The following is a 72,089-nucleotide window of genomic DNA, read 5'->3' on the forward strand; positions in this document are numbered from 1 at the left end:
GCAGCGTTTTAGTAGAGGTTCAACAATACAACATTTTACTAGAGGATCAACACGGCAGCATTTTACTAGAGGATCAAAACTACAACGTTTTACTAAAGGATCAACACTACAGCGTTTTACTAAAGGATCAACACTACAGCGTTTTACTAAAGGACCAAGACTACAACGTTTTACTAGAGGATCAAAACTGCAACGTTTTACTAAAGGATCAACACTACAACGTTTTACTAGAGAATCAACACTGCAGCGTTTTACTAAAGTATTACTAAAAGTAAAGTTTACTTACTTAGTAAAGTTTACTAAGCTGCCACATGCAAACGAGATGAGTGCATGGGCAAGTAATGGGACAGGCACATTACAAATAAAATTTTTTTACTGTTACCTGCAGAGTATGCCAGTTTGCAGGTGGAGGGCCACACAAACTTATAAACATAATATTTCCCTGGACATGCTTTGACATGGATGGGGTCAGATCTGATGTAGCAGCAGTCTGAGTTCCAGTTCCTGCAGATTTGAGAGTCACCTCTCCATCCTGCAGCTATGGGTGAGCACCGTTTATCCACAACGGGACATTGGTGCCACACATGCGTTCACTTACACAGGCCTTGGGCATGCAGATGTCCAGCCCCTCGTACTGGAGTCGGTACCACCCTCTCCACACCACGGAATGGTCACACCTCTTCTTGTTGATAGAGTTCTCATAATAATTAGGTCCTCTCCACGGATTGTCCAGGACAGTGTAGTCAAAGCAGGTGTCAGGAACACTGGGTACTGCTGGGAGAACTGTAGAAATTAGAGACACAGAGAAGATTAGTTTATCCCACTACTATACCAAACAATAAAGATACTCTAAAGATACCATAACAATACAAAAATATGAATATCTACAGCACACTACAAAGTTATCACTTATCCAACCCTCAAACCCAACTCCTCCCCCAGGATAAACATCTCTTTTTCTTTGCTCAATACTTGATTTATTTGAGGGATCTCAGATCTACTGAGGATACTGTCCCATTAGCCCTCCACAGCTCTCTCAGAGCAGTGGCCATTACATTTTATATTTACCTTATCACACAGTTCTACACTTTATCACCAGCAGACCACAAATAGTGAACATGGGTAATACCCCAATCCTAAACACTGTAGCACTACCATCCATCCATGAATCCAGCATCACAATTAGGATTGAGGGTAACACCACTGTGATAGGCCAATGGGTTTTTATAGGAGATCAGGCCCATCACAGTGGTGTCATCTGCAATCTTAATTTGGCTTAAATTTTAATTTGTAAAGACGAACTGAAAGAGGAACTGATATGAACTTCAGAACTTCTTGGAATTCATGAGAGACAGTAGTCATCATCACATCAACATAAATGGTGAGAGGGTGTAGGAATTCCTTAATAGTCCACATCCAGAAAATCCAGTCCACAGCCAGAAAATTCTGTCATTGACCACCTCCACAACAGTGATGAAAAGGAGTCTAAAGCAAGCACAACTCTCACAACAGCTGTTGGTTAATTTCTGAAGGTTCCATTTTGTCCAGCAAGTCTTACAGATTAGTCATCCTCTGGTCTTTCATTGGTGGCCACAGGACACCACCCAGAGGACACTGTCCAGAGTATGCCTCCAACGGGATTCAACTCACAAGACACCGCCCACAGGACAACCCCCAAAGCGCACTACCCACAGGATGCTGCCCACAGGACAACGCCGACAGGATACCGCCCACAGGATGCAACCCAGATGACACTGCCAATATGATGCAACACACAGAGCACTACCCACAAGACAACACTCACAGGACACTGCCCACAGGATGAAGCATACAGGACGCTGTCGGCTGGATGTTTTTTTGTTGGTGGACTATTCTCAGTCCAGCAGTGACACTGGACTTTAAAAACTGCAGTAGCACTGCCAGATACACAGACTTAAACATGTCTCTTGTCCTGGTTTATTGTGAAATCCCATGTCCAGTGTGAGAGAAGATGAACACTTGAAATGGCAGCGGTGGCTGATGTGTTGCCATGGTGCCAGAAATCTACAAAACCAGAAACACAACATCAGAAACCAGCTGCGGAAGAAAAGTCTGGTGCAGCACCACCTTAATCAGCTCTATGAGAGATCAGCAGTGTGAGATCTACATCTGATCCTTGCAGTTTGTGCTGGCAGCAGGTGTCTGTTGGTATTTCAGTGAGCTGTAACTGTATGTAACTCTTAAATATAAAACATAAATGTAAATGTTATTTATATTTCAGGCACATACTTCATTAACTCTTCTATTAAGTTCTTGTCTCAGCACTGTACTTCCAGGTGCTTAATAATGTGCAGGTAAAGCTGTGTCCAAAATTTTATAAAGTTTATGTTAATTAGTTTGATTTAGAAATTGTAAATAACATGTTAAGTACAAGGATCAGTAAGAAGTCGTACTGAGTTTTAAAAGTGGAGCTGAAGATCAGTTGTGGCCAGGTGATCACTGTGGACTTTCTGGAGTTAAAAGTTTAACACCACAATAACGTTTCACATCCAAGCACTATGTCCATCTGTAAAATCATTTACATAAAGCTGTAAACTTTGAATGAACAAACACACACATATCAGGGGAGATGGAAGTGTGTGTTTGACAGAGCGAGATAAGGAAAGATAAGAGAGAAAATGTCTCACTCCCTTTAAGCCACATTTACATGCAACCTGACAATCTGTTAATAATCTGACAAAGAGCTCAAGCAGAATAGAATACGTCCATGTAACGCCACAATCTGTATAGAGTAGTCTGACTAGGGTCATTCCCATTACATTTTCTATGTGACTAAATGAGGTGGTAACTCTTTAAACAATCTGTTAAATAAAAAAAGAATCTCCATTTAATCTCCACCTCATCTCCATTTATTCTACACCTCATCTCCATTTATTCTACACCCGATCTGCCAGGGATCACGGAGCGGACGCACTTGCTAAAACACAGTAACTTATTTACAAGACAAGACAACCATACAAAGACAGACTAAAATAACTAGCGAGAAAACTTAAAGAAAGTCTGAGACAGAGAAACTTGGAAACAATGACTTGGACAGAGAAAGGGAACTGGACATAGAAACCTAGGAAGAGAGAGCTAAACATACAAAGAGAGAAACAGACTAATCTTAGACAGAACTAAATAGACACATGAATAGCTAGAACTAAATAGACACATGAATAGCTAGAACTAAATAGACACATGAATAGCTAGAACTAAATAGACACATGAATAGCTAGAACTAAATAGACACATGAATAGCTAGAACTAAATAGACACATGAATAGCTAAACAGACTAACCTTGAACATAGACATAAACCGAGTAGACACACAGACAGACACAGAAAGCTAAACAGACTAAACTTGAACATAAACATAAACCGAGTAGACACACAGACAGACACAGAAAGCTAAACAGACTAAACTTGAACATAGACATAAACCGAGTAGACACACAGACAGAAACAGAAAGCTAAACAGACTAAACTTGAACATAGACATAAACCGAGTAGACACACAGACAGACACAGAACGCTAAACAGACTAAACTTGAACATAGACATAAATCGAGTAGACACACAGACAGACACAGAAAGCTTTTAAAAAAAAAAAAAAAAAAAAAAAAAAAAAGTACAAAACAAAGGTGAAATGTCCAACAAACAGGAGAGACACAAGGGAAGTTAAATACAAGACACAGACAAGATACACCTGGACAGATAACGAGGCGGCAGTGTAACAAATGAAACAAACAACAAACGAGGAGGCGGAACAAAGGTGGGACCAGAGCAACAACAAAACAGAGCCATGCGCTGAGAGAGCACATGGTCAAGAAAACAGACATGACAAGACGAGGGCGTGACACGATCTCCATTTAATCTCCACTTAATTTCCACCCGATCTCCTTTTAACCTCCATTTAATCTACGCTTGATCTCTGCTTAATCTCCACACGATCTCATTTTAATCTACATTTAATATACGCCTGATCTCCACTTAATCTCTACCCAATCTCATTTAAATGTATATTTAATCTATGCCTGGTCTCCACTTAATCTCCATCCAATCTCATTTTAATCTACATTTAATCTACGCCTGATCTCCACTTAATCTCCACCAGATCTCCATTTAATCTCCACCTGATCTCCACTTAATCTCCACCTGATCTCCATTTGTTTTACACCTCATCTCCATTGATATAACCTCAGCCTGATCTCCACTTAATCTCCACCAGGTCCTTAATATGTATTGCCTTTCTATTAGAGCAGTGAATGAATTTTTTAATTTTTATGAGTTCCTGGAGAAATCCTTGGTCTGGCCAGTGAGTGAACAAGGTGTGTTGGCGTCACTACCCGGACGGTGCACATCGTTTCATTTTTCCTGTAGTGTGCAGCCAGCTGTTTCAGTTGCAGTAACTTTATTTTGGCCAAGTGCCCCTTTACTCTTCTATCTTCATCTTCTCCTCTCCATCATTTATGACTAATATCGTGACTGGGACATATTATGAATAGACCCTGTGTTCTGTGCATTAATTAATTCACATTAATGTGGATCTGGAACCCACCAAAACACACACTGTGAAACAAGACCCCCCAGTCAGTTTTCTGTGTGCTGCCTAAGTCTGAAAATATGGAATTAACAAAAGAAACGAGAGCCGTTCTGATTCTGCTCCGCTTCTGACATCAGTTTCATAGACTTTAGAATCGCCCCGCCCCTGAAATATTGTACAGACAGGATTCACAGCCATATTGATCAAGGGTGCTCTTTATTATGCCCTAACGAGTTTGTAGGGAACAAGGGCCTGTGGAATATAGAGCAGATTACACCGATTTATTTAATTTTCAATAAAACCAAAATGGTACCAATACAGAAATATACCGTGATGGTCCCAGACGGGTCCACACCCTCAGGACGCAGTGATGACGTCCTCCCGTCGCTGGGGGCGCGCGCTGAGGCGGGAGTACGCTCTCAGAGCAAGGGGAGAAGATGGCGGCGCTCCGAGCCGTGTTTCTGCCCGGGAGAGGGTTCCTAAACCCGTCTAGAACTCTCCACACATCGCGGGTACGGACTCACCACATGCGGCATTCACCTCACAACACTGTAACGATGTGGACCGAGCCAGGGGCTTTATTTCTCTTTAAATTGAGCCAGTTGTGTGAGATTACTGTAACCCGAACAAGGTCACAGCTGCTCTGCTGTAACTCAACAGCGAGAAAGTCATCGGTCTGTAATCACACTTATCTTTAAGTTTATTCTCTTTAAAAACGATTAACACTGTGCTTCGTTCAATATTATAATCATCCTTTAATCCAGATTTTATCTGAGTTTTAGGCTGGATTCTTTTCTGTGAAATCATTGTTAATATCAGTGAGTGTTACCTGAACTTCACTGAATGTATGGGATTATTATTTTAATTTACTGCTCAGGCTTTAGTTTCATTTGTTATGTGTAATTCTCTGCTGTTAACTTCTATTTAGTGATAAATGCCCTCAGAACACGTTTCCAATGTTGTCTCTAAACCCCGGGTTTGCATCAGTGACCCGGTATGAATAAGGGATGGACATATATACTTGGGTTTTTGAGACACTGCCATCAAGGTGATGCCTTTTTCAGGAAGTCCATGGTTGTTTCAGCAGCACGGTGCCAGGCCTCATTCTGCGTGTGCTCCAACAACGTGTTTTTCTAGACACAGAGTGTGTGAGTGTCAGTGGCCTGTGCCTAGATCTGCCTCCTGTGGTCGTCGTGAAGAGGAGAATCAGACGGCGGGGCGGGGAATACACCCTGGAGGGGGCGCCAGTCCTTCACAGGGCAACACAGACACACACATTCACTCACACCTACGGAAACTTTGGAGTCACCAATCCACCTACCAACATGTGTTTTTGGACCGTGGGAGGAAACCGGAGCACCCGGAGGAAACCCACGCGGACACGGGGAGAACACACCAACTCCTCTAGTTAATTACAATGAGAAAGTAATTACACATTCATGAACGACTGACTGAGTTACACATGTTTCTAAAAGTAAAGGAGATGCTTCAGAGAAGGGTAGAGATGCACTGATATTCTTTGATGTTTTTAATTTTGATGATTTCTTTTGTATATATCTTTTGTATTAATACATAAACATGCACTGAGGTTAAATTAGGACAGGACATTATTTATCAATTTATTTCCATTTGTTTATTTCAATTCTGAAGATTTAAATAATATTGAGATCCTAGTCGAGGATTAATTGAAGGTTTGGGTTTAATGTGTTTTAATGATTTAAATGTCAGGTTTTTAACTGCTGCTTGTGAATTTATCATTATCATATGTTGTTGTTGTTGCTGCTGTTGTTATTGTTTTTTTCCACAACAAGACAATCAGAGTTAATGAGTGTTTATTATTGGTGCATAGTTTTCTCTCAAGTGCAGCTCAGAGGAGAAGAAGAATCAAAGCGCTCTGTCGTCCCCGAGTGAACCCGGTTGTGCTCTATAGAGAGGGTCCCCTACACAAGGGTGGTGCTGTATAAAATAGGGTTAGGTACTGAATCCCTGACACATCCAGGCCACTAGGTGCCAGTGTAGCTTGTGAAGCAGCTGTGGAGATGTTCTCTGATGTGATGCTGGGATGTTTTCCAGGCGGGAATGTCGTTCTGGGCTCTACCGCGGGGACGGAGGCTGGCGCTGAGCACTCTGGGAGTTGTGGTGACGGGTGGAGCAGGGGTAGCGCTGATGCTCCATCAGTCGGTTAAGGCCTCGGACCTGGAGCTGCACCCCCCTGCCTTCCCCTGGAATCACAGCGGCTTCCTGTCTGCCCTTGACCACAGCAGGTAACACACGCGCACACACACACACAGTCAGACGCTGCAGTGACACTGACATGGAGGTGGTGGTGTTACCCCCTGCCCCAGTTCTCGCGCCCCTCGTTTGCACATGCCCACCTCAGTGTTTAAGGCTGTAGTGTGTCCCGATTCTGTCATTTTCCTCAACAAGTGTGCTCACAAGCGCCTCCTATGCGCACTTTATGCCCCACTCCCGTATGTCTGCAGCAGACGACACTTTTGTGAAGGGAATTCCCCATGATCCACTGCAGGCCTCTGATGTTCCTCACAGAAGCCAATAACAAGACGCATCAGAAAATGGAGAACCATTAACCCTTTAACTTTAAGCAGAATCGTTATCTTTATTACGACCCGTGAGGTGAGAGTCGTGTTTAAAATCACTGAAGTTAGGGGAATAGCCCTGTTTAACTGCAGTGATATAAACGACACAGTGTTAGTTTAACGTTAAAAAACACAAGCTTCTTTATATTTTAACATAAGTGATATAAACTCGATCAAGAAGCAGGACACGGACTTGTTTAATAAACACTGAGTAACTCTCGCTCCGGTGTCATGGCTTTAATGATCTTCAGATTTAATGTGAAGTTTTACAGAAAGCTGTGGTGAACAGGTGAGAAAGGCACTGACGGCTGAGTCCACTGAGGGTTACAGAGAGAGACGAGATGATTTTGTTGTTTAAAAGAGCAGGAAGTTGAAAGCTTGTGGGTCACAGACAAATATTCATCAGATCATTGTAATAAATGATTTCAACTTCAGACATATTTCTGTTTAATGGTTTAATGAAGCACTGTAAAGTTGAACCCCGTTTGGCTGGAAGCTGCTGTGCTTTTCGTGTTTAAACCGCAGTGATGTAAACACCTGAAGGGGACGTGTCCCATTCTGCTCTTAATGCTCTGACCCCTCAGACCCCTCGAGCCCTTTTTGCTCACCCTTCAACAACATCCTCAAAGTGCACACTTCCAGGAAGGGCTCGGGGCTTAGGGCCAGGATTGGGACAGGGGGTTAGCGTGTGTTGTGCTGCTGTGTGTGGATCAGACACAGCAGTGCTGCTGAAGGGTTAAGCCTGTGCCCATTCTCTTCTCTCCTCAGTGTCCGGCGGGGTTATCAGGTGTATAAACAGGTGTGCTCGGCGTGTCACAGTATGGAGTACCTGGCCTTCCGGAACCTGGTGGGGGTCTCTCACACAGAGGAGGAGGTTAAAGCTTTAGCTGAGGAGGTAATTCACTTAATTCCTACAGATTTGACTGCATTCATTTTGAAAAGGGGATACTTACAGAAGTCTAGGGCAGCTCCAGCAGGGCAAATGTGTGTGTCCTCAGACACAGTCAGGTTTAAAGCCTCAGAGCGCTTCACTTTCACTCATTCTGCCTGTTAGAGGTGTGTGTGTGTGTGTGATGGTCAGTAGGTTCTAATCTGCGGTGTGTGTGTGGGGTCAGGTGGAGGTGGTGGACGGTCCAGACGAGTCCGGGGAGATGTTCACTCGTCCTGGGAAACTCTCGGACTACTTCCCGAAGCCGTATCCCAACGAGGAGGCGGCACGCGCGGCTAACAACGGAGCCCTGCCCCCGGACCTCAGCTACATCGTCAACGCCAGGTAAACACTGAGCCCGGACCTCGCACAGCGCCCACTGGACTCCGCCCTGGGAGTGTGGGGTCACTGTGCTCTGTAACTCAGCCTGAGTGTGGGGTCACTCCACTCTCCAGAACTGAGAGGAGAACACAGAACTAACTCCCCTTCAACACCTGCTGCATACCTCTGTATTACAAACACACACACACATATATATATATATATATATATATATATATATATATATATATATATACACACACAAACAGAGAGAGAGAGAGGAACAGAAAGATTTATGACTGATTAATGCCCTGAAGTAGATTAATTAGAGCAATGTGAAAGTAGATAAACAGCGATTGAAATGTTGCTAAGACTTTATTATAAACAGAGAGATGTACAGGTAAAGACTAAAAAGGTGCAGGGATTTATCTGAAGTGAACACCACTGATGTCATTTAACTCATTCCTGACTTCAGGCACATTTTTAAATAGTTTTGGATTTGTTTAAGAATATCTGAAGTAATATGACCATTTATAACTTTCAAATTCCCCTTTCTCTCTCTCTCACTCTCTCTCTCTCTCTCTCTCTCTCTCACGCACACACACACTCCCTCTCACAAACTATCTCACTATCTCTCTCTCACACTCACAAACTCTCTCTCTCTCTCTCCCTCTCTCAGACACGGAGGGGAGGATTATGTATTCTCTCTGTTGACGAGTTACTGTGAGCCCCCGGCAGGCGTGTCCGTGAGGGAGGGGCTTTATTATAATCCGTATTTCCCGGGACAGGCAATCGGAATGGCTCCGCCCATTTACAACGAGGTTCTGGAGTACGAGGACGGTGAGGGTCTAATGTGTTCACACTCTTTATACTGTTCTGCACTGCATCAGCCTGTAGAGGGCATCATGTTCCTAGAAGGAGTTTGTTTTGGAGTATGTGAGTGAGTGCTGGAGTGAATGAATGATTAACAGTGAGTGAGTATGGGACACTGTGTGTGAGTGAGTGAGTATGGGACACTGTGTGTGAGTGAGTGAGTATGGGACACTGTGTGAGTGAGTGAGTATGGGACACTGTGTGTGAGTGAGTGAGTATGGGACACTGTGTGTGAGTGAGTGAGTATGGGACACTGTGAGTGAGTGAGTATGGGACTGTGTGTGTGAGTGAGTGTGTATGGGACTGTGAGTGTGTATGGGACTGTGTGTGTGAGTGAGTGTGTATGGGACTGTGTGTGTGAGTGAGTGTGTATGGGACTGTGTGTGTGAGTGAGTGTGTATGGGACACTGTGTGTGAGTGAGTGTGTATGGGACACTGTGTGTGAGTGAGTGTGTATGGGACACTGTGTGTGAGTGAGTGTGTATGGGACACTGTGTGTGAGTGAGTGTGTATGGGACACTGTGTGAGTGAGTGTGTATGGGACACTGTGTGTGAGTGAGTGAGTATGGGACACTGTGTGTGACTGAGTGAGTATGGGACACTGTGAGTGAGTGAGTGAGTATGGGACACTGTGAGTGAGTGAGTGAGTATGGGACACTGTGTGAGTGAGTATGGGACACTGTGAGTGAGTGAGTATGGGACACTGTGTGAGTGAGTGAGTATGGGACTGTGAGTGAGTGAGGGACTCTGTGTGAGTGAGTGAGTATGGGACACTGTGTGAGTGAGTGAGTGAGTGAGTGAGGGACTCTGTGTGAGTGAGTGTGTATGGGACTGTGTGTGAGTGAGTATGGGACTGTGTGTGCGTGAGTGAGTATGGGACTGTGTGTGCGTGAGTGAGTATGAGACTGTGTGTGTGAGTGAGTGTGTATGGGACTGTGTGCGTGAGTGTGTATGGGACTGTGTGTGTGCGTGAGTGTGTATGATACTGTGTGTGTGCGTGAGTGTGTATGGGACTGTGTGTGTGAGTGAGTGTGTATGGGACTGTGTGTGTGAGTGAGTGTGTATGGGACTGTGTGTGTGAGTGAGTGTCTATGGGACTGTGAGTGAGTGTCTATGGGACTGTGAGTGTGTATGGGACTGTGAGTGAGTGTGTATGGGACTGTGAGTGAGTGAGTATGGGACTGTGAGTGTGAGAATGTTTGAGTATAGGACTGTGTGTGTGAGAATGTTTGAGTATGGGACTGTGTGTGTGAGAATGTTTGAGTATGGGACTGTGTGCCCGAGTGAGTATGGGACTGTGAGTGAGTACGGGGCCGCGTGTGTGAATGACTGAGTACGGGACCGCGTGTGTGAATGACTGAGTACGGGACTTTGTGTTGATGGGGGTGTGTGGGTAGGTGGGGGTTTATATAGAGGTAGATGGGGTGTAGGTGAGGGTATATATAGAGATAGATTGGGTGTAGGTGAGGGTATATATAGAGATAGATTGGGTGTAGGTGAGGGTATATATAGAGATAGATGGGGTGTAGGTGGGGGTATATATAGAGATAGCTGGGGTGTAGGTGGGGGTGTATTTAGAGATAGATGGGGTGTAGTTGGGGGTGTATATAGAGGTAGGTGGGGTGTGGGTGGGAGTGTATATAAAAGTTGATGGGGGTGTGGGTGTAGGTGGGGGTGTATATAAAGGTAGATGGGATGTAGGTGGGGGTGTATATAGAGATAGAAGGGGTGTAGGTGGGGGTGTATGTAGAGGTAGATGGGGGGGTGTGGGGGTATATATAGAGGTAGATGGGGTGTAGGTGTAGGTAGTGGAGTGTCCATGTGCTGATTGTCTTGTCTGACTCTTCAACGTCCACAGGAACCCCAGCCACCATGACCCAGGTGGCTAAAGATGTGTGTACGTTCCTGAGGTGGGCAGCGGAGCCGGAGCATGACCAGCGCAAACGCATGGGGCTAAAGGTACACGCCAAACATTACACTCACACTGTAAAAGAGCAGTGGAACTATGTTCTCTGGACAGACAGATCTCCACCCACATCCTTGGTGTTTCCTCCCTGATCCTTGGTGTCTCCTCCCTCAACGTCCAGCCAATCAGGCAAACAAACATTCTACTGATGACTCCTCCGACAACATCCTGAGTTTTCTAGAATGCAGCCAATACAGATTGATCCCCACACTCTTCTGTGTTTAAGGACTATAGAGCATGAGCAACAGCTTGAACCAGCAGCACCCCCTACAGTTTAGTTCCACTGTGACTTTTGTCTCCCCCTGCTGGAGAAACAGGCGGAGACAGTGCGTGACGGATGATTATTGTTAAGGGTGTTTAGAAAGAGATAATTGGTTGGTGGGTTTAGTGAGGGATGATGAATATTGGTTGGTGGGTTTAGTGAGGGATGATGAATATTGGTTGGTGGGTTTAGTGAGGGATGATGAATATTGGTTGGTGGGTTTAGTGAGGGATGATGAATATTGGTTGGTGGGTTAAGTGAGGAATACATTTGTGGATCCACCAACTCACACACTGAGAAACAGGACCCCAGTCAGTTTTCTGTGCGCTGCCTGAGTCTAAAAACACAGGATAGAACAAACTGCTCTGATTCTGCTCCGCTTCTGACTTCAAGTGCAGAGACTTTAGAATGGCCCCGCCCACTCGTTTGAGTCTGTCCAATCACAGCGCTGGACCAGTGTTTGTGAGAGCACAAGAGAACAGAGTGAAAACAGCTAAACTCCAGTGATTTTTATATTTAATGTCTTTAATATCTCTGCAATTTCACATTAACTCTATTCCCTCTGTATCTTCTCTGCTTATCACTATCTAACTTTTAAAAGCATTTTAAAACATTTTAAAAACATTTCTCATGTTTTAATCTGTAACCTTATTATTTATTTACTTTATTTCATTATTGTTTTATTCTGTTATTTTTCGGCTGTAACTTTTGTGCTGTGAAGTGTCCTTTAGAACCCTGAAAGACGCTTATAAATTAAATGTAATTTTATTATTGTTGTTGTTGTTATTATTATTATTATTAGCAGCTACAGAGTAATAAGTATATTAAATTCAGTTTCTTTATGGAGTAGTTGTGTGTTATGCTGTAAATATCTAGATACACTTCTCGATACTGAGCGGGGCCTCGTGAACAGTGCTGCTGTAGTTGTTTGTAACAGTGAATGTATGAGCAGTGTTTACAGTGTTATTGCATGTGTAACTACACTGTTATTACAGTCTCTGAAAATAAAGTGGGTCCTAATTCTCTGCTGTTTTCCAGCTGCTGATGGGATCTGCGATCCTCCTGCCACTGGTTTACTACCTGAAGAGACATCGGTGGTCCGTGTTGAAGAGCCGAAAGATCGCCTACAGACCCCCCAAATAAATATTAACAGATATAAATAAAACTCCTTCAGCCCTCCATCACTCTCAGAATATCCAGGTTAATTAAATCTGGCGGCCGGATTCGTCGCTTCGTTCCTGACCCGAGGAGCGGCCACTGACTCTGACGTGTTCTTTTACTTTACTGTATAAATAAATTATCTGAATAAAACATGTAAACGGTGTGTGAAGTGATGTGTTTGATCTCTTTCTCCGTCTGTGCTCAGACTGCAGGTGGTGCTCCAAAAAGCAGAATTTCAGAACTGTCCCAATAACTCAAGCCCAGATTGAGACTCCTCCAATAAGAACATCATCTACATCTACAGTTGATTATATTTGATTTGGGCTAAAGTTATCAGGCTAATCAGAAATTATGTAAGAATTGTTAGAATATCCTCCACGTCAAAAAGTGAAAAAGCAACCAGAAAGCAAAAGCAAATTACTAATTTATAAAATGATTGTTTATGTTGATTATTACGAAGGAAATGCTCTAGGTTTGACACGATGCTACGACTCCTGCCACCTCACAAACACCACATTCCCGTTGTTAACATCTTAAGAATTCCATGTCTCCCACAGAATAATAAATTAAAAACACAATTTCCCACTGAGTCAGACATTAACTACGACGGAGTTTTAGGGCCACAGTGGTAAAAAAAAAACAAAACAAAAAAAAAACAAGATTCCGAGATTAAAGTCAGAATTCTGAGATAAAAAGTCGGAATAATTCTGAGAAAAAAAGTCGGAATAATTCGCTGCGTATAATGGAGCAGACACAGTGTAACAGAGTAGAACTCCGGCGCCCACGAGGCTCCATCGTGTTACGGTTCGGACTCGTACAAAAAACTAAAGACTTTATGCCTCTCAGTCAGGGGCTGCGTCATGTCGTGTGAATGCGTTTAATAAATAATTCATGCATAAGGCTTTAGTTTTTTGTACGAGTCCGAGCCGTAACGCGATGGAGCTTCGTGGGCGCCGGAGTTCTACTCGTTCTGTATCCATCACTTTCGTGATCATTAATTGTATCTTGAAACATGCCCTGGGTTCGTGCACCGATTCAGGGTTTAAACACTAATCACACTGTGGTCCTGATGTGGTAAGGAAGAGTGTTTATTCCTGAAATCTATACCATAGCATAACTTAAGCAACACATTGCGTTCCACAGTTACACTGTGTCTGCTCCATTACACGCAGCGAATTATTCTGACTTTTTTTTCTCAGAATTATTCCGACTTTTTTTCTCAGAATTATTCTGACTTTTTTTTCTCAGAATTATTCCGACTTTTTTCTCAGAATTATTCCGACTTTTTTTCTCAGAATTATTCCAACTTTTTTTCTCAGAATTATTCCGACTTTTTTTCTCAGAATTATTCCGACTTTTTTCTCAGAATTATTCTGACTTTTTTTTCTCAGAATTATTCCGACTTTTTTTCTCAGAATTATTCCGACTTTTTTCTCAGAATTATTCTGACTTTTTTTCTCAGAATTATTCCGACTTTTTATCTCAGAATTCTGACTTTAATCTCGGAATCTTGTTTTTTTTTTTTTTTTACCGCTGTGGCCCTAAAACTCCGTCGTACATTAAGAGCTCCACAACCAAGTGACAACACTTTCCATCTCGCTCAATACCACATTTAAAAAATCACATTTACATACCTCCTTTAAACCTACAACCCTTTACTCTTCAGGACTCCAGGAGAACGCCACCTACAGGTGTACATTGTGCCAACAGCACGGTTCGGTGGAGGAGTGAGAATGATTTACTCCAAATTAATGCCCAGTGTTCTCTGTGTTGCCCTGTGCAGGACTGGCGCCCCCTCCAGGGTGTATTCCCGCCTTGCGCCCAATGATTCCAGGTAGGCTCTGGACCCTGAACTGGATAAGGGTTACAGACAATGAATGAATAATGCCCAGTGTTTTAGATTAAAAATGCATTCCAGAAAGATGTAATCATATTTGACAAAAGTAAAAAAAAAAAAAACTCGCATGTTATAAGAGATTCAGTCAAAACTGACATCTGTCAGAAGCAAATAAATACAGATAATTAGTTTATGATGAATTAATGTACAAAACTAACACACTCATTGCGACGTCGTTTTAAGTAACTTATAGATTATAGATTTTTCTGGATTGAAATGTATTTATTCATTATTTATATATTTATATTTTTAAACACATTTTAATATCGAAGGACTTTTGTCATTGCAGATCTACCACAAGAACCCTCGGGAAATCTCCGAGGTATACAGATCTACGGTAGCCGACGCGGTGCGTGCTGATTGGCTGAGAGAGCTCGTCCGCCGGAGGCTTCGGTCTGAGCCCAGAGAGAGAGGGAGAATGGAGGCGTTCAATAAACTCAAACAATTTGACGCTTATCCCAAAACGCTGGAGGATTTTAGGATTAAAACATGCGGCGGAGCCACTGGTGCGGGTCCTGTGGGCTTTACATTTGATAAACCTGTCTTAAAATATTTCAAAATATGCGCTGTCAGCGCTCAAGTTGCCTTCGTTTTGGAGTTTTCCGTTCCACCTTAAATGGTGCAGCAGTTACATTCTGGCGCCAGAAGCTCTACAATGTAACTGCTGCACCATTTAAGGTGGAACGGAAAATTTGAAGATGTCAGAGCATACATTGCTCTTATTTGAGCATTTTAAGCCTTTACAGTATGTAGAATTACAATTTCAGTAACTATAGGCTTTACATTATTAGATTTTAATAATTATTGTGTTCTAACCACTGTAAGTATTTAATGTTTGAATAAAATAGATAGTGGACCTGTACTGACGTAAGTGATAAAAGTACTATTTTAGTAACATTACAGTACAGTGTAAATAAATATAGCTATTTATCTTAATGCCATCAGTTATGTTATTAAACGTTTTAAGGTCCTAAAATATACGGAAATACCCATTTAAAAACGAATTTACGGGTTTTCAAAGGTATGTAGAGTTATCGTGAGTTTAAACTGCTCTCTAATAGTTTAAAGAAAAATTAAGCTCCATTTTCAGCAAATGTATTTATTTCAGATTGTGTTTAAATAGGTCTGAAAATGGCAATCTGAATTATTGTAGGTGTTGAATTACTACTGTAGCTACTAGAAATACTAACAGAGGACAGATGTTTGTGGAAGTGTATCACTGATAACCTTTTAAACTACACAGTGAATAATATGCGTTTATCTCGGGGTATATTCACACATTTAAAACAATACAGTGTAGACGTTGTAATAGGTTTTATATGTTTAATCAAACGCATTCTCTTTGGTATTGTGTATAAATATATGGCCATAATAGGTTTTCTGCTTGTTTGTTTGTTATGTACATGTTCTGTTAATTCTGACCAATATATCGGTAGCTTTATAATATTGCTGATAATTTAGCAGCTGTTCTGACAGTTTAACAGTGTTTATCTCATTTAAGGTGCAGTTGGTGTTCATTGACATTCAGCAGATCATTCAGTAGATTTTACTTAAAATCCTAGAACTGATTAAATAGTTAAACTACTAGTTATTACTGCATTTCTGTAGCCTTCTAAATTCAATGTAGATATTAGCCACAAAAGTAAAAATTGATTTGATTATGTACAAATTTCCTTAAGCGATGGAAGCCCTGTTACTGAAATAAACACTATGTGAATAAATAATGATTAATTGTGTCTTATGTTGCAGTTACGATCATCAGTGGGCTGATCATGCTCATCCTGTTCTTCTCGGAGCTACAGTATTATCTCACCAAGGAGGTGTGTGTCTGTCGGGGCTGGGCGATGTGTCAGTTACATCAGTACATTGTGATATTGATGTTAAAATTAAAATATCTGTGAATAGTGATGTCACTTGTTTAATTAGCGTTGGGAATTTCAGAGTAGAATTATTGCTTTTGTGCATTCTCTCTAAGTATAGTATTATTATATCTGTAAGGGTTATTTAGCATTAATTGGGTAAACACGAGGCTAATAAAACACAGTGTAAATGACAGAAATGTGATGGAAGGTGATGTTTTAGGGACAGCTCTGTGTAACACACAGGCGGCGTTTATTGGCCGAATTATGAGACGAAAGCAACTCGAAAAAGTGCAGTGCACAGACCTTCGTTATTGTATACGGTAACTTATGGTGCTTTTCCACTGCATGCGGTCTGCTCCACTCGTCTTTACCTGATCACCTTTCCACTAGCACAGCTCCCCCGCGAAATGGAGCCGGTGACGTCTCAGACCCTTCTCTCTAATGTGGACTACGGGCTTTGGAAATCACAACAACGAGGGCGGTAGAGTCAGGCGCTGTTTACTCGGTGTGTGGTGTGTACTTGTTGGTGGTGTTTGGACTGAACATGGCTCCGCCCCCAGTTCCTCACAGAGCAGTTTTCCTTGTCTCACGTTTGTCTTTCGCTGGAGATTTTCCTCAGTCACCGACCCAAGGAGCGTCTGACCCTCTTCAGAAACCCCTCGGGGGAATGTTACGAGCTGCTGCTGAGAGTCGGATAAAAACTAATGTGAAAATTAGAGTTTGTGCTGGAGCTCTGTGTTTCGTGGTGAAAGGTCTGTCAGGCCAATCAGAGCTCTGCAGGGTTTACATGTTACACGATTTGGCCGTCGAGTCGTGTACGTTCCACACAGTGGAAAAGTGCCGCTAGATCAGTCCACTACCAGCCTGCACCCCTAAACAGCAATCACGGTTATTATTTTAAAACAGCTCTCGGATAACTGTGGATGTGGTCACTTTTCAAAGAGTACTACCACCCCCATATTTCACAGCACAGAGAACAGGGTTAGTTCAGTTTTACAGGATTAAGCTGTTTAGCGTCTTTCTTTGGTTTCTGGTGTAAAAACTGATAAAGAGCAAGCTTTCATTCTGTAAATGTGTAAACTTTCTTTCTGTTTAAATTATATTTCCTCACAGTCCAAAAAAAACATGTATCTCCCAGATTTACACACAGTGTGAAGGACAGCTGCTGTGTTGAAATGATGCAGTAACCACACACACACACATACACACACACATAGAGATACAGGGTTTTCTTTGAACAGCGACTATATACAACACTGTTAAATTTGTTTACATACGGCAACAGGAGAAAACATTTAATTACAATAAGCTCTCACTTATTTTAGTTGTGAGCAGCAGTGCTGAGAAATCAGGAGCTTATTATAAATGCTACTTATTCTTGTTAATATATAATACTTTATTAATGATAACATAAATATGATCTTCTGATACAGCGAGATATTTAGAAATTATCACAATATTTTTTTGAGTATCGCCCAGCTCTGGAGCTCAGGACTCTTTTAGTCCTTCACACTCTTTGTGTTTATTGTGAATATTCTTATTCAGGCCTGTGTTAAAAACGTTTTTGTTTGTGTTTACAGGTCCATCCGGAGCTGTTTGTGGACACATCTCGAGGAGATAAACTGAAGATAAACATTGATGTGTTGTTCCCTCACATGCCCTGCGCCTGTAAGTGAACAGCACTCTGCTCTCTTTGAAGTGCTCTGTTTGTTTCTGTCTCTGATGTCTGTTTGAAGAGACGAAGGTCATAATAAAGATGTGTTTCAGTAAATAAACAAAAGTGATGAACAACATAGCAGTTATTACACAGTTATTAATGTTCTCAGTTTTGTTGTTGGTGTAAAGTGAGACTGGGCCTCGACGTGCGCATTAACTGTTTAAAGACTTTTAAAACTCTGAATAATGAAGCAGTTCACAAACGTTTTCACTTCTGCTTTCTTCTCTTTAAATGAGACACAACAAGGATCCTCACCTCTCTGACGTTTGAGTGTTTATTATTGTTTATCTCTCAGATCTGAGTGTTTATTATTGTTTATCTCTCAGATCCGTTTGATGTTGTTTATAATTTATCTCATCTGAGTTTGATGTTGTTTGTTGTTTATCTCTCAGATCTGTTTGATGATGTTGTTTGTTGTTTATCTCTCTCAGATCTGTGTTTGATGTTTGTTGTTTATCTCTGTCAGATCTGTGTTTGATGTTGTTGTTTATCTCTCTCAGATCTGTGTTTCTGTGTTTAATGTTGTTGTTTGTTGTTTATCTCACAGATCTGTGTTTCTGTGTTTAATGTTGTTGTTTGTTGTTTATCTCTCACAGATCTGTGTTTGATGTTGTTGTTTGTTGTTTATCTCTCACAGATCTGTGTTTGATGTTGTTTGTTGTTTATCTCTCACATATCTGTGTTTGATGTTGTTATCTCTCTCAGATCTGTTTGATTTTGTTGTTTGTTGTTTATCTCTCACAGATCTGTGTTTGATGTTGTTTGTTGTTTATCTCTGTCAGATCTGTTTGATGTTGTTTGTTGTTTATCTCTGTCAGATCTGTGTTTAATGTTGTTGTTTATCTCTCTCAGATCTGTGTTTCTGTGTTTAATGTTGTTGTTTGTTGTTTATCTCACAGATCTGTGTTTCTGTGTTTAATGTTGTTGTTTGTTGTTTATCTCTCACAGATCTGTGTTTGATGTTGTTGTTTGTTGTTTATCTCTCACATATCTGTGTTTGATGTTTTTGTTTATCTCTCTCAGATCTGTTTGATGTTGTTGTTTGTTGTTTATCTAACTCAGATCTGTGTTTGATGTTGTTTTTTGCTGTTTATCTTTTTCAGATCTGTTTGATGTTGTTGTTTGTTGTTTATCTCTCTCAGATCTGTATTTGATGTTGTTGTTTGCTGTTTCAGATCTGAGTATTGATGCAATGGATGTGGCTGGAGAGCAGCAGCTGGACGTGGAGCATAATCTGTTCAAAAAGAGACTGGACAAAGATGGAAAGCCGGTCACCAGCGATGCAGAGAAGCACGGTCCGTATTAACCCTGACCTTATTATACAAACATTATACAGAACCAAGGATGAGTGATGTTTAAAACAACTTCCAGCAGTTTGAGATATCAGTGAACCTCGGGTCAGGGTTCCAGCTTAGGCCAGGTTCACACTACATGACCTTATTCCTGAATTTGCTGTCAATATCTGTGTTTGGAGATCGCTGACAAAACCCTCAGGTTGGAGGCAAATCTGCATATGTTCGGCAGTGGCTCACTCGTTATTTGTGAACAACGAGATCTGAAAGCTCACAATGTAATCACAGATTCCTGAAAAATACCCAGGTATCCAGCAGGTTTGATCTGGACCTTTCTTAGTGATTTCCACCAACGAGGAACCGGAACAGTTTCAGTTCCTGAACTAAATTTGGATCCATTCTGCACATTTCCACTGACCAGAAAAGTTCCCGACTGGAACCAAAGAAGAGTAGGTTCCTCAGGTCGAACCATGACATGGTCCGTGGGTGTGTGGAGGGTCAGTTTAGGACAGAGCTCAGAGCCTGACACACAGCGTTATCCCCCAGTGGAGGTACACGCTTCGTTTGTGTGTGTTTCTGGGGCTGTGTTTGGAGCGACAGCGTTGTAGTTGGTCAGAGCCTCGCTGGTTACGTTTCTCCGCTGTTCACAACCTCAGCAGGACATCTCTGAACTCATCAGCATTTACACAGTGTTATATTTCACTCTGATCTGACTCCACGGTGAACACAGAATAAGCAATGACCCTGTCATGGCTCTGACAGTTTATCTGTGACTCTGGAGCTGTATTCAGACACAGCATCGCCCCCTCTGACGATGTGTACCCCGTTCCCATCTAAACGTGTAGAAACACGGGCCGCTTCACTGGAAAGAACCAAGGTTCCAAGAATGAAGAATGGAACGGGGTTCTTTTGGTAGAAAGGCGCTATCGCCCATGGTCCTGGAGGGACATAGTTTCACAGTGTAAACATCTGTAACTTAAACAACAGTAAAGCCTCTTGAACTGTAATATAGTTTCTATCAGTAACATACCCACACAAATGCAGGCAGCTACATTTTTGTTTACCTCTAAATTCCGCTACAAATCTGACAATCCCTGCTGCCTGCACATCCTTATCCATTTTTTCATCCAGGTGCTAGTAGGTGTCGTTTTTTAACATGTGTTTTCTCTGCTAATCAGCCAAAAAAAGTTCTGCTTGTTTCTGGTGTTTTCAGACAAATAACGTCTGTCTTGAGTGTGGCATTGTGTATTTTTAGAGCCCAGACGAGACAGTGGTGAAGGATGGTGTGACCCCGTGTCGCTGATCAGTCTCATAGTGTCCAAGACAAAACACAGAAAGACTCTCAATAATTAGAAAACAAATTAGTGTAGTGTGAACAAACCGTTAAACTGTGGCCACAGAGACATAAACTGACCATAATGTTTTATATATTTTGTTAGATAAAAAATATCATATTTTCCCATAAGTAGTTTCACCCCGGTCGTGGCTGCAATATAAGATTTATTTGCATATATTTTTTTAATTAAGTGTGGCATTACTGCAAAAGCATTATGTTTTAAGTCAAAGTACCAAGTAGTGCACTGCAAACCTCCCTTGTTAGGCTCCCTTTTTAGGCTTGATCATCCAATCCCTTTTCCTCTAAAGAGACATAATAAAAGTCCTGCTGTGCCTGTGTTTGTGTTGTGTACAGATCTGGGTAAAGAGGAGGGAGAGATATTTGACCCCAGTAAACTGGACCCTGACCGCTGTGAGAGCTGCTACGGAGCAGAGACTGAGGACCTGAAGTGAGTCTGTCTCTGAGGCCAACACTGGAGCCTCAGGGGCATTTACAATCTGCTCTCAGTGTGTGTTAATGTAGATTTAAATGTAGATGTTAATGTAGATTCATGTACAGTAATACCTCGCTACTTCGCGGTTCATCTTTCACGGATTCGCTACTTCGCAGGTTTTTTCAAGGGGCTCATGGCCGCTATATCGCCTAAAATATAATTTTCTTATGTTTTGTAAATTGAAAGTCTTTCATTATTATTTACATGTATTAGACTAGGTCTGTAGGTGACAAAATATATCATTTACAAGTATTTCTTACGTACAGTAAATGTATTGCTAATGTCCACATCCGAGTGAAATTTACTGACGCTAAATCACAGCTTAGGAATGACTCTATTAAAGAAACTGGTAGTATATCACATGTAGTTCCAGCTGATAAACATTATAGAATGACTGTTTAATGCAAAGGGTGGGTTGTTAACAGCAAAGGGAGGGTTTTAAAAGTCCAAATCCTTGTTAAATACATAAAACAATATCTTTCCTCTACTTCGCGGAAATTTCGGGATCACTGTAAATGTAGATGTTAATGTAAACATATATGTAGAAGTTAATGTAGATGTGAGTAAATGTTAATGTAAACGTAGATGTAAATGTTAAGGTAAACATATATGTAGAAGTTAATGTAGATGTGAGTAAATGTAGATGTAAATGTTAATGTAGATGCTAATGTAAATGTTAATATAAACGTAGATGTAGATGTAAATGTAAACATAGACATAAATGTAGATGTAAATGTTAATGTAAATGTAGATGTAAATGTTAATGTAAACATGGATTTAAACGTTAATGTAGATGTAAATGTTAATGTAAATGTTAATGTTGAAGTGCCCTGTTTCCTCCCACAGTCCAATATCACAAACTGGTAGAAGGACTGTTTATTCATGGAATGCTGCAGTAGGACAAACTGCAGTAGGAAGGCCGCGAGAGTGAACGCTGGCGCGTGTAGCTGCCGCTGCTCTCCGGTTATTTATTTATTTATTTATTTTCCTGCTGTCTCCTATCTCTACTTTTTCGCCATGTGGATTAATGTCTTGTCTGTAAGGTTTGTCTTCGCTTGGGCTGTATTGTCCACAGTAATTCATCCATCTGCAACCTTACACCAGTATTCAGCTGCTGAACTTCTCAAGCTGCGGTTCCACCTGCCCCTTGTGCCGCCAGTACTTCACATCCACCCGGACATCGCCCGGCCTCCTCGACGCAGATACATCCACCGCGGATCCCGACGGAACTTCCACATTGACAACTCCTTGGCCATAAGTACCATCTGGTCTAAATCTCGTCGCCCTTGGAGAAACCCTGACAGGAAAGTGGACCGTGCTGTCTTAGTCAGGATAGCTAGGTCGGCTAACACCATTGAATCCACGGACCATTGTGAAGCTAACGTCGGGCCTCTCAACACTCGGTTCCTCACGGGTAAAAGTCTTCTCCTCCGGGACATCCTCCTCGATCGTAAGTTCGACATTCTCTGTCTTACTGAGACGTGGCAACAACCAGGGGACTTTTCCCAGCTGAATGAGCTAACGCCGGCTGGGTTTGTTTACATCTCTCAGCTGCGTGTTACTGGTCGAGGAGGAGGTATCGCGATACTTTACCATGAGCAGTTGAAAGCCACCACACTCATTTTACCTGTTTACATCACATTTGAAGTAGTAGCCATACAGCTGCATGGTCCAAAACCAACTGTTCTGGCTACTATCTATCGTCCTCCCAAGCCTAATAAGGATTTCATAAATGACTTTTCAGCATTTCTCACTTTCCTCTGTTCACATTTTTCCAATATTATTCTGCTTGGTGATTTCAACATACATATGGACAATGTAAACCACACTACTACTAAGGATTTTACATCTTGCCTGGACAGTTTCGGATTACAACAGCATGTCAACTTCCCAACTCACTCTAAAGGACATACCTTGGACCTGGTCTGCTGTTCTGGTGTAACTCCACACAACTGTACTGCCAACGAACTCCCTGTCTCTGATCATTCTGTTATTTCTTTCAAAATCAATATGGCTTTATCTAAAAATAGACCACCACGTACCATTACATATCGTAATATCAAAAATGTTAATCTAACCTCACTTTTATCAGGTATTGACAGTCTTCCAAATCCGAGTAATTCAGCCACTACTGATGATTTGGTTCAACTGTATAACACTGGACTTCACTCTCTACTGGACTCTCTACTCGCTCCTTTAAAAACCCGGACTGTATTTTTCACCCATTCCGCTCCTTGGTTCACAACTTACCTACGTCAGCTCAAAGCTACTGGACGCCAGCTGGAGCGCCTCTTCAAGAAAACTGGACTCACAATCCATAAGGATCTGTATCATAACCATCTCCTTCTATACAAAGACAACCTTCGCACAGCAAAATCCCAGTACTTCTCCCAACTAATTAGAGCTGGTGATGGAAACACACGGGCCCTGTTTTCTTTGGTCACCTCCACTCTCCGCCCACCAGACTCTTTACCTTCTCATTTCTACTCTGCCGACCATTGCAACTTACTAATGTCATTCTTCAATACCAAAATAGATCTGATACACCAACAATTGCTTCCTGACACTCTCTGTACATTATTTTCTCCAGTTCCAGCCCCTCATATTCACCCATTTACTACATTTCAACTTCCAACTATCTCCAATATCTCTGATCTCATCCATAAATCTAAACCTTCCACTTCTCAACTTGACCCTCTCCCAACACCCCTGGTTAAAACATGTTTATCTTCACTATTGCCTCTGATAACTGCCATTATTCACTCCTCCCTCACTTCTGGATCTGTCCCTTCGTCTTTAAAGTCTGCTGCAGTCACCCCTATTCTTAAGAAACCCGGTCTAGATCCTAACAACTTCAATAACCTTCGTCCCATCTCTAACCTACCTTTTCTTTCAAAAATCCTAGAGAAGACAGTTGCCTCTCAGATTCATTCCCATCTCTCTAATAACCACCTCTATGAACAGTTTCAATCTGGGTTTCGTCCTCATCACAGTACAGAAACAGCTCAAAATAACAAATGACCTTCTGACTGCAGCAGACTCGGGTGTTTTATCTATACTCATTCTTCTTGACCTGAGTGCAGCATTTGACACCATCTCCCATTCTATCCTCCTCCATAGACTATCAGCCATCGGTTTTTCCAACACACCACTGGACTGGTTCACCTCATATCTTTCTGACCGCACTCAGTTTATTCAGTTAAAGACATTCACATCCCAGCCATCTCCTCTCACTTCCGGTGTTCCTCAAGGCTCTGTCCTTGGTCCAATTCTCTTCATAATCTATCTTCTCCCCCTTGGTCATATCTTCCGTAAACACAACATCCTGTTTCATTGCTATGCTGACGACACCCAGCTCTAACTTTCTAGCAAACCCACTTCCTCTCTCCCTCCCACCTCCCTATGCAATTGCTTAGAGGAAGTCAAGTCTTGGTTCTCCTCCAATTTTCTGAAACTCAACAGTGATAAAACAGAGGTTCTCCTCATCGGTTCAAAATCCACTCTTGCAAAAGTAAACAGTTTCTCCATCCCCATTGACAACACTTTTGTTTCCCCCTCCCCTCAGGTAAGGAGTCTGGGTGTCGTCCTTGATAGCACTCTGTCTTTCCAAACCCATATAAATAACATCACTCGCTCTGCATACTTCCATCTTCGTCATATCAACCGCCTCCGTCCTTCCCTCACTCCTGACAATACTGCCATCCTGGTCCACTCCCTGGTCACATCCCGTCTGGACTATTGCAATTCTCTTTTATCTGGTCTCCCCTTCAAGACCCTTCATAAGTTACAATTGGTTCAGAATGCTGCAGCCCGTATTATCTCTAGAAGTCCATCCATTGATCACATCACCCCTGTTCTTCAACAGCTCCACTGGCTCCCTGTTAAATCTCGCATTGACTTTAAACTCATATTGCTTACTTTTAAGGCCATCCATCACCTTGCCCCACCATACCTCACAGAGCTCCTCCACATAAACAGACCCTGCCAGACTCTTAGATCCTCCTCATCCATCAGTCTCACTGTCCCTCCAGCCCGTCTGACCACCATGGGGTCTAGAGCTTTTAGCCGCACCGCCCCCCGTCTTTGGAATTCCCTCCCACCGGACATTCGTAATATTGACTGCCTGGACATTTTTAAATCACGCCTCAAGACCCACCTGTTCAGGACAGCATACAGGTTCAGGTCTTTAGCCTAGTCCTTTGATTTTTGATTTTATGTATCTCTTTAATTAGCCAGTTTAGCTAACCAGCTTTGTTTATATACCTGTTGTTTTGCTTTGATTTTATTATGTACGGTGACCTTGAGAGTCTTGAAAGGCGCCAAAAATAAAATGTATTATTATTATTATTATTATTATTATTATTATGCTAATGTAAATGTAGATGTTAATGTAAATGTTAATATAAACATAGATGTAGAAGTTAATGTAGATGTAAACGTAGACGTAAATGTAGATGTAAACATAAATGTTAATGTAAATGTAGATGTAAATGTAGATGTAGAATAAGAGTTCTCAGTGAATGCTGCAGGTTCTCTGTTTTGAAAGTGAAATTTTAGCAGTGTTTGAAAATGTAGAAAACCATCAGGAACAGACCCAGCAGGTTGCACCTGATTCAGGGCCCAGAGCGGAGCTGGAATCCAGACTAAGGGGAGCGCAGAGGCTCAGGAATGTTACATTTAACACCAGGCTTTTCCTTGTGATGGTTAAAGACTCACAACACACATGGGATCAATCCCATTTCTCCCCCTTGCCCCTAAATCTTACCCCTCCCCCTCCATGTCCCCTAGGGGTAGGGGGGGTCTCAGTTCTTGCTGGGAGAGAGGGGTGGGGTGAAGTGTGAGGGCGACATGGCTCTTCAAACTGAGATGTTTCAGAGTCATGCTCCAAACAGAGGGTTATGACGCCTTGTGAATCAGTGTCGAGACGCTGTGCAGCGCCCAAAGAAACCCACAGGGGTCAGTGTTTCCTCTTTTAAACTCTGATCTCCACCAGTGTATTACCTGAGTTTAATCTAGTTTCAATGGATTATGGCCTTTACTTCAGAACGAGCAGAAAACAGCATGAGGAGCAGCTGAGGTCTCAGTAGGTAGCTGTAAATTTACAGTTCCACCTTAAATGGTGAAGCAATTACACTCTGGTGCCTGAGGCTACAGCAGCATTTAAGTTGGAGCTGTAAGTGTGAACAGAACTCTGCAGAATGAGAATCTGAGCTGAGCTCCATATCACAGAAGAGTGAGGAGAGGGGGGTAATCTCTGATTGTGGAACTTTTCTGAAGGAGAATGAGGCTCTAAATGTAACTAAAGTCCAACAGCTCCTCTGATATCACTGCAGACTTGTGCAGAGCTGCTACAGAGCGGCCCTAGTCGCCTGGGAATGAAGCGCTGCTCTGTTTTATTTGTGTTCTGATGATGTACCAGGGTGTTGAAGGGTCGTCTCGTGTCGTAGGGGGAGAGTTAACCACTGCACCCTGTAACTCAGCCCCAAGGGACGAGAGGACACTCAGAAACAAGGGGGAGGATTGGGATTGTGATTGGGCTCAGGTGTGCTGTGACCCTCAGGTGATATCTGAGTGAGGTTTGTGTGTGTTGGTAGATGCTGTAACACCTGTGATGATGTCAGAGAGGCGTACAGACGAAGAGGGTGGGCTTTTAAAACCCCGGACACCATTGAGCAGTGTAAGAGAGAGGGGTTCAGTCAGAAGATGCAGGAGCAGAAGAACGAGGGTTGCCAGGTCTATGGATTCCTGGAGGTTAATAAGGTAATCAACAAACACATCTGTCCAAAGCATTATAGTCACCTCAGTAACCTCTCTGTCTCTCCCCACACTGTCCCCTTAGTGTCCACTCTCTCAGCTACACTGTCTACTCCGGTCACTCTGTAGACCATCTGTTGCTATGCATACTTTATTACCCCCCCTTCCCCCCTGTTCCTCAGTGCTCAGGAGCAGGTGTGATGTGGTGGTGGATCATTCTCAGTGCTGCAGTGACACTGACGTGGTGGTGGTGTGTTAGTGTGTGTTGTGCTGGTGTAGAGTGGATCAGACACAGCAGTGCTGCTGGAGTTTTTTAAACCCCTCAGTGTCTGGACTGAGAACAGTCCACCGACCAAAAACATCCAGCCGACAGCGTCCTGTGTCACTCATGAAGGACTAGAGGACGACCGACACACACTGTGCAGCGACAGATGAGCTACTGACTCTGACTTTACATCTACAAGGTGGACCAACAAGGGAGGAGTGTCTCACAGAGTGGACACGGGGTTAAAACCTTTTTGGATCATTTGTGTTGTGTGTAAATGACCTGGTGTTTCTCTCTGTGTCTGTGCTGTAGGTGGCAGGTAATTTCCACTTTGCTCCTGGGAAGAGTTTCCAGCAGAGTCACGTTCACGGTGAGAACTACCACTTTCACTGGAATTTCACTAGTAACTGGGATTTACTTACTGGGATTTTTTAATTTATTTGGAATGTCACATATATTTGATTGGGATTTTAGTGGAATATCACTGGGATTTTAATGGGATTTTAATGAGATTTCACTGGGATTTTAATGGGATTTCACTGGGATTTTAATAGGATTTCACTGAGATTTTAATGGGATGTCACTCTGCTGTAACAGAAGCCTCTGGTCTGTGGCTGCCGTTTTTAGAAAAGAGCAATCATTAGTGCAACAGTCAGTCATTTTCTCCACTGGTTCTCCTCCATGTACTGAATCAGTCATTACACTGACCCCCAGTGGCCTGGACGTGTCAGAGATACTGTAGTGAACCTGTGTTAACCCATGTGTGTGACCCTCTGTGTGGAGTGTAACCAGAGCAGTGCGGTCACTCTCCTGTGAGCTGCACTTTATAGAAAGCAAAGCAGTGAAACAATAAATAATCACATTATTGAACATGGTTTTCTGGAAAATGACTGATCTGCATTACGGTGTGATATATCGTTCCTGTATCGTTATCACGTTAGGGTCACACCGCGGAGCATGCGCTGAGTGCTGCGCTGAAACCGACCAGACAGCAGTCAGTGTGCAGAGCAGGGTCAGGCCTGTCTAGTTGTGTGTGTGTGTGAGAGTTTGTCCAGACCAGAGTGTGTTTCTCTCTCTGAATGTGGCACTGCTGTTATTTCTGTGAATTGAAGGATAGTAGGTTTTATAATCCGGGTTTGACTGTTTCTCTCTGGTGTGTTTCCCTTCCGTCGCTTTCTCATCTTCCACTTTCTGCTCTTCCACTCTTTCTTTCCTGCTGTAGGTAAAAAAATTACAAATAAACACAAGGTATAATCACTGTAACAGTACAGTCACTGAGGCTGGGGGACACTAACAGGTCCTATTGTGGTACCAAAGGGAAATTCCACCCATTTTTTCACAGTTCCCCCGTAATCCCACACAGTGCTCCGAGTCCTGATGGTTCTCCAGAATCAGAACTCTCTCCATCACTGGATTTATAACTTGTATCTAAAATAGAGGATTACGAAAAGTTTTGAAATGGGTGGAATTCCCTTCAACTTACTTTAATTTAATTTAATAAATAGAGGGTCACAAGAGGATTAAGTGTGGTCAGCTCTAAACAAAACTAAAATATAAATGTGTGAATTTATAATTTTGGATTTCTGAATTTATACTGAATTTATAATTTTGGATTTCCAGACTGAGGAACAATGACCTAGAGCAGTGTTCTTGGTTCTCAAACATATACATTATATACATTAGAGCATGATACAGGATTGAAGGGGCATAACAAACCTGGTAATAACCTTTGCTTAAAATATCAAGTTCTCCAGTAGTTGTTGTTAAACTTGATCTAATTATTTTTATTTTTATGATAAATAATCAGGGCGGCACGGTGGCTTCGGTGGGTTCGATTCCCGCTCCGGGTGACTGTCTGTGAGGAGTTGGTGTGTTCTCCCCGTGTCCGCGTGGGTTTCCTCCGGGTGCTCCGGTTTCCTCCCACAGTCCAAAAAACACACGTTGCAGGTGGATTGGCGACTCGAAAGTGTCCGTAGGTGTGAGTGTGTGAGTGAATGTGTGTGTGTCTGTGTTGCCCTGTGAAGGACTGTCGTCCCCTCCAGGGTGTATTCCCGCCTTGCGCCCGATGATTCCAGGTAGGCTCTGGACGCCCCGCAACCCTAAATTGGATAAGCGGTTACAGATAATGGATGGATGGATGGTTACAGATAATGGATGGATGGATGGATGGTTACAGATAATGGATGGATGGATAAATAATCAACCCAGTTGTTGTCAGTATTGTCTAATATAATCAGGCGTCAGAAAATCGGCGTCAGAAAACCGTAACTGTAGATCAGCCTCCTCCACTGACTCTTCATCACGTCATGACATTGCCGTTACACTGACACCTAGTGGTTCTGGATGTACCAGAGATTCAGTAACAGACCTGATCTTCACCTCACGGGAGCTGCACTTAATAGAAAATGTGTATAAACTATAAATCTTTCATAAAAGTAATATTTCTACTAATTTCTGCTAAAAAAAAAACACTTACTGCTGCTTCAGCCGTGTGGGGAAGTGTGTTTATAATTGAAAAAAGGTGCTAATTGTACTTTTTTTTTTCTTCAGTTATTTTCATTGAGAGCGAATGGGCCTCATTCATGAAACGCGAGCAGAACAAATTTGTGCGTAAATAGTTTGTAAATCACTTTTTTCGTAAATATCCTGATTCATCAAAACCACCGTCTTCCTAATGCACCCTCTTCCTGATTCATTCAGAGTAACTTCCAGTATATAAAGGGCGATTGCTTGTTAAATACGTAACTCGTGTGAATCATTGCTGTTTAAAAGGGTTCAGTGTCTGTAACACACCTGTGTAAAGGGCTGATGCTGCGCTGCTGGATTTAACAGAGCGCTCTGCACAGGTTTACTGTTTATTAGCTCAGTGATGTCTCTCTGGTCAGTTCACTATCGAGATCCGTTCTTCTGCGGTTGATACAATCACAGTGTCTGAGTTTTGTGCGTTTACTCTGCAGCTCCGATGTTTTATAATTTGCTGCAAACAAAACAAAGACATTTAAAGGAACTCTTGCAAATCAAGAACAAATCCACAATTGTTTATCCCTCTGAGAGACTACAGAGAGAGTCAAATTGGCCAAAACACCTAGAAGGAGTTCATATCAAGAATAAAATGCCTTTATCTTCCATGCAGCGTCCCCGCTTTTAGCAGAAGTATGCTGTGAATGTACAGCAGCGTGCAAATGCCTTAGGCTTCTAAAGTTACCATTAAAACATCATTATCATTTAAACTAATGTATCTTCTAAATAAGAGTGGGGATTATATACACTATTATATAATTAATTCATTCATTATCTGTGACCCTTATCCAGTCCAGGGCGGCGGTGTGTCCGGAGCCTGCCCAGAATCACTGGGCACAAGGCAGAACACACCCTGGAGGGGGCACCAGTCCTTCACAGGGTGACACACAGTCACACATTCACACCTAGGGACACTTTTGCGTCACCAATCCACCTACCAACATGTGTTTTTGGACTGTGGGAGGAAACTGGAGCACCCGGAGGAAACCCACGCGGACACAGAGGACACACCACACTCCTCACAGACAGTCACCCGGAGGAAACCCACGCAGACACAGGGGGAACACACCACACTCCTCATGGCCAGTCACCTGGAGGAAACCCACGCATACACAGGGAAAACACACCACACTCCTCATAGACAGTCACCCGGAGGAAACCCACACAGACACAGAGAACACACCACACTCCTCACAGACAGTCACCCGGAGGAAACCCACGCAGACACAGGGAAAACACACCACACTCCTCACAGACAGTCACCCGGAGGAAACCCACGCAGACACAGGGAAAACACACCACACTCCTCACAGTCACCCGGAGGAAACCCACGCAGACACAGGGAGAACACACCACACTCCTCACAGACACTCACCTGGAGGAAACCCACGCAGACACAGGGAGAACACACCACACTCCTCACAGACAGTCACCCGGAGGAAACCCACGCAGACACAGGGAAAACACACCACACTCCTCACAGACACTCACCTGGAGGAAACCCACGCAGACACAGGGAGAACACACCACACTCCTCACAGACAGTCACCCGGAGCGGAACCCACAACCTCCAGGACCCTGGAGCTGTGACAGAGACACTACCTGCTGCTCCACTGTGAGACACATTATATGAACTTATAAATACAAAATCCGATATTCTTTTCTAAATATCTGTGTTGTGAGCGAGTGTGAGGAAAAAACAAGTTGGATCCACTTGATTTGGATGGATTTGTTAAATGAACAGCACACTTCATTTAACATAAAAACACACTTGATATAACTATATTATATTATAACTAATAATAAAACTGCACTGCCACAAGGAGAGATGTTAAAGGTTAAACACATTCACACACACAATATCACAGATTTTAATAATATTATTTGTGTTTTACTTTTATTTGATCAAATAATCTCTTACTGCTCAGATAATAGGTTCTTACCTCAGCTTTTAGACGTAATAATCCACTTAATGCCTATATCATTCCCCACAAGTGAGTAAATAATACACGTATAATGAATCTAAAAGGTGCTAATGCACTTCAATAAAATATCTCTCAGAACATTTGTTTTCTTTTGGTTTTCTGTGGACATTTTTAAGGCTTTTTGCTGCAACTCCTCAGTGTGAAGCGCTTCTTTGTAAGATGATCATTTAAAATTAACAAGCACCTCCTCCCAATTTGCCAACATTAACATACACACGTTCCACTGGAAAATCTGGTGTTTACCCAGCGTTCATGAATCTGGCCGAATGTCTGGAACGTAATGTATCGTAAATGATGTGCAGTTTGCTCCTGTTTTTTATGAAGGTTTCGTGAATGAGGCCCAGTGTGTGCAGTTTAAAAGTGCATTTGCTGTTTTTACTACAGAAAAAAGAGATGACGAGCCCCTGTGCAGCTGATCACAGACACATTTTAAAATTCGGCCAGTTAAATAATACAGAATTTCTTTTATTTATGATTGCATTAACTTTATTTAGAAGCAGGGATGTCCTCTTGGACGTATTTAAAACCTTTATTTAAAATAAAAGCCCTCTGGTGACTCTTTTCTCTTCTTTCTGCAGTGCATGCTGTGGAAAGTAAGTCAATCTTCTAATCCTTTAATAACCTTGTATTGTTGTTAATTTCATTATTGAATACTGAGGTTTTATTAATGCAGAAGTTTGAATTTACCTTGTTATTTTTTTATGGATCCACTATATCCTCTAAATGATTTTATTACACATTTGATCATAATCTTTGATGATTTCTCAGAGGTTCTGCTTCATGTAGCCAGTTTCCCTCCTCTTTATATTCTATTCTGTGCTTTTTATTTCCAAACCCTATGGCTTTGTAGACCCTTCACTCCATGACTTTCACAAACAAACTCATTAATCCTCTCACTTCTTCCTCCCCCAGTTCACGATCTGCAGAGCTTTGGCCTGGACAATGTAAGTTGGTTTATTTGCGAGTGTGTAATTTGCACTGTTAGCCTGTGTAAAAGCTGTAGTGCTGTATTTAATGAGTGTAATCTGTGAGATTAAATAATCCTTCTTTCTCGTAGATAAACATGACCCACATGATTAAACACCTCTCGTTCGGGAGGGATTATCCTGGCATCGTGAACCCTCTGGACGACACCAACGTCGCAGCGCCACAAGGTAAGACACAGGACAGTGCCACCTATAGTTACCAACCCACGGCCCGTATCAGTAGTTGAGTGTGAGCTCATTATATGGCCATGACACTCCCTACTGCAAAGGTCTTTGGTCATCAGGTGCGAAGTGGGAGTTATGAGCACGTCACGTTAAGAGCTTTGTTGTTGGAGCAGTCTGCGTGCTTTGTATAAAACAATAAATAGCATTGTTCAGTACAGAGATCAAAGCAGCGATTATTTTACAATAACAACCACTAACAGCAGCTGCACCGTTAAAAAAAAAAAAAACAACAAAAAACTCTGTAATATCCCGAACTGATCCTTTCTTCTTCACCATGTTAAAAGGTTGAAGGTCAGAATTTCCCACTAGAAATGATGAGAAGTTGGGAACTTGTGATGTTCCACTGCATGTGATCGACTCAACGCGCTTTTAGCTGGTCTCTCTTCCACTAGCAGTTCCCCAGCAAAATGGAGCCATTGATGTTGCAAAACCCCATCTCTAACAGGAAAGCAGATTTGAAAACCACAACAACGCAGGCGGTAAAGTCAGGCGCTGTTTGCTTGTTGTGTATTACCATGTTGTTGCCCCCAGTTGTCACAGAGTAGTTTTCCTTGTCGCTGGAGATTTTCTTCAGCCACCGACCCAAGGAGTGTCTGACCCTCTTCAGAATAACACCTTCACAATGCAAAGAACCCTTTAATCAGGCAAAAGGATGTTGAAATGTTCAGGGTTCTGTGTAGAACCGCTTTCTTTACTAAAGAACCATCATTTATAAAAGTGTAAGACACATTTTCAAGCTGTTTTCTGATTGGTCAGTAGAGGGTTTATGTTCTGACGTGATGCTGGTAGCGGAGACATACTGTGACAGTGTAATAAATGTTAGAAGAAGGGTGACACTGATCTTTCCTCCACTCACTGCATTAGTTTCTCCTGTTTTGGTCGGTTTAACCCTGTGTTGACTCAAACAGGACGTCTTTTATACTGGGATTTAAAAATGATAGGGTGGGTGTTTAGTTTACATGCTCTCTGATTGGACAGAGAATTTTGGACCCAATCATTTAAGGAGAAATGACTGTTCCCCTGTCGCTCTCTAGTGGGAAAAGGGTGTGAGCTCCTCAGGGTCAAATCTGTCTTCACAGAGACATTCAGCATCAAAACTCTTTAAATGTTTTTATAAAGATGATGAAATCACAGAATATTCATAAAAATACAAGAATAGAACCCCATCTGTAGCTGGATTACTTCTGTTCAGGACCCCAAAGAGTAAAATAGCTTTCACTAAACATATTAACATCTCATTTATTCCAAGTGTCATTAAAATATACGTGAATTAAGAAAGTATTAGGGGCTTTTCTCGAGATCCACAGCAGGTTCTAGAGCAGGTTCCAGGTTCTTTTTCAGTTTTTATTGACACAGCTTTTGGAAAGGTGGCATTGTGATAAACTGATAACCCTAGAGTCCCAAACAAAGTGAAGAGTGCAGAGTTTTCCGTTTCAGCAGCGGATCCCCATCCCGATGGCCATAAACGTCCCAAACGTCCCGCCGCTTTGCATCATGGTCTTCCCAACGCCCCCCATCAGCTCTCGGCCCCGCATCCCAATCCTGATCAGAGGAAGACACAGTAGATTTTAACAAACCGCTCAGAGGAATTCTCATAAAGATTAAAAACATTATCTGTAAATGTACACCAGCTAAAGGAGCAACAACCACTTTTATCCCCAAAATGCTATACTCAGTTAACTGCCCCCTAAAGGACACCCGGGAGTAGCTCACTCTCAGCATTTTCATTAGGAACTGCACTTTTCTAATTGTCTCTGTATTTTTTCTGTGAAGCAAACATCAAACTGCTCTGTTGCCCCTTAATGCACCACTTTATCGTCACAGAGTGGGTCACCCACCTGGAGGTGGCCAGATTTAAAACAGGGCTTAATAGGGAAAATCTCTACAATCCAGGCCACTAGGTGTCAGTATAATAACTGTTTCATACCAAAATATCACGAGAGAAATGAATGAGTGCTGTGTGAAATAAACAATTGGAAAAACCTTTGAAACACATTCGCTGGTATTTCACTAAAACGACTAAACGTCCGAGGGGTAAAAGCAGAGTATCTTGGACAGAAGAAAAGTTGCAGCATACTTTATTACATTTTACCTTAACATTTAAAGGCATCCAGACTTTTACTCATGACTAAGGGTCATGAACTTACGAGTCGTCACACTGACACCTAGTGGTTCCAGAGAAGCCTGAGATTCTGTACTATTTCTAAACTTGAACACACCTGTATGGGTGACCCACTCTGTGGAGCATATTCTGGTTTCTTTAGGGACAATAGATGCTTATGCTTAATCATCTGAGAGCTGCAATTAAGAAAATGTAAATGTAATATTTTTTAAAAATCCCTTTAATTATTCCCTTAGTGGAGATAAAGAAGTTCTAGAAAGAGCTCAGAGGCTGGAAAAGTTATGGAGCAGTGGAGCTGGATGGGTCATATATAGAGTGTTGTATCGTCCTCAATGAAGTCTGGTTCTCTAGTCTTTACCCAGACAGCTCTGGAGCCACAGTGTGATACACTGAGACTGTAGCAGACAGAGGTCTGCATCCACATGTGTATCATATCTCACTCTGATCTGACCACGCTGTAAACAGTGGATAAACCGTGACTCTGTCCTGAATCTGTGCGTATATCTCTCGCTCTGGAGCTGAATTCTTGGTTCCCATAAAAACTGGTGAAACATAGGCCACACCACAGTACTAAGAATCCTGAACAGAACTGGTTCAGGTCCTAGAGCATACCTCACAGATATAAAAGATTAAAAGCTAAGCCTCTCTGGAAAAGAGCATCTTTGGAACACTGTATGTAAACCTGAAGAGATTTTCCGCACCGGAGGCAGGAGAAGGTTCCGAACATGGCTCCGGCTGCCATTCCGACCGCGAACCCCATCATAAAACCCATCTTCACTCTGTCGAAACAGTTGGGCTGACTCTGTCCGTACGGACCCACTGCCACCGGCATCTGGAGGGAAGAGGAAACAGAGCAGAGCATATTATTATTACTACATCAAGCACATTATCATCTCCCTGCTCCCTACATAGTGCACTTAATCTCCATTTGGGATTAAGTCCTACACTAGTCAAAGTTTAGAGCTGTGGCTCCCTACTCACTATACCCTACATTACACACTATAACCAAACCAGCCACAAGATTAAAACCCCTGCCAGGTCAAGACAAGGTAATCAACCATATTCACCTGTCATTATTCATAATCTTGTGGCTGACTGGGGTATTTCATCACTACAGTCACTACTATCAATGCGTTTTTAATATTAAAACTTTTCCTTTTATTTAAACACTGATTTAAAGTGAAACTTAAGATAAATATATTTATAGTATAGTTTAATAGGATTTATCTCCAATATGTGCAATTTTTCTTCATTAAACTTTGGTTTTAGAGGTTTCTGCAGTAAAGAAGTTGTTTTCAGGCACAATAGGTAGAAATGTTAAGGAATAGCATAATTTAGACAAATGTTTAAGTCATAACTATATTTATAATATAAAGGTTTTTAAGACGTGGTAAAGGTATACAACCTTTTATTTAGCATCTTAAATGGTTAAAAAGGCATTACGAGGTACTTAATTAGATTAAAACGTTCAGAAAAGCTGAATAAACATTCAGATATCTTCGAATTTTCCGTTCCACCTTAAATGGTGCAGCAGTATGATGGCGCTACAGACGGCCTAATGTAAGCTGCTGCACCATTAAGGTGGAAAGGAAAATTCCTACAAGACCTAAGTTTCAACTACGTCGTTTACAACATGTTTTAAATAGAATTTAAAAGGTACTTAAGAGCTCTGTTTCTCTGGTTTAGCTCGAGGCTAATTCCGTTAGCCTGTGCTTTAAATCTGGCCCTGAACACAACACCGTCATCTTAACGTGAAATGCGTTAGAACCGCTTATAAAACCCCGATTATTCGCAGTTATTCCACATGTACATACCTTTTGAACCCAGAGGAGGCGTGTAATGAGGAGAAACGGCTAAATGTTGCTCAGAAATGTGTGTTTTATTCACTAACGCTGGAGTAACGACTCCTCACCGAGACGCCATTCGTTTAAAGGAGAAGGTCGAGGGGAGAAACAAGTGGCAATAGCGCCCTCTGCGGCGACTCCCACTAACTGCAGGTCCGGGCAATTAAGTACAATCACTCAAGCTCATTTTAATTATTTAAATACTTTCTCTTGCTTTAATTACTCTACTTGTACCATAGGATGTTTTTGGTTCTTCACACTCTTACAACAGGGTTTGCTCTGAAAGGCATTGCTCGTTTTTTTTCTTCTAACACTGTTCTGATTCATTCTTTTTATTCTATTGTCTTTCAGCCTCAATGATGTACCAGTACTTTGTGAAAATAGTACCAACTATTTACGTCAAAGGAGATGGAGAAGTAAGTGATGTTAGAAATAAGTGCACAGTGGGTTTTATTTTTAAAGCCTCTGGGAGCCATTTTTTTGTATAATTCTAAACTTTATTTTAAACAAAAAAACACAAAACAGAAATATGATAAATCTCTCCTCAAAAATGACCAGTACTGCTCTCCTCTCGATGCAGAATGGGCAGTCCTAAAAGTGGGTAATGATTATGTCACTATTACCCTGACCAATCACAAGGCTACCATAGCCACGTCTCCTCTCTTTGTTGAAGAGCCTGGTGAGCTAAAGCTTAGGAACCATTAGAGAGCGAGTAAGCTGTCCAGCTATTCACCAACCTATGGGGAGAGAGTGAAAACCATAAACAGAGCAAACACAAAACAGTACAGAACGAGCCTTAATGGGTTAAGTCTGAGTTCAGCAGAGATAGCAGCAACACTCTGTCGTTGTGTTTAACAGTGTATCAGCATAGATAGCTGCCGCACTGGGCCGGGGCACAGAGCAGAGTGACGGCAGGGAGGGTAGACCCACTTGGTCAGCAGTACAGCGGCCGCACTGGGCCAGTTTGAAGACACTAGAACAGCGGTTCTCAAACCTTTTTAATATTTAATAAAACGTATATGGTAAGTGCCACTGCGTTGCGTGTTCCATGAAACCATGTTTTATATAGGTCTCGTTAAATTTTGGGATTGTGGATTTTTTTTGCGCTAGGCTCTTCTTCAAGCTACTTTCAGCTGATGGACCAGGCACTTGTGTTTCCACAAACCTGTCCATTTTGCTGGATATCGCCAGAAACTTGCAGACTTGCCCATGGCTTCTAGCAATGTGGCGCTGTTCTAAGGACATTGGTCATTTTTGAGAGGAGATTGATCTGATTTCTGTTTTGTGTTTTTTATTTAAACTTGAACATTTCACATAAAACCCAAGTTTAGAATTAAACCTAAAAACACACAATTTCAAAATTCCCAGGTGCTTCAAATGCAGTGAAAACAGATCTGTGTGATCAGAGCTCTGTGCTGAGTTTGACAAACGCAATGAAAAATAAGCTACTGAAAATAACATCAGGAAATTATTCCTGTCTGTGATAATAATAACCTTAATAACAATCATCATCTTCACACACATTCAGATTCTTCGTAGTTGTTATTGTTAAATTGTTGTATATTAATACTTTTTATTATTATAAAATTGCATTATATTGCATTATTTGTTTCTTGTTTGAAGTGATTAATATTAGTAATTGTTGGTATTTTTTGGAATTATATTACTTTATATGAACATTATTATTATTAAATTGAAAATTAGGTTCTTTAAACATCATAAAATGTTTGTTTTAAATAATAATAATTGTTATTGAACTGCTCCATATGAAAGTTTTTATTCTTATTTTTTATTTGTTTAAAATTGAATTATATTTATTCTTATTGTTGAAGTGTTTTATATAAATTATTATTATTATTATTTTTCTGAGGTGGTGAAGACAAACCAGTTCTCTGTGACCAGGCATGAGAAAGTGGCGAACGGTCTGATCGGAGACCAGGGTCTACCCGGGGTGTTTGTTCTGTACGAACTGTCTCCGATGATGGTCCGATTCACTGAGAAACAGAGGTGGGCTTCAGAGTTAACCACTCGTACGCTAACAGACCACATCAGAGACTGCACACAAGCTAGAATACATTTTATTATCTTTAATAAACAGTATCAGACACATCTAGGAACACCACAGCAACCACCAGGGACACCATAGCAACCACCTGGAATGCTAAAGTATCTACCCAGCAGCACAAAGGCAACTAATTAAATATTTTCCACCTAGCAACACCCTAGCTATCACCTGGGATACCATAGCAACTGCTTAGCAGCACCCTAGCAACCACGCAGCGACAACTTGGGAACCACCACTTACAAAGAAATAGGACCCTCCTGAAACACTATAACTCCTAACAAGCTCCCTAGCAACCACCGGGGACACTGAAGTCACCCCCTATGCAAACTCCAAGTTCAGTTTTGGAGTGTGTGTTTTCTAACGAGAGAATAGTGAGTGTGTGTTAACTCTAAACTCTGTTCCTTTGTTGTATCAGGTCCTTCACTCACTTCCTGACAGGAGTGTGTGCGATTGTAGGCGGAGTTTTCACAGGTGAGTTTTACCCGTTAGTCACCCATAATCCCCCTGGTGTCAGTGAGGGATCAGTGCTGAAGGGGATGGGGCAGAACTTTACTGTTTAAAAAACATGGGTTTACATCTCATCCACGTTCCAATCTTATAATAATAATAATAATAATAATAATAATAATAATACATAGAATAATGATCATTAATAATTACATTTACATTTACAGCATTTAGCAGTTGCTCTTATCCACAGCGACGCACAGGCGCTCAGTGTTCAGACAGAGTGTGTATCCCTCGCTGGTACAAGGTTTCAGTCTAAACTCCCTCTGAACTCAGACAAGGCCAGAACCAGGGCCAGTGCTGACATCGAGAAACAACTAAACACAGTGGAAGTGCAATACACAGCGTCTACTCAGTGCTCAAACCTAGAGAGAAAGGAGTTAGGTGCAGTGTAAGTGCAATAACAGTGTGTTACAGCGTGCACTTAAGAGTAGTGCTCTCCTGCGTGGGTCACAGTGAGGTGGTCAGTCAGTGTGTGAAGACCGTGAGAGAGTCCCCTGTTGGAAGCCAGTGGAAGTTAGTGCCACCGTCGGGGCGCCAGGATGGAGAAGAGTCTGGACCCTAGTCCTCCGTGTAATAATGTATTTTAAATATCCAAGCTTTTCTAAATAGTGCAGAAAAGAGTATTATTCAGAGTAATTTTTGGAGCGTTTTTATTGGTCATTCATCGTGAGATTTACATAATGCAGAAACTACACACACACACACACACACACACACACCAGGGTTCTCACCAGACAGTGACGATATGTTACAAAAACAATAATTGAGAAATCATCCAAAAATAATTAAATACAAACATATAATATTTCATTTTTAAAAAATACATATGTAAATGTCACATTATGAAATTACAAAAAATATAAAAGTCAGCTACTGAGATTAATTTAGTTTTGAAAATATTGAATATTTTTTATATTTATTAGCTATAAATCAAGTGTCTCTCTCTGTTTCTCTCTTTGTCTGTTTCTCTCTCTCTTTCTCTCCCCCTCCTCTCTCACTCTGTCTCTCTCTCCCCTTCTCTCTATCTCGTTCTCTCTCTCTGTCGCTCTGTCTTTCTCTCTCTCTGTCGCTCTGTCTTTCTCTCTCTCTCTCTCTCTCTCTCTCCCCCCTCTCTCTCTAGTTGCCGGACTCGTTGACTCTTTGATATACCACTCTGCGAGAGCGATCCAGAAGAAGATTGAGTTGGGGAAGGCGTCCTAGCGACTGTCTGTCTCTGATGTGGACATTTACGGTGCGTCCCCCATCTCCGGGAACAGACTCTGTTTAAAGGGAAGATCCTCGCTGGACGAACTGGACCTCACTGCCAGCCTCAGTTCCTGCAGAGGTGGATAGTAACTGAATGGCACTGACGCAGACCATGCTCCTTCCACCGAGGACAGCGAGACAGGGACACTGCCCTCAGCCCTGAGCTCATTAGACTTTATAACTCGCCCGGCATGAGCACCTTTAAAGGTGCAGTCTGTCACTTTCACCCCCACCAGTAAAGCACTGCATTTACCAACGTGTTCCTCTCTTATTTTTACATAGTACTCTGTCGTCCTTTTCTGAGCCAGCTGATGTTCTGAGCAGAGTCCAGAGTAGAACAGAACAGAGCAGGTCCCCCACATGGGGGTGCTTTACACTACATGGAACCTGCTCTACTGGTTCTCTACTGGACTCTACTGGTTTCTTTACTTTTACTGGGTTCTTTAATTTGTTCCTTCCTTGTTGCAGCGTCCAGCTCTCGCTGGATTCTTTCATCGACCACCGATCCAAGGAGCGTTTGAACCTCTTGAAAAGACCACGGCGTAATTTTACGAGCTGCCGTCGTGAGTCGGATAAAAACAAACGTGATCTCTGCTGCAGCTGGAGATTTTACAGATGGAGAGTTGGTGCTGGTCGTCTGCGTTGCGTGGTGTAGAGTGGCGACTCTCTCTGCACAATCAGCGCTCTGCAAGGTTTACACGCTACGGTTTAGTCCCTACTCGACTCGCTCTGAACCTAGGCCACTAAGTGTCAGTGTAACAGTGGGTTCCTAAGTTCCATTTGTTCCAGAAACTGTACAAAGACATATTCAGAACTGTTTATAAGCAGCTGCACAGCCTCATGCCAGGTGTTATAAAGGGTTATAAAGTGATGTGTGTTGTTATAACACCTTTATTAATGTGTGTGTATAAAGCATTGTGGGCTCAGGGTTCATAGGGAGTGTCTCTGCCGCCTCTGCAGTCCTGTCCTCAGGATTCTCCAGGAACATTTTTGTTCTGTCAGTGCACAACAAACCAGTCCTCGCTGTCAGAACAGAACCTCGTATCTCTACTTTCTCCCCGCTGCACTGTCACTCCCATCCGACCAGTAGAACGGTGACTTCGGAAATACCTTCCTCAGGAGATACGAGGTTTCATCCCTACAGCGACGTTATCAAGAGCCGGTTCTAGATCCTCTGAGCGTAGAACCTTGACGTGCACTGAAGCAGGGTCCTAAAGGACAGGACTGACCCAGGTGTTCTCTTTCAGTCTTCGTTCCTCCTGGTTTGGTTTAAAACATCCTACACTATCACTGCACAGTGGAGCAGCTGCACATGAGCCTAAGGTCATCACGCCCAGTGCCAAGAGTCTGCCAGAGGAGTGTAAAGACCCCCAGCACACAGAGCAGTGGAACTATGTTCTCTACAGTGCTTCAGATCCAGAACCAATGGTCCAGTGTCCATTCCAAATGAAATAAGTCCAGTGTGTGGCGCCCTCTGCAGGGGACAGTGGGGAAACAGCACAGACATTGAAGCCAGGGCAGATATCAGGGATCTTTTACAAAGCAGGATTTCTCAGTTTAACTGGATAGCTTAAACCCAAAGTCCAGATTGTCCAATAGGAACAGAGCATCCTCGTCACGTGCTTGGGATTAACCTATCTGGCTAATGGAGAAACACTGCTTCGTAAAACGCCCCTCCTGGTGATCCTGTGTAATCGCACCTTCTCTAACTCTAAATTCAGGGGTGGGTTTGTGTACAAGAGTGTGTGTGTGTGTGTGTGAGAGAGAGAGAGAGAGAGAGAGTGTTCTGGGGTGTGGTGTGTGTGTGAGTGTTCTGGGGTGTGGCGTGTGTGTGTGTGTGAGCGAGAGAATTCTGGGGTGTGGTGTGTGTGTTCTGGGGTGTGGCGCGTGTGTGTGTGTGTGTGAGTGTTCTGGGGTGAGTGAGTGAGTGTTGTGGTGTGTGTGTGTGAGTGTTCTGGGGTGCATGTGTGTGTATGAGAGAGAGAGAGAGAGAGAGAGAGTGTTCTGATGTGTGTGTGAGTGTTATGGGCTGTGTGTGTGAGAGAGAGAGAGAGAAAGAGAGAGAGAGAGAGAGTGTCCTGGTGTATGTGTGTGTGTGTGTGTGTGTGTGTGTGAGTGTTCTGTGGTGTGTGTGTGTGTGTGTGAGTGTTCTGTGGTGTGTGTGTGTGAGTGTTCTGTGGTGTGTGTGTGTTAGTGTTCTGGGGTGTGTGTGGGTGTTCTGGGGTGGGGGTGGGTGTGTGAGTGTTCTGGGGTGTGTGTGTGTGTGTTAGTGTTCTGGGGTGTGTGTTAGTGTTCTGGGGTGTGTGTGTGTGTTCTGTGGTGTGTGTGTGTTAGTGTTCTGGGGTGTGTGTGTGGGTGTTCTGGGGTGTGTGTGTGAGTGTTCTGTGGTGTGTGTGAGTGTTCTGTGGTGTGTGTGAGTGTTCTGGGGTGTGTGTGTGTTAGTGTTCTGGGGTGTGTGTGGGTGTGGGTGTTCTGGGGTGTGTGAGTGTTCTGTGGTGTGTGTGTGTGTGAGTGTTCTGGGGTGTGTGTGTGTTAGCGTTCGTGTTCTGGGGTGTGTGTGTGTGTGAGTGTTCTGGGGTGTGGCATGTGTGTGAGAGAGTGTTCTGGGGGGTGTGTGGGTGTGAGTGTTCTGGGGTGTGGCATGTGTGTATGTGTGTGTGTGTGAGAGAGAGAGAGAGTTTTCTGGGGTGTTTGTGTGTGTGTGTGAGAGAGAGAGAGTGTTCTGGGGTGTGGCGTGTGTGTGAGAGAGAGAGTGTTCTGGGGTGTGTGTGTGTGTGTGTGTGTGTCCTCGTGTTGTGGATGAAGGCCTGTGTTGTGGTTGGGGAGAGATGTATTTATATTTCGATTGTCCTTTGGCAGTTTTTAAAATGATAAATAAATGTAACACTGAATTCTCTGGTCGTTTATTAAAAATCATTTATTCAAATGTTTAATTCTGTGTAGTTTACACTTAACTTTCTCTTCAGATGAATCTGTGTAGAGTTCTTTATATCTGTCAGAGATCCAGAAATGCACGAGAACCACTGAGACAGAGATGATGGAGGAGACGGAGATTAGGGAGACATAGGAGAGACAGATGGAGGAGATTGAGAAATGAGAGGTGGAGGAGACGAAGGAGAGAGTTGGTGGAGCGGAGGAGACAGAGATGAGGAGACAGACGATGGAGCGCAGGAGACAGATGAGAAGAGAAATGATGGAGCGGAGGAGACAGAGATGAGGAGACAAACGATAGAGCGGAGGAGACAGAGATGAGGAGACAAACGATAGAGCGGAGGAGACAGATGAAGAGACAAATGATGAAGCTGAGGAGACAAACAATGGAGCGGAGGAGACAGAGATGAGAAGAGAAACGATGGAGCGGAGGAGACAGAGATGACGAGGCAAATGATGAAGCAGAGGAGACAGAGATGAGGAGACAAACGATGGAGCAGAGGAGACAGATGAAGAGAGAAATGATGGAGCAGAGGAGACAGAGATTAGAAGAGAAATGATGGAGTGGAGGAGACAGATGAGAAGACAAACGATGGATTGGAGGAGACAGATGAGACAAACGATGGAGTGGAGGAGACAGAGATGAGAAGACAAACGATGGAGCGGAGAAGACAGATAGGAGACAAATGATGGAGCAGAGGAGACAGAGATGAGAAGACAAATGATGGAGCGGAGAAGACAGATGAAGAGAAATGATGGAGCGGAGGAGACAGAGATGAAGAGACAAACGATGGAGTCGAGGAGGCAGAGATGAGGAGACACGATGGAGCGGAGGAGACAGAGATGAGGAGACAAACGATGGAGCGCAGGAGACACAGATGAGGAGACAAACGATGAAGCAGAGGAGACAAACGATGGAGCGGAGGAGACAGATGAGGGAGCAGAGGAGACAGATGAGACAAATGATGAAGCGGAAGAGACAGATAAGTAGACAAACAATGGAGTGGAGGAGACAAATGATGTAGCGGAGGAGACAGATGATGGAGTGAAGGAGACGAATGAGTAGACAAACGATGGAGCAGAGGAGACAGAGATGAGGAGACAAACGATAGAGCGGAGGAGACAGACATGAGGAGACAAACGATAGAGCGGAGGAGACAGATGAAGAGACAAACGATGAAGCAGAGGAGACAGAGATGAGGAGACAAACAATGGAGCGGAGGAGACAGAGATGAGAAGAGAAACGATGGAGCGGAGGAGACAGAGATGACGAGGCAAATGATGAAGCAGAGGAGACAGAGATGAGGAGACAAACGATGGAGCAGAGGAGACAGATGAAGAGAGAAATGATGGAGCAGAGGAGACAGAGATTAGAAGAGAAATGATGGAGTGGAGGAGACAGATGAGAAGACAAACGATGGATTAGAGGAGACAGATGAGACAAATGATGGAGCGGAGGAGACAGAGATGAGAAGACAAACGATGGAGCGGAGAAGACAGATGAAGAGACAAATGATGGAGCAGAGGAGACAGAGATGAGAAGACAAATGATGGAGCAGAGAAGACAGATGAAGAGAAATGATGGAGCGGAGGAGACAGATGAAGAGACAAACGATGGAGCGGAGGAGACACAGATGAGGAGACAAACGATGAAGCAGAGGAGACAAACGATGGAGCGGAGGAGACAGATGAGGGAGCAGAGGAGACAGATGAGACAAATGATGAAGCGGAAGAGACAGATGAGTAGACAAACAATGGAGTGGAGGAGACAAATGATGGAGCGGAGGAGACAGATGATGGAGTGAAGGAGACGAATGAGTAGACAAACGATGGAGCAGAGGAGACAGAGATGAGGAGACAAACGATAGAGCGGAGGAGACAGAGATGAGGAGACAAACGATAGAGCGGAGGAGACAGATGAAGAGACAAACGATGAAGCAGAGGAGACAGAGATGAGGAGACAAACAATGGAGCGGAGGAGACAGAGATGAGAAGAGAAACGATGGAGCGGAGGAGACAGAGATGACAAGGCAAATGATGAAGCGGAGGAGACAGAGATGAGGAGACAAACGATGGAGCAGAGGAGACAGATGAAGAGAGAAATGATGGAGCAGAGGAGACAGAGATTAGAAGAGAAACGATAGAGCAGAGGAGACAGATGAGACAAATGATGAAGCGGAAGAGACAGGTGAGTAGACAAACAATGGAGCGGAGGAGACAAATGATGGAGCGGAGGAGACAGATGATGGAGTGAAGGAGACGAATGAGTAGACAAACGATGGAGCGGAGGAGACAGAGATGAGGAGACAAACGATAGAGCGGAGGAGACAGAGATGAGAAGACAAACGATAGAGCGGAGGAGACAGATGAAGAGACAAACGATGAAGCAGAGGAGACAGAGATGAGGAGACAAACAATGGAGCGGAGGAGACAGAGATGAGAAGAGAAACGATGGAGCGGAGGAGACAGAGATGACGAGGCAAATGATGAAGCAGAGGAGACAGAGATGAGGAGACAAACGATGGAGCAGAGGAGACAGATGAAGAGAGAAATGATGGAGCAGAGGAGACAGAGATTAGAAGAGAAATGATGGAGTGGAGGAGACAGATGAGAAGACAAACGATGGATTGGAGGAGACAGATGAGACAAATGATGGAGCGGAGGAGACAGAGATGAGAAGACAAACGATGGAGCGGAGAAGACAGATGAAGAGACAAATGATGAAGCAGAGGAGACAGAGATGAGGAGACAAACAATGGAGCGGAGGAGACAGAGATGAGAAGAGAAACGATGGAGCGGAGGAGACAGAGATGACAAGGCAAATGATGAAGCAGAGGAGACAGAGATGAGGAGACAAACGATGGAGCAGAGGAGACAGATGAAGAGAGAAATGATGGAGCAGAGGAGACAGAGATTAGAAGAGAAACGATAGAGCAGAGGAGACAGATGAGACAAATGATGAAGCGGAAGAGACAGGTGAGTAGACAAACAATGGAGCGGAGGAGACAAATGATGGAGCGGAGGAGACAGATGATGGAGTGAAGGAGACGAATGAGTAGACAAACGATGGAGCGGAGGAGACAGAGATGAGGAGACAAACGATAGAGCGGAGGAGACAGAGATGAGGAGACAAACGATAGAGCGGAGGAGACAGATGAAGAGACAAACGATGAAGCAGAGGAGACAGAGATGAGGAGACAAACAATGGAGCGGAGGAGACAGAGATGAGAAGAGAAACGATGGAGCGGAGGAGACAGAGATGACGAGGCAAATGATGAAGCAGAGGAGACAGAGATGAGGAGACAAACGATGGAGCAGAGGAGACAGATGAAGAGAGAAATGATGGAGCAGAGGAGACAGAGATTAGAAGAGAAATGATGGAGTGGAGGAGACAGATGAGAAGACAAACGATGGATTGGAGGAGACAGATGAGACAAATGATGGAGCGGAGGAGACAGAGATGAGAAGACAAACGATGGAGCGGAGAAGACAGATGAAGAGACAAATGATGGAGCGGAGGAGACAGAGATGAGAAGACAAATGATGGAGCGGAGGAGACAGAGATGAGAAGAGAAACGATGGAGCGGAGGAGACAGAGATGACGAGGCAAATGATGAAGCAGAGGAGACAGAGATGAGGAGACAAACGATGGAGCAGAGGAGACAGATGAAGAGAGAAATGATGGAGCAGAGGAGACAGAGATTAGAAGAGAAATGATGGAGTGGAGGAGACAGATGAGAAGACAAACGATGGATTGGAGGAGACAGATGAGACAAATGATGGAGCGGAGGAGACAGAGATGAGAAGACAAACGATGGAGCGGAGAAGACAGATGAAGAGACAAATGATGAAGCAGAGGAGACAGAGATGAGGAGACAAACAATGGAGCGGAGGAGACAGAGATGAGAAGAGAAACGATGGAGCGGAGGAGACAGAGATGACAAGGCAAATGATGAAGCAGAGGAGACAGAGATGAGGAGACAAACGATGGAGCAGAGGAGACAGATGAAGAGAGAAATGATGGAGCAGAGGAGACAGAGATTAGAAGAGAAATGATAGAGCAGAGGAGACAGATGAGACAAATGATGAAGCGGAAGAGACAGGTGAGTAGACAAACAATGGACCGGAGGAGACAAATGATGGAGCGGAGGAGACAGATGATGGAGTGAAGGAGACGAATGAGTAGACAAACGATGGAGCGGAGGAGACAGAGATGAGGAGACAAACGATAGAGCGGAGGAGACAGAGATGAGGAGACAAACGATAGAGCGGAGGAGACAGATGAAGAGACAAACGATGAAGCAGAGGAGACAGAGATGAGGAGACAAACAATGGAGCGGAGGAGACAGAGATGAGAAGAGAAACGATGGAGCGGAGGAGACAGAGATGACGAGGCAAATGATGAAGCAGAGGAGACAGAGATGAGGAGACAAACGATGGAGCAGAGGAGACAGATGAAGAGAGAAATGATGGAGCAGAGGAGACAGAGATTAGAAGAGAAATGATGGAGTGGAGGAGACAGATGAGAAGACAAACGATGGATTGGAGGAGACAGATGAGACAAATGATGGAGCGGAGGAGACAGAGATGAGAAGACAAACGATGGAGCGGAGAAGACAGATGAAGAGACAAATGATGGAGCAGAGGAGACAGAGATGAGAAGACAAATGATGGAGCGGAGAAGACAGATGAAGAGAAATGATGGAGCGGAGGAGACAGAGATGAAGAGACAAACGATGGAGTCGAGGAGGCAGAGATGAGGAGACACGATGAAGCGGAGGAGACAGAGATGAGGAGACAAACGATGGAGCGGAGGAGACAGATGAGGAGACAAACGATGAAGCAGAGGAGACAAACGATGGAGCGGAGGAGACAGATGAGGGAGCAGAGGAGACAGATGAGACAAATGATGAAGCGGAAGAGACAGATGAGTAGACAAACAATGGAGTGGAGGAGACAAATGATGGAGCGGAGGAGACAGATGATGGAGTGAAGGAGACGAATGAGTAGACAAACGATGGAGCAGAGGAGACAGAGATGAAGAGACAAACGATGGAACGAAGGAGACAGAGATGAGAAGAGAAAAGATGGAGCGGAGGAGACAGAGATGAGGAGACAAACGATGAAGCGGAGAAACGATAGAACGGAGGTGACAGACATGAAGAGACAGAGATGAGAAGACAAACAATGGAACGGAGGAGACAGATGAGATGAGCAGAGTGCTGAGCAGATGGAGGTGGTCACTCTAGTGTGTGTTTTGTACTGAGGAACCAGAGGAACCCCATCACAGTTCTAACTGTGTCCTAAGGGTGGCACTGTTCTGAGGGGAACACTGGAACACTTTTCTCAGGGCAGAAGTGTGTGTGGTTCTTTCTTGTGACTGATACAGTTATTTTCTGAAGGTGGAACACTGAGGAGGTTCTGTGTGAAGACTCACTCCTCCCTGGTTCTGCAGTGGGAACTTTGCTCCACCAGAGGGCGACCTGCACACGCTACAATAACAATCAACAGGCCACTGCTCTATAAACACAGTAGGGACAGCCACGAGAAAATGGACAAAACGTGTGTGTGTGTGTGTGTGTGTGAATGAGAGAGAGAGACACTGTACAGTGATTAATGTCCGGGAAGTGTGTCAGCTCTGAAACACCGTCTGTCTGAGCGTGATTTTCACTTTAGAAACGGACACATGAGCAAGTGTGTGTGTGTGTGTGTGTGTGTGTGTTTGTCCAAGTCCTCTGGGTGGCTTGCAGAAGAAAGACCACTCTACTTCAGGGTGAAGAGCGAGGTCTCTGTTCTGAATTATCAGTTCTCTTCGTCTGAAAGTGTGAGTGATCAGTGAGAGAAGTGTCCACACCGCAGCGAAGACAAGGTCGAATCCCAAATGTCTCCCTACACCCTCTGTAGGGCATAGCTGGTTTGTGCACTCACGTAGTGTGCTGTGTGTCAAAAATAATGTTTGTTGAGGCTATAAGTGTCACAGTTCCCTGTCAAATTTTTGTCAGATTACTGTTTGGGAGAAGTATTTACTATCTGTGATGTGCACTAAGTAGGGAGTATGGTGCTAGTTTGAAACATGGCCTCAGCTCCTCTACTGACTAACACAGGTGAACAGAGCTCTGTTTACAAACAAGATGTGGATAAATGGGTCCAGGATCCATTCTTACATCACTTTCTGAAGTGAACTTCACAGACTGAAGTGTCGACAGAAATAGTTTTATTTGAGTTATGTTTTTGAGTAATGAGGAGGTCCCCAATGTGGTGGCTACTTTACACTGAGACATCAGCTGCGGCACATGAATAAATCTCTCTGTGATGTAGCACCAGCATGAGGCCTCAGACTGAGATCAGTTCACAACTTCAATATCTCACGTTACAGCACAAACCTCTAAAATAAACCCCCTTTCACTAATCAGCTCCGGAGAATTTCCAGAGAGACTCCGGAGTACCAGGTCCGGAAACGTCCCAGAGTTTTCCATTCACACATACAGCCAGAGTGGGAGATTTTCTGTCAGATGAGTTCTCACCAACAAGTGAGATTCCCTGGGAAATGTTCAGTGTGATTAAGGAAGGGGCCTGATACAGCAAGATACTCTGGGACATTAGCGCTTTTGTTCACACATGCGCTGACTCTGAATTTACTCAGAGTCTTTACCAGGGCCATAGGAGGGTGAAGTCTGTGTAAAGTCTGGGGCGAATGCTGCAGGTGTTTGGGTTCTCAGACAGTTTCTGGGTTACTGAACATGTGTGAATGGGGCTTATTTCTGAAATTACTCCACAGTTTCATTAATTGATAGGATTTTAAGATAAAACCGAATGAAAAAAGATTTGTTTGTTTATTAAAATTCCACAACATAAAGTAGTTCCATTCCTTCACCTGAAAAGTGTGACAAAGCAACAAGGAAAAGAAGGTGCCTCAAATCTCTGCGAACAGCCACAGAAACACAGAGCATTTTCCTGCTTTCATTTCCCAGATCAGAGAGAGTATGAGGCTGTTGCCTGAACTCTTTACCGCGAACATGAACTGGAAGAGTGCTTACAGACAATGAATGAACTCTTTAATCTCTGTTCTTTCTGGAGCTTCTTAACTACAACAGCACTTTTGTCCTGAAACTTGACTCTCATTATGATGTGAATACTTATGTGGGTGCTCTGAGTAACACTTGTTCTTGTGGATACATAGAGGGCGCTCATGAGCACCAGTTTGACCAGAGAAATGAGACCTGGGCAATCTTTGATCCTTCAGGAACAGGAAGCCGACAACAGCCTCAGAACAAGTCCACTTTTAAAGGAACACTAGGTAAGATTTGGGGTTTTGCTCCTGCGGCTTTCCTTGTCTAATTAATTTTACTGCACTGCAATGGGAAGGGGGTGGGTGTGGGGGTCGTTTTCAAAGTTTACATAATGTGGTTTCTATAGTACTGAGCCCAGAGTTGCTAGAAAATCAGTCTCTATTCTCAGGTCAGTGAAGATTACAATGATTTTGAAGCTATAATTTTAAGGTAAAAATTTTACATAGTGTTCCTTTAAAGTGGAATGTAAAATTCTAATAAGGTGCTAACCTACTAATCTAGACGTGTAGGGGGTGGTTTACCAAACGGATTAAGCTTACGCTCTTAGAAGGTTTTTTTAAGGATTGTTAGTAAAGGCAAGGGTTCTCCTTAGAACCACAATATCTGTCTAGAACCAGCTGCATGGTGAAATGGTTTGAGATTGTGGTGTGTATGGTTCTATGCAGCACTAAGGTACAGGTTCCTCTGTTGACATAAGACAGACTTTATAACAATAATAGAACACTTTTTAGAGCTACAGAGTACCGTCTTCAAAAAGGTGCTACACTGAAGAACCATTTAGTCATGGAAAGAACCTTCTTACAACTGAGGTAGCTCTATAGAGAACACTTGGTTCTAACTAGAACCATCACATTAAATCTAAAGTACCCTATTTTTTAAGAGGTCCTGGACTATGCTGTATTTCCAATTGTGATTAGAGTCCCATTAGAGCCCACTACAGTCCAGTAGAGTCCATTAGAGCCCACTACAGTCCAGTAGAGTCCAGTAGAGCCCACTACAGTCCAGTAGAGACCAGTAGAGTCCATTTGAGCCCACTACAGTCCAGTGAAGACCAGTAGAGTCCACTACAGTCCAGTAGGGTTCAATACAGTCTAGTAGAGACCAGTAGAGTCCACTACAGTCCAGTAGAGCCCACTACAGTCCAGTAGAGACAAGTAGAGCCCACTACTATCCATTAGAGCCCACTACAGTAAAGTAGAGTCCAGTAGAGTTACACATTTAATGGACACCATTCAAAGCTCATAAAAACATCATAAGTTCATATGCAAATGAGATGCTGCTTATTTACACAGTAAATATTTACATATGGAAAAATAAACACAGCCGGAATGGGGCTCTGTTTTAGCTCCTGATGTTCTGCGATGTGAGTTTGAAGTAAGGACGTCCACTGAGCGAGGACAGTCTCCTGAATCAGCACTGTCCACTGTGGACTAATCAATTAAACGATGATGACATTAATGAGCAGCTATTGATCTTTATTGGAAATCAATCACTCCAGAAGACGTCAGGGACAGCTGTCTTAGCGATGACTAACGACTTAACCCTGAGATTAAAGAGCAGCTGGACCTCTGCCCCTCTCCATCATCAGTTACTGATCTACTGTGTGTGGAACAGTGGAACTGTGTTCTCTGGAGTGATGGGGTTCCTCTGGTGTGTGGAACAGTGGAATTATGTTCTCTCGAGTGATGGAGTTCCTCTGGTGTGTGGAACAGTGGAACCGTGTTCTCTGGAGAGATGGGGTTCCTCTGGTGTGTGGAACAGTGGAACCGTGTTATCTGGAGTGATGGGGTTCCTCTGGTGTGTGGAACTGTGTTCTCTGGAGTGATGGGGTTCCTCTGGTGTGTGGAACTGTGTTCTCTGGAGTGATGGGGTTCCTCTGGTGTGTGGAACAGTAGAACTGTGTTCTCTGGAGTGATGGAGTTCCTCTGGTGTGTGGAACAGTGTAACTGTGTTCTGTGGTGGAGTGGTGTGTAGTAATCAGACCTGATTACTCTCCACTGCCCTCACATAGGAGCGCTGAGCTGTCACGCAAAGCTCATTATCCAATGGGGACACACCCCTGAAAACCCCACCTACAAAAGGTTTTCCAGCCTCATCACTGATCTCACACATCTCTCACACTGCTCTAACGCAACTCTCACACCGCTCTCACGCAACTCACACTGCTTTAACGCAGCTTTCACGCAACTCTCTTACTGCTCTCCTGCAACTCTTAAAATGCTTTCATACCGCTCTCACACAACTCTTGCAACTCTCATAACGCTCTCCTGCAGCTCTTACAATGCTCTCACGCAATTCTCATACTGCTCTCACGCAACTCTGACACCACTCTCTCACCAGTCTCAAGCAGCTTTGATGTTGCTCTAATGCCATGTTCACACTGCTCTCACACCAATCTCACACCACATTCCAGCAACTTTCACACTGCTCTCGCACAACTTGTATGTCACACGCAGTTACAGAGCCAGAGAAGTACCGCTCAGACCGGTGTTTGGACACAGGTAAAGTTTGCTCTTTTTTCTCCAGTTCTTCATGGAACTTTTCCATTCCACCTTAAATACTGCAGCAGGATTTAACTTTTACGCCATTTAAAGTGGATCAAAAAATTAAGGACGCTGTGAATTAGAGACACATTTCAGGCTCATGTTTAACTCTGAGAGAGAAACCTGTGGAGTTCCCTCAGTTCATGCTGTGTCTCACACACACACACACACACACACTGCCCCCTGTGTGACGGCCCTGTGCTGAACAGGAGCAGACAGCAGCGGTCAGCACTGAGTGTCAGATGATAGAGACATTACTGATGCCACTGAGACTCACTCTGTGTTAGTGTTCCTTTATTCCCAGCGTTTTCAGCCGAGACACTCTCTCTGACACACACACACACACCCTCCCACCCTCCGCGGTTCTCTTCCTGAGACACACATTCACACAAACTTTCACACACACACACATATATGTATATATATATATATATATATATATATATATATATATATATATATATATACACACACACACACACACACACACACACACACACAGAGTGTAAACCCAGCACATTCTGACAGTCATCAGACAGTAATAATATCGTTACTGGGGCCCGGGCTGCGTCTGCACTCTAACGCTCTGAATGTGATCTGATTAGTTTGTGCCTGATCAGCGTCTTTAAAGAGCCCCTGCTCGGCTTCTGCTCCGGGCAGCTCACTGACATTTACAGCTAATCCACCTGTAGGATATGGGCTCTTTAATCAGATGACTGAGGAACAATTTAAAGCCAGACGCTTCAAACGAACCCGACCCCAACACCACAGACTCCAAACAACCCCTGACCCCAACACCACAGACTCCAAACAACCCCTGACCCCAAAACCACAGACTCCAAACAACCCCAACACCACAGACTCCAAACAACCCCTGACCCCAACACCACAGACTCCAAACAACACCCGACCCCAACACCACAGACGCCAAACATGTCCAACACCACAGACTCCAAACGACCCCAACACCACAGACTCCAAACAACCCCTGACCCCAACACCACAGAATCCAAACAACCCCCGACACCAACACCACAGCCTTCAAACAACCCCTGACCCCAACACCACAGACTCCAAACAATCCCCAACCTAAACACCACAGACTCCAAACAACCCCAACACCACAGACTCCAAACAACCCCAACACCACAGACTCCAAACAACCTCCGACCCCAACAGCACTGCCTTCAAACAACCCCTGACCCCAGCACCACAGACTCCAAACAACCCCCGACCCCAACACCACAGACTCCAAACAACCCCAACACCACAGACTCCAAACAACCCTAACACCACAGACTCTAAACAACCCTAACACCACAGACTCCAAACAACCCCCGACCCCAACACCACAGACTCCAAACACCCCTGACCCCAACACCACAGATTCCAAACAACCCCCGACCCCAACACCACAGATTTCAAACAACCCCGACCCCAACACCACAGCCTTCAAACAACCCCCGACCCCAACATCACAGACTCCAAACAACCCCTGACCCCAACACCACAGACTCCAAACAACCCCTGACCCCAACACCACAGACTCCAAACAACACCAACACCACAGACTCCAAACAACCCCAACACCACAGATTCCAAGCAACCCCAACACCACAGACTCTAAACAACCCTCGACCCCAACACCACAGACTCCAAACAACCCTCGACCCCAACAGCACAGACTCCAAACAACCCTCGACCCCAACACCACAGACTCCAAACAACCCCAACACCACAGACTCTAAACAACTCCAACACCACGGCCTTCAAACAACCCCAACACCACAGACTCCAAACAACCCCCGACCCCAACATCCCAGCTTTCAAACAACCCCTGACCCCAACACCACAGACTCCAAACAACCCCCGACCCCAACACCACAGACTCTAAACAACCCCCAACCTCAACACCACAGACTCCAAACAACCCCAATACCACAGACTCCAAATAAACCCCAACACCACAGACTCCAAACAACCCCTGACCCCAACACCACAGACTCCAAACAACCCCTGACCCCAACACCACAGACTCCAAACAACCCCTGACCCCAACACCACAGACTCCAAACAACCCCCGACCCCAACACCACAGACTCCAAACAACCCCCGACCCCAACACCACAGACTCCAAACAACCCCCGACCCCAACACCACAGACTCCAAACAACCCCCGACCCCAACACCACAGACTCCAAACAACCACTGACCCCAACACCACAGACTCCAAACAACCCCTGACCCCAACACCACAGACTCCAAACAACCCCCGACCCCAACACCACAGACTCCAAACAACCCCAACACCACAGACTCCAAACAACCCCAACACCACAGACTCTAAACAACCCTAACACCACAGACTCCAAACAACCCCCGACCCCAACACCACAGACTCCAAACACCCCTGACCCCAACACCACAGATTTCAAACAACCCCGACCCCAACACCACAGCCTTCAAACAACCCCCGACCCCAACATCACAGACTCCAAACAACCCCTGACCCCAACACCACAGACTCCAAACAACCCCTGACCCCAACACCACAGACTCCAAACAACCCCAACACCACAGACTCCAAACAACCCCAACACCACAGATTCCAAACAACCCGAACACCACAGATTCCAAACAACCCCAACACCACAGACTCCAAACAACCCCCCTAACAAAACAGACTCCAAACAACCCCCGACCCCAACACCACAGACTCCAAACAACCCCCGACCCCAACCCCACAGCCTTCAAACAACCCCTGACCCCAACACCACAGACTCCAAACAACCCCTGACCCCAACACCACAGACTCCAAACAAACCCCAACCTAAACACCACAGACTCCAAACAACCCCCGACCCCAACACCACAGACTCCAAACAACCCCCAACCTAAACACCACAGAATCCAAACAACCCCCGACCCCAACACCACAGACTTCAAACAACCCCGACCCCAACACGACAGACTTCAAACAACGCCTGACCCCAACACCACAGCCTTCAAACAACCCCCGACCCCAACACCACAGACTCCAAACAACCCCTGACCCCAACACCACAGACTCCAACCAACCCCTGACCCCAACACCACAGACTCCAACCAACCCCAACACCACAGACTCCAACCAACCCCAACACCACAGACTCCAAACAACCCCTGACCCCAACACCACAGACTCCAAACAACCCCTGACCCCAAAACCACAGACTCCAAACAACCCCAACACCACAGACTCCAAACAACCCCAACACCACAGACTCCAAACAACCCCTGACCCCAACACCACAGACTCCAAACAACACCCGACCCCAACACCACAGACGCCAAACATGTCCAACACCACAGACTCCAAACGACCCCAACACCACAGACTCCAAACAACCCCTGACCCCAACACCACAGAATCCAAACAACCCCCGACACCAACACCACAGCCTTCAAACAACCCCTGACCCCAACACCACAGACTCCAAACAATCCCCAACCTAAACACCACAGACTCCAAACAACCCCAACACCACAGACTCCAAACAACCCCAACACCACAGACTCCAAACAACCCCCGACCCCAACAGCACAGCCTTCAAACAACCCCTGACCCCAGCACCACAGACTCCAAACAACCCCCGACCCCAACACCACAGACTCCAAACAACCCCAACACCACAGACTCCAAACAACCCTAACACCACAGACTCTAAACAACCCTAACACCACAGACTCCAAACAACCCCCGACCCCAACACCACAGACTCCAAACACCCCTGACCCCAACACCACATATTCCAAACAACCCCCGACCCCAACACCACAGATTTCAAACAACCCCGACCCCAACACCACAGCCTTCAAACAACCCCCGACCCCAACATCACAGACTCCAAACAACCCCTGACCCCAACACCACAGACTCCAAACAACCCCTGACCCCAACACCACAGACTCCAAACAACCCCAACACCACAGACTCCAAACAACCCCAACACCACAGATTCCAAGCAACCCCAACACCACAGACTCTAAACAACCCTCGACCCCAACACCACAGACTCCAAACAACCCTCGACCCCAACAGCACAGACTCCAAACAACCCTCGACCCCAACACCACAGACTCCAAACAACCCCAACACCACAGACTCTAAACAACTCCAACACCACGGCCTTCAAACAACCCCAACACCACAGACTCCAAACAACCCCCGACCCCAACATCCCAGCTTTCAAACCACCCCTGACCCCAACACCACAGACTCCAAACAACCCCCGACCCCAACACCACAGACTCTAAACAACCCCCAACCTCAACACCACAGACTCCAAACAACCCCAATACCACAGACTCCAAATAAACCCCAACACCACAGACTCCAAACAACCCCTGACCCCAACACCACAGACTCCAAACAACCCCTGACCCCAACACCACAGACTCCAAACAACCCCTGACCCCAACACCACAGACTCCAAACAACCCCTGACCCCAACACCACAGACTCCAAACAATCCCCGACCCCAACACCACAGACTCCAAACAACCCCCGACCCCAACACCACAGACTCCAAACAACCCCCGACCCCAACACCACAGACTCCAAACAACCACTGACCCCAACACCACAGACTCCAAACAACCCCTGACCCCAACACCACAGACTCCAAACAACCCCAACACCACAGACTCCAAACAACCCCAACACCACAGACTCCAAACAACCCCAACACCACAGACTCCAAACAACCCCAACACCACAGACTCTAAACAACCCTAACACCACAGACTCCAAACAACCCCCGACCCCAACACCACAGACTCCAAACACCCCTGACCCCAACACCACAGATTTCAAACAACCCCGACCCCAACACCACAGCCTTCAAACAACCCCCGACCCCAACATCACAGACTCCAAACAACCCCTGACCCCAACACCACAGACTCCAAACAACCCCTGACCCCAACACCACAGACTCCAAACAACCCCAACACCACAGACTCCAAACAACCCCAACACCACAGATTCCAAACAACCCCAACACCACAGATTCCAAACAACCCCAACACCACAGACTCCAAACAACCCCCCCAACAAAACAGACTCCAAACAACCCCCGACCCCAACACCACAGACTCCAAACAACCCCCGACCCCAACCCCACAGCCTTCAAACAACCCCTGACCCCAACACCACAGACTCCAAACAACCCCTGACCCCAACACCACAGACTCCAAACAACCCCCAACCTAAACACCACAGACTCCAAACAACCCCCGACCCCAACACCACAGACTCCAAACAACCCCCAACCTAAACACCACAGAATCCAAACAACCCCCGACCCCAACACCACAGACTCCAAACAACCCCAACACCACAGACTCCAACCAACCCCAACACCACAGACTCCAAACAACCCCTGACCCCAACACCACAGACTCCAAACAACACCCGACCCCAACACCACAGCCTTCAAACAACCCCTGACCCCAACACCACAGACTCCAAACAATCCCCAACCTAAACACCACAGACTCCAAACAACCCCAACACCACAGACTCCAAACAACCCCAACACCACAGACTCCAAACAACCCCCGACCCCAACAGCACAGCCTTCAAACAACCCCTGACCCCAACACCACAGACTCCAAACAACCCCAACACCACAGACTCCAAACAACCCCCGACCCCAACAGCACAGCCTTCAAACAACCCCTGACCCCAACACCACAGACTCCAAACAATCCCCGACCCCAACACCACAGACTCTAAACAACCCCAACACCACAGACTCCAAACAACCCTAACACCACAGACTCCAAACAACCCCCGACCCCAACACCACAGACTCCAAACACCCCTGACCCCAACACCACAGACTCCAAACAACCCCCGACCCCAACACCACAGACTTCAAACAACCCCGACCCCAACACCACAGCCTTCAAACAACCCCCGACCCCAACATCACAGACTCCAAACAACCCCTGACCCCAACACCACAGACTCCAAACAACCCCTGACCCCAACACCACAGACTCCAAACAACCCCAACACCACAGACTCCAAACAACCCCAACACCACAGATTCCAAACAACCCCAACACCACAGACTCCAAACAACCCCGACCCCAAAAAAACACACTCCAAACAACCCCCGACCCCAATACCACAGACTCCAAATAAACCCCAACCCCAACACCACAGACTCCAAACAACCCCTGACCCCAACACCACAGACTCCAAACAACCCTCGACCCCAACACCACAGACTCCAAACAACCCCCGACCCCAACACCACAGACTCCAAACAACCCCTGACCCCAACACCACAGACTCCAAACAACCCCCGACACCAACACCCCAGCCTTCAAACAACCCCTGACCCCAACACCACAGACTCCAAACAACCCCCAACCTAAACACTACAGACTCCAAACAACCCCAACACCACAGACTCCAAACAACCACAACACCACAGACTCCAAACAACCCCCGACCCCAACATCCCAGTTTTCAAACAACCCCCAACCCCAACACCACAGACTCTAATCATCCCCAACACCACAGACTCTAAACAACCCTCGACCCCAACACCACAGACTCCAAACAACCCTCGACCCCAACACCACAGACTCCAAACAACCCCCGACCCCAACACCACATACTCCAAACAACCCCCGACCCCAACCCCACAGCCTTCAAACAACCCCTGACCCCAACACCACAGACTCCAAACAACCCCCAACCTAAACACCACAGACTCCAAATAACCCCTGACCCCAACACCACAGACTCCAAACAACCCCCGACCCCAACACCACAGACTCCAAACAACCCCAGCACCACAGACTCCAAACAACCCCCGACCCCAACACCACAGCCTTCAAACAAACCCGACCCCAACACCACAGTCTCCAAACAACCCCAACACCACAGACTCCAAACAACCCCCGACCCCAACACCACAGACTTCAAACAAACCCGACCCCAACACCACAGACTTCAAACAAACCCGACCCCAACACCACAGACTCCAAACAACCCCAACACCACAGACTCTAAACAACCCTAACACCACAGACTCCAAACAACCCCCGACCCCAACACCACAGACTCCAAACACCCCTGACCCCAACACCACAGATTTCAAACAACCCCGACCCCAACACCACAGCCTTCAAACAACCCCCGACCCCAACATCACAGACTCCAAACAACCCCTGACCCCAACACCACAGACTCCAAACAACCCCTGACCCCAACACCACAGACTCCAAACAACCCCTGACCCCAACACCACAGACTCCAAACAACCCCCGACCCCAACACCACAGACTCCAAACAACCCCCGACCCCAACACCACAGACTCCAAACAACCCCCGACCCCAACACCACAGACTCCAAACAACCACTGACCCCAACACCACAGACTCCAAACAAACCCCAACCTAAACACCACAGACTCCAAACAACCCCAATACCACAGACTCCAAATAAACCCCAACACCACAGACTCCAAACAACCCCTGACCCCAACACCACAGACTCCAAACAACCCCTGACCCCAACACCACAGACTCCAAACAACCCCTGACCCCAACACCACAGACTCCAAACAACCCCCGACCCCAACACCACAGACTCCAAACAACCCCCGACCCCAACACCACAGACTCCAAACAACCCCCGACCCCAACACCACAGACTCCAAACAACCCCCGACCCCAACACCACAGACTCCAAACAACCACTGACCCCAACACCACAGACTCCAAACAACCCCTGACCCCAACACCACAGACTCCAAACAACCCCCGACCCCAACACCACAGACTCCAAACAACCCCAACACCACAGACTCCAAACAACCCCAACACCACAGACTCTAAACAACCCTAACACCACAGACTCCAAACAACCCCCGACCCCAACACCACAGACTCCAAACACCCCTGACCCCAACACCACAGATTTCAAACAACCCCGACCCCAACACCACAGCCTTCAAACAACCCCCGACCCCAACATCACAGACTCCAAACAACCCCTGACCCCAACACCACAGACTCCAAACAACCCCTGACCCCAACACCACAGACTCCAAACAACCCCAACACCACAGACTCCAAACAACCCCAACACCACAGATTCCAAACAACCCGAACACCACAGATTCCAAACAACCCCAACACCACAGACTCCAAACAACCCCCCCAACAAAACAGACTCCAAACAACCCCCGACCCCAACACCACAGACTCCAAACAACCCCCGACCCCAACCCCACAGCCTTCAAACAACCCCTGACCCCAACACCACAGACTCCAAACAACCCCTGACCCCAACACCACAGACTCCAAACAAACCCCAACCTAAACACCACAGACTCCAAACAACCCCCGACCCCAACACCACAGACTCCAAACAACCCCCAACCTAAACACCACAGAATCCAAACAACCCCCGACCCCAACACCACAGACTTCAAACAACCCCGACCCCAACACGACAGACTTCAAACAACGCCTGACCCCAACACCACAGCCTTCAAACAACCCCCGACCCCAACACCACAGACTCCAAACAACCCCTGACCCCAACACCACAGACTCCAACCAACCCCTGACCCCAACACCACAGACTCCAACCAACCCCAACACCACAGACTCCAACCAACCCCAACACCACAGACTCCAAACAACCCCTGACCCCAACACCACAGACTCCAAACAACCCCTGACCCCAAAACCACAGACTCCAAACAACCCCAACACCACAGACTCCAAACAACCCCAACACCACAGACTCCAAACAACCCCTGACCCCAACACCACAGACTCCAAACAACACCCGACCCCAACACCACAGACGCCAAACATGTCCAACACCACAGACTCCAAACGACCCCAACACCACAGACTCCAAACAACCCCTGACCCCAACACCACAGAATCCAAACAACCCCCGACACCAACACCACAGCCTTCAAACAACCCCTGACCCCAACACCACATACTCCAAACAATCCCCAACCTAAACACCACAGACTCCAAACAACCCCAACACCACAGACTCCAAACAACCCCCGACCCCAACAGCACAGCCTTCAAACAACCCCTGACCCCAGCACCACAGACTCCAAACAACCCCTGACCCCAACACCACAGACTCCAAACAACCCCCGACCCCAACACCACAGACTCCAAACAACCCCCGACCCCAACACCACAGACTCCAAACAACCCCCGACCCCAACACCACAGACTCCAAACAACCCCCGACCCCAACACCACAGACTCCAAACAACCACTGACCCCAACACCACAGACTCCAAACAACCCCTGACCCCAACACCACAGACTCCAAACAACCCCCGACCCCAACACCACAGACTCCAAACAACCCCAACACCACAGACTCCAAACAACCCCAACACCACAGACTCTAAACAACCCTAACACCACAGACTCCAAACAACCCCCGACCCCAACACCACAGACTCCAAACACCCCTGACCCCAACACCACAGATTTCAAACAACCCCGACCCCAACACCACAGCCTTCAAACAACCCCCGACCCCAACATCACAGACTCCAAACAACCCCTGACCCCAACACCACAGACTCCAAACAACCCCTGACCCCAACACCACAGACTCCAAACAACCCCAACACCACAGACTCCAAACAACCCAACACCACAGATTCCAAACAACCCGAACACCACAGATTCCAAACAACCCCAACACCACAGACTCCAAACAACCCCCCCAACAAAACAGACTCCAAACAACCCCCGACCCCAACACCACAGACTCCAAACAACCCCCGACCCCAACCCCACAGCCTTCAAACAACCCCTGACCCCAACACCACAGACTCCAAACAACCCCTGACCCCAACACCACAGACTCCAAACAAACCCCAACCTAAACACCACAGACTCCAAACAACCCCCGACCCCAACACCACAGACTCCAAACAACCCCCAACCTAAACACCACAGAATCCAAACAACCCCCGACCCCAACACCACAGACTTCAAACAACCCCGACCCCAACACGACAGACTTCAAACAACGCCTGACCCCAACACCACAGCCTTCAAACAACCCCCGACCCCAACACCACAGACTCCAAACAACCCCTGACCCCAACACCACAGACTCCAACCAACCCCTGACCCCAACACCACAGACTCCAACCAACCCCAACACCACAGACTCCAACCAACCCCAACACCACAGACTCCAAACAACCCCTGACCCCAACACCACAGACTCCAAACAACCCCTGACCCCAAAACCACAGACTCCAAACAACCCCAACACCACAGACTCCAAACAACCCCAACACCACAGACTCCAAACAACCCCTGACCCCAACACCACAGACTCCAAACAACACCCGACCCCAACACCACAGACGCCAAACAACCCCCGACACCAACACCACAGCCTTCAAACAACCCCTGACCCCAACACCACAGACTCCAAACAATCCCCAACCTAAACACCACAGACTCCAAACAACCCCAACACCACAGACTCCAAACAACCCCAACACCACAGACTCCAAACAACCCCCGACCCCAACAGCACAGCCTTCAGACAACCCCTGACCCCAGCACCACAGACTCCAAACAACCCCCGACCCCAACACCACAGACTCCAAACAACCCCAACACCACAGACTCCAAACAACCCTAACACCACAGACTCTAAACAACCCTAACACCACAGACTCCAAACAACCCCCGACCCCAACACCACAGACTCCAAACACCCCTGACCCCAACACCACATATTCCAAACAACCCCCGACCCCAACACCACAGATTTCAAACAACCCCGACCCCAACACCACAGCCTTCAAACAACCCCCGACCCCAACATCACAGACTCCAAACAACCCCTGACCCCAACACCACAGACTCCAAACAACCCCTGACCCCAACACCACAGACTCCAAACAACCCCAACACCACAGACTCCAAACAACCCCAACACCACAGATTCCAAGCAACCCCAACACCACAGACTCTAAACAACCCTCGACCCCAACACCACAGACTCCAAACAACCCTCGACCCCAACAGCACAGACTCCAAACAACCCTCGACCCCAACACCACAGACTCCAAACAACCCCAACACCACAGACTCTAAACAACTCCAACACCACGGCCTTCAAACAACCCCAACACCACAGACTCCAAACAACCCCCGACCCCAACATCCCAGCTTTCAAACCACCCCTGACCCCAACACCACAGACTCCAAACAACCCCCGACCCCAACACCACAGACTCTAAACAACCCCCAACCTCAACACCACAGACTCCAAACAACCCCAATACCACAGACTCCAAATAAACCCCAACACCACAGACTCCAAACAACCCCTGACCCCAACACCACAGACTCCAAACAACCCCTGACCCCAACACCACAGACTCCAAACAACCCCTGACCCCAACACCACAGACTCCAAACAACCCCTGACCCCAACACCACAGACTCCAAACAATCCCCGACCCCAACACCACAGACTCCAAACAACCCCCGACCCCAACACCACAGACTCCAAACAACCACTGACCCCAACACCACAGACTCCAAACAACCCCTGACCCCAACACCACAGACTCCAAACAACCCCAACACCACAGACTCCAAACAACCCCAACACCACAGACTCCAAACAACCCCAACACCACAGACTCCAAACAACCCCAACACCACAGACTCTAAACAACCCTAACACCACAGACTCCAAACAACCCCCGACCCCAACACCACAGACTCCAAACACCCCTGACCCCAACACCACAGATTTCAAACAACCCCGACCCCAACACCACAGCCTTCAAACAACCCCCGACCCCAACATCACAGACTCCAAACAACCCCTGACCCCAACACCACAGACTCCAAACAACCCCTGACCCCAACACCACAGACTCCAAACAACCCCAACACCACAGACTCCAAACAACCCCAACACCACAGATTCCAAACAACCCCAACACCACAGATTCCAAACAACCCCAACACCACAGACTCCAAACAACCCCAACACCACAGATTCCAAACAACCCCAACACCACAGATTCCAAACAACCCCAACACCACAGACTCCAAACAACCCCCCCAACAAAACAGACTCCAAACAACCCCCGACCCCAACACCACAGACTCCAAACAACCCCCGACCCCAACCCCACAGCCTTCAAACAACCCCTGACCCCAACACCACAGACTCCAAACAACCCCTGACCCCAACACCACAGACTCCAAACAACCCCCAACCTAAACACCACAGACTCCAAACAACCCCCGACCCCAACACCACAGACTCCAAACAACCCCCAACCTAAACACCACAGAATCCAAACAACCCCCGACCCCAACACCACAGACTCCAAACAACCCCAACACCACAGACTCCAACCAACCCCAACACCACAGACTCCAAACAACCCCTGACCCCAACACCACAGACTCCAAACAACACCCGACCCCAACACCACAGCCTTCAAACAACCCCTGACCCCAACACCACAGACTCCAAACAATCCCCAACCTAAACACCACAGACTCCAAACAACCCCAACACCACAGACTCCAAACAACCCCAACACCACAGACTCCAAACAACCCCCGACCCCAACAGCACAGCCTTCAAACAACCCCTGACCCCAACACCACAGACTCCAAACAACCCCAACACCACAGACTCCAAACAACCCCCGACCCCAACAGCACAGCCTTCAAACAACCCCTGACCCCAACACCACAGACTCCAAACAATCCCCGACCCCAACACCACAGACTCTAAACAACCCCAACACCACAGACTCCAAACAACCCTAACACCACAGACTCCAAACAACCCCCGACCCCAACACCACAGACTCCAAACACCCCTGACCCCAACACCACAGACTCCAAACAACCCCCGACCCCAACACCACAGACTTCAAACAACCCCGACCCCAACACCACAGCCTTCAAACAACCCCCGACCCCAACATCACAGACTCCAAACAACCCCTGACCCCAACACCACAGACTCCAAACAACCCCTGACCCCAACACCACAGACTCCAAACAACCCCAACACCACAGACTCCAAACAACCCCAACACCACAGATTCCAAACAACCCCAACACCACAGACTCCAAACAACCCCCGACACCAACACCCCAGCCTTCAAACAACCCCTGACCCCAACACCACAGACTCCAAACAACCCCCAACCTAAACACTACAGACTCCAAACAACCCCAACACCACAGACTCCAAACAACCACAACACCACAGACTCCAAACAACCCCCGACCCCAACATCCCAGTTTTCAAACAACCCCCAACCCCAACACCACAGACTCTAATCATCCCCAACACCACAGACTCCAAACAACCCTCGACCCCAACACCACAGACTCCAAACAACCCCCGACCCCAACAGCACAGCCTTCAAACAACCCCTGACCCCAACACCACAGACTCCAAACAATCCCCGACCCCAACACCACAGACTCTAAACAACCCCAACACCACAGACTCCAAACAACCCTAACACCACAGACTCCAAACAACCCCCGACCCCAACACCACAGACTCCAAACACCCCTGACCCCAACACCACAGACTCCAAACAACCCCCGACCCCAACACCACAGACTTCAAACAACCCCGACCCCAACACCACAGCCTTCAAACAACCCCCGACCCCAACATCACAGACTCCAAACAACCCCTGACCCCAACACCACAGACTCCAAACAACCCCTGACCCCAACACCACAGACTCCAAACAACCCCAACACCACAGACTCCAAACAACCCCAACACCACAGATTCCAAACAACCCCAACACCACAGACTCCAAACAACCCCCGACACCAACACCCCAGCCTTCAAACAACCCCTGACCCCAACACCACAGACTCCAAACAACCCCCAACCTAAACACTACAGACTCCAAACAACCCCAACACCACAGACTCCAAACAACCACAACACCACAGACTCCAAACAACCCCCGACCCCAACATCCCAGTTTTCAAACAACCCCCAACCCCAACACCACAGACTCTAATCATCCCCAACACCACAGACTCTAAACAACCCTCGACCCCAACACCACAGACTCCAAACAACCCTCGACCCCAACACCACAGACTCCAAACAACCCCCGACCCCAACACCACATACTCCAAACAACCCCCGACCCCAACCCCACAGCCTTCAAACAACCCCTGACCCCAACACCACAGACTCCAAACAACCCCCAACCTAAACACCACAGACTCCAAATAACCCCTGACCCCAACACCACAGACTCCAAACAACCCCCGACCCCAACACCACAGACTCCAAACAACCCCAGCACCACAGACTCCAAACAACCCCCGACCCCAACACCACAGCCTTCAAACAAACCCGACCCCAACACCACAGTCTCCAAACAACCCCAACACCACAGACTCCAAACAACCCCCGACCCCAACACCACAGACTTCAAACAAACCCGACCCCAACACCACAGACTTCAAACAAACCCGACCCCAACACCACAGACTCCAAACAACCCCAACACCACAGACTCTAAACAACCCTAACACCACAGACTCCAAACAACCCCCGACCCCAACACCACAGACTCCAAACACCCCTGACCCCAACACCACAGATTTCAAACAACCCCGACCCCAACACCACAGCCTTCAAACAACCCCCGACCCCAACATCACAGACTCCAAACAACCCCTGACCCCAACACCACAGACTCCAAACAACCCCTGACCCCAACACCACAGACTCCAAACAACCCCAACACCACAGACTCCAAACAACCCCAACACCACAGATTCCAAACAACCCGAACACCACAGATTCCAAACAACCCCAACACCACAGACTCCAAACAACCCCCCCAACAAAACAGACTCCAAACAACCCCCGACCCCAACACCACAGACTCCAAACAACCCCCGACCCCAACCCCACAGCCTTCAAACAACCCCTGACCCCAACACCACAGACTCCAAACAACCCCTGACCCCAACACCACAGACTCCAAACAAACCCCAACCTAAACACCACAGACTCCAAACAACCCACGACCCCAACACCACAGACTCCAAACAACCCCCAACCTAAACACCACAGAATCCAAACAACCCCCGACCCCAACACCACAGACTTCAAACAACCCCGACCCCAACACGACAGACTTCAAACAACGCCTGACCCCAACACCACAGCCTTCAAACAACCCCCGACCCCAACACCACAGACTCCAAACAACCCCTGACCCCAACACCACAGACTCCAAACAACCCCTGACCCCAACACCACAGACTCCAAACAACCCCTGACCCCAAAACCACAGACTCCAAACAACCCCAACACCACAGACTCCAAACAACCCCAACACCACAGACTCCAAACAACCCCTGACCCCAACACCACAGACTCCAAACAACACCCGACCCCAACACCACAGACGCCAAACATGTCCAACACCACAGACTCCAAACGACCCCAACACCACAGACTCCAAACAACCCCTGACCCCAACACCACAGAATCCAAACAACCCCCGACACCAACACCACAGCCTTCAAACAACCCCTGACCCCAACACCACAGACTCCAAACAATCCCCAACCTAAACACCACAGACTCCAAACAACCCCAACACCACAGACTCCAAACAACCCCAACACCACAGACTCCAAACAACCCCCGACCCCAACAGCACAGCCTTCAAACAACCCCTGACCCCAGCACCACAGACTCCAAACAACCCCCGACCCCAACACCACAGACTCCAAACAACCCCAACACCACAGACTCCAAACAACCCTAACACCACAGACTCTAAACAACCCTAACACCACAGACTCCAAACAACCCCCGACCCCAACACCACAGACTCCAAACACCCCTGACCCCAACACCACATATTCCAAACAACCCCCGACCCCAACACCACAGATTTCAAACAACCCCGACCCCAACACCACAGCCTTCAAACAACCCCCGACCCCAACATCACAGACTCCAAACAACCCCTGACCCCAACACCACAGACTCCAAACAACCCCTGACCCCAACACCACAGACTCCAAACAACCCCAACACCACAGACTCCAAACAACCCCAACACCACAGATTCCAAGCAACCCCAACACCACAGACTCTAAACAACCCTCGACCCCAACACCACAGACTCCAAACAACCCTCGACCCCAACAGCACAGACTCCAAACAACCCTCGACCCCAACACCACAGACTCCAAACAACCCCAACACCACAGACTCTAAACAACTCCAACACCACGGCCTTCAAACAACCCCAACACCACAGACTCCAAACAACCCCCGACCCCAACATCCCAGCTTTCAAACCACCCCTGACCCCAACACCACAGACTCCAAACAACCCCCGACCCCAACACCACAGACTCTAAACAACCCCCAACCTCAACACCACAGACTCCAAACAACCCCAATACCACAGACTCCAAATAAACCCCAACACCACAGACTCCAAACAACCCCTGACCCCAACACCACAGACTCCAAACAACCCCTGACCCCAACACCACAGACTCCAAACAACCCCTGACCCCAACACCACAGACTCCAAACAACCCCTGACCCCAACACCACAGACTCCAAACAACCCCCGACCCCAACACCACAGACTCCAAACAACCCCCGACCCCAACACCACAGACTCCAAACAACCCCCGACCCCAACACCACAGACTCCAAACAACCACTGACCCCAACACCACAGACTCCAAACAACCCCTGACCCCAACACCACAGACTCCAAACAACCCCAACACCACAGACTCCAAACAACCCCAACACCACAGACTCCAAACAACCCCAACACCACAGACTCCAAACAACCCCAACACCACAGACTCTAAACAACCCTAACACCACAGACTCCAAACAACCCCCGACCCCAACACCACAGACTCCAAACACCCCTGACCCCAACACCACAGATTTCAAACAACCCCGACCCCAACACCACAGCCTTCAAACAACCCCCGACCCCAACATCACAGACTCCAAACAACCCCTGACCCCAACACCACAGACTCCAAACAACCCCTGACCCCAACACCACAGACTCCAAACAACCCCAACACCACAGACTCCAAACAACCCCAACACCACAGATTCCAAACAACCCCAACACCACAGATTCCAAACAACCCCAACACCACAGACTCCAAACAACCCCCCCAACAAAACAGACTCCAAACAACCCCCGACCCCAACACCACAGACTCCAAACAACCCCCGACCCCAACCCCACAGCCTTCAAACAACCCCTGACCCCAACACCACAGACTCCAAACAACCCCTGACCCCAACACCACAGACTCCAAACAACCCCCAACCTAAACACCACAGACTCCAAACAACCCCCGACCCCAACACCACAGACTCCAAACAACCCCCAACCTAAACACCACAGAATCCAAACAACCCCCGACCCCAACACCACAGACTCCAAACAACCCCAACACCACAGACTCCAACCAACCCCAACACCACAGACTCCAAACAACCCCTGACCCCAACACCACAGACTCCAAACAACACCCGACCCCAACACCACAGCCTTCAAACAACCCCTGACCCCAACACCACAGACTCCAAACAATCCCCAACCTAAACACCACAGACTCCAAACAACCCCAACACCACAGACTCCAAACAACCCCAACACCACAGACTCCAAACAACCCCCGACCCCAACAGCACAGCCTTCAAACAACCCCTGACCCCAACACCACAGACTCCAAACAACCCCAACACCACAGACTCCAAACAACCCCCGACCCCAACAGCACAGCCTTCAAACAACCCCTGACCCCAACACCACAGACTCCAAACAATCCCCGACCCCAACACCACAGACTCTAAACAACCCCAACACCACAGACTCCAAACAACCCTAACACCACAGACTCCAAACAACCCCCGACCCCAACACCACAGACTCCAAACACCCCTGACCCCAACACCACAGACTCCAAACAACCCCCGACCCCAACACCACAGACTTCAAACAACCCCGACCCCAACACCACAGCCTTCAAACAACCCCCGACCCCAACATCACAGACTCCAAACAACCCCTGACCCCAACACCACAGACTCCAAACAACCCCTGACCCCAACACCACAGACTCCAAACAACCCCAACACCACAGACTCCAAACAACCCCAACACCACAGATTCCAAACAACCCCAACACCACAGATTCCAAACAACCCCAACACCACAGACTCCAAACAACCCCCCCAACAAAACAGACTCCAAACAACCCCCGACCCCAACACCACAGACTCCAAACAACCCCCGACCCCAACCCCACAGCCTTCAAACAACCCCTGACCCCAACACCACAGACTCCAAACAACCCCTGACCCCAACACCACAGACTCCAAACAACCCCCAACCTAAACACCACAGACTCCAAACAACCCCCGACCCCAACACCACAGACTCCAAACAACCCCCAACCTAAACACCACAGAATCCAAACAACCCCCGACCCCAACACCACAGACTCCAAACAACCCCAACACCACAGACTCCAACCAACCCCAACACCACAGACTCCAAACAACCCCTGACCCCAACACCACAGACTCCAAACAACACCCGACCCCAACACCACAGCCTTCAAACAA

The 72,089-nt window shown here is 46.1% G+C and overlaps 3 protein-coding genes across 5 annotated transcripts; 2 read left to right on the forward strand and 1 right to left on the reverse strand.

The window, feature by feature from the left end:
- The first annotated feature begins 4,930 nt into the window (after positions 1-4,930).
- cyc1 (cytochrome c-1) lies at positions 4,931-12,829 on the forward strand. 2 transcript variants are annotated; one of them, XM_066665254.1, is made up of 7 exons: positions 4,931-5,076; positions 6,638-6,828; positions 7,930-8,056; positions 8,277-8,434; positions 9,090-9,250; positions 11,142-11,242; positions 12,550-12,829. In XM_066665254.1, exons 1-7 carry the CDS (start codon positions 5,002-5,004, stop codon positions 12,652-12,654), a joined length of 918 nt encoding a protein of 305 aa, XP_066521351.1. In that variant the 5' UTR covers positions 4,931-5,001; the 3' UTR covers positions 12,655-12,829. The 2 variants fall into 2 exon arrangements, with proteins under 2 accessions (XP_066521351.1, XP_066521350.1); XM_066665253.1 differs by lacking the exon at positions 4,931-5,076 and adding an exon at positions 5,083-5,238.
- Positions 12,830-14,943: 2,114 nt separating this feature from the next.
- ergic3 (ERGIC and golgi 3) lies at positions 14,944-42,677 on the forward strand. 2 transcript variants are annotated; one of them, XM_066664406.1, is made up of 14 exons: positions 14,944-15,075; positions 16,319-16,389; positions 18,012-18,099; positions 19,324-19,443; positions 21,131-21,224; positions 26,864-27,029; positions 27,601-27,658; positions 32,372-32,386; positions 32,706-32,737; positions 32,851-32,947; positions 37,322-37,386; positions 38,841-38,977; positions 39,451-39,506; positions 40,666-42,677. In XM_066664406.1, the coding sequence occupies exons 1-14, from the start codon at positions 14,988-14,990 to the stop codon at positions 40,743-40,745; spliced, it is 1,167 nt and encodes a 388-aa protein (XP_066520503.1). In that variant the 5' UTR covers positions 14,944-14,987; the 3' UTR covers positions 40,746-42,677. The 2 variants fall into 2 exon arrangements, with proteins under 2 accessions (XP_066520503.1, XP_066520505.1); XM_066664408.1 differs by lacking the exon at positions 32,372-32,386.
- On the reverse strand, positions 33,766-37,099 carry romo1 (reactive oxygen species modulator 1). The gene is made up of 3 exons (XM_066664409.1): positions 36,941-37,099; positions 35,828-35,958; positions 33,766-34,546 (listed from the first exon to the last, which is right to left on the reverse strand). The coding sequence occupies exons 2-3, from the start codon at positions 35,956-35,958 to the stop codon at positions 34,438-34,440; spliced, it is 240 nt and encodes a 79-aa protein (XP_066520506.1). The 5' UTR covers positions 36,941-37,099; the 3' UTR covers positions 33,766-34,437.
- Positions 42,678-72,089: the final 29,412 nt, after the last annotated feature.

Source organism: Hoplias malabaricus, chromosome 3, assembly GCF_029633855.1.
Source record: "Hoplias malabaricus isolate fHopMal1 chromosome 3, fHopMal1.hap1, whole genome shotgun sequence".
NCBI classification, from domain to species: Eukaryota; Metazoa; Chordata; class Actinopteri; order Characiformes; family Erythrinidae; genus Hoplias; species Hoplias malabaricus.

What these genes read in the sequence shown, in the direction of transcription:
- cyc1 (XM_066665253.1), top strand. Translation starts at nt 5,092, where the DNA reads ATGCGGCATTCACCTCACAACACTGTAACGATGTGGACCGAGCCAGGG. An exon ending in TTAAAGCTTTAGCTGAGGAG is followed by an intron (nt 8,057 to 8,276) that starts GTAATTCACTTA and finishes GTGTGGGGTCAG; the next exon opens with GTGGAGGTGGTGGACGGTCC. An exon ending in GGTTCTGGAGTACGAGGACG is followed by an intron (nt 9,251 to 11,141) that starts GTGAGGGTCTAA and finishes CAACGTCCACAG; the next exon opens with GAACCCCAGCCACCATGACC.
- ergic3 (XM_066664406.1), top strand. Translation starts at nt 14,988, where the DNA reads ATGGAGGCGTTCAATAAACTCAAACAATTTGACGCTTATCCCAAAACG. An exon ending in AACATGCGGCGGAGCCACTG is followed by an intron (nt 15,076 to 16,318) that starts GTGCGGGTCCTG and finishes CTTATGTTGCAG; the next exon opens with TTACGATCATCAGTGGGCTG. An exon ending in CGATTCACTGAGAAACAGAG is followed by an intron (nt 38,978 to 39,450) that starts GTGGGCTTCAGA and finishes TTGTTGTATCAG; the next exon opens with GTCCTTCACTCACTTCCTGA.
- romo1 (XM_066664409.1), bottom strand. Translation starts at nt 35,958, where the DNA reads ATGCCGGTGGCAGTGGGTCCGTACGGACAGAGTCAGCCCAACTGTTTC. An exon ending in GGAACCTTCTCCTGCCTCCG is followed by an intron (nt 34,547 to 35,827) that starts GTGCGGAAAATC and finishes TCCTCTGATCAG; the next exon opens with GATTGGGATGCGGGGCCGAG.